At 46.0% G+C, this 72,089-nt stretch overlaps 1 protein-coding gene across 2 annotated transcripts; it reads left to right on the top strand.

Annotated features, from left to right (window-relative positions):
* Positions 1 to 31,504: 31,504 nt before the first annotated feature.
* Positions 31,505 to 35,372, top strand: LRATD1 (LRAT domain containing 1). 2 transcript variants are annotated; one of them, XM_036434641.2, is made up of 2 exons: positions 31,505 to 31,725; positions 32,693 to 35,372. In XM_036434641.2, the coding sequence occupies exon 2, from the start codon at positions 32,730 to 32,732 to the stop codon at positions 33,639 to 33,641; it is 912 nt and encodes a 303-aa protein (XP_036290534.1). In that variant the 5' UTR covers positions 31,505 to 31,725; positions 32,693 to 32,729; the 3' UTR covers positions 33,642 to 35,372. The 2 variants fall into 2 exon arrangements, with proteins under 2 accessions (XP_036290534.1, XP_036290533.1); XM_036434640.2 differs by having other exon boundaries at positions 31,592 to 31,793.
* The last annotated feature ends 36,717 nt before the right edge of the window (positions 35,373 to 72,089 follow it).

Consider the following 72,089-nt stretch of genomic DNA (forward strand, 5'->3'; position numbering starts at 1 on the left):
ATGCTCTGATAATTTTTAAATAAACTTTCCTTCCTACACACTACAGTGCCCAGATGGACCTTATCAATAAGGTGGAAAGGCGTGTAATAAGGGTTATTAATCAATTGAGTCTGTTGTGATTAGCTAATTAATAACAGAAAAGGTACTTGACAAAAGAGATAGATTTTTAATTTTTAATGCCTTTGAAGGAGTGAGTAGAATGTTAATGGGCTGTTCGGCTTCCCACTGTGGGTTTGGCTGGGAGAAGGCAAGGCAGCTAGCTCCCCGCACTCTCTCAGCAGCATAGCCAGCTGGGCCAGACCCGCCTGGGAACCAGGGGCCCAGTCTGAGCCATCAGCTAAGCCAGGCTCACACCTCCGGCCCTCAGCTGGCCCCTCTGTGCCTCAGAAGGTGCCAGCTATGGCTAGTGCCCCTTCATCTCCCCGCACTCCCCTCCAGATCAGGTCGCTACAAGGCTCTAGGAGGTGGTTACCTGAAATACATTTGCCCCCTAAAGCATTTTATCTTCATTTTACTAGTATAAACATGCTTAACATCACAGGTAACTTCTAAATCATTTATTTTTAGAGGTACATACTACGGGATAATATTTTATAATAAATCCAAAAATAACATTTTGGGGGGAAGAAAAAAATGGGGTTTATGTTCTTTTATTAAGTTTACAGAGAATAAATTTGTTGCATAAGGGGAAGAGGTCCAGAAGATACAATCCTGGAATTTAAAAATAAAAAGAGAGTACCTGAGTAAGAGACGGAGAGAAGCGGCTCAAAGGGAAGAAGCAAGCAGGAATGTAAGTTGTAGGCAATGGATCTGAACATTTCAAAAGCAAGCAAGTGGCTTTCTCTGCTAAGTGTTGTAAAAGATCAAGTAACAAAACGAGTCCGAAATACCATGTGAATTGTATGCCTAGAGGAAGGCCGATGCCTTTGAAAGGATACTGCCCATTAGCCTGGCGTCTGGATGCAGATACGAGGAGTTGAAAACTTCTATGGAGACGCCAGGCCTGAGCTGGAGGAGCAACCCAGGGCAACAGGTGAAGCAGAAGGTGATCAGAGGATGAAGGCAGAAAGGCTGGCGCCTACTGAAGAGGCGGGAGGGGCCCCAGCAAAGAGGAATGCTTAAGGGGAAGATGCCTCCCTGAAGGGTGAGATAAGGGAACAGTAAACAAGAGGGGTCCAGAGAATTTTAAGGACAGAGGCAGGACAGGCCGAAAAGCAGCTGACTCCCTAGCTTTCAATGAAAGGAAGAAAGCGCTTTCCCAGGACTAAGCCACCCACCCATGCCTTTAAAAAAATTTTTTTTAATTAAATAAATATATATATATATATTGAAGGGAGAGGGAGAGAAACATCAATGATGAGAGAGAATCATTGGTCAGCTGCCTCCTGCATGCCCCACACTGGAGATCGAGGCCACAACCCAGGCAAGTGCCCTGACCGGAATCGAACCACGACCTCCTGGTTCATAGGTTGATGCTCAACCACTGAGCCACACTGGCCAGGTGCCCCCTGCCCCAGGCTTTTATAACTTTTGTTGTGAAGAGCATGTGAAACATACACTAAACCACATGTGTCAAACACAAGGCCCGCGGGCCAAATCCGTCCCGCCAGGCCTTGCAATGTGGCCCGCACCGCGCTGTCATCACTGCACTCCGCTGCGTTTCCATCACAATGACAGTTTATGACTGTTCAGTAAACCATTCGGCCTGCGATTTAGGCTGGATTTTAGATTTTGGCCCCTTCTCTGATTGAGTTCGACACCCCTACACTAAATGATCACTCAGGGACCCCTACCAGGCGGTCCCTTAGAAGCCCTCCAGAGGCCTCGCCCCTTCAGCTGTTTATTTTTGCTTGCTTTCTCATTCCCTTTGGGTTGAAGATATACTTTTAATTTCATTTTCTTTACCCCCAGTGTTTCTGAATATATCACTTTGAATAAGATACTCAGTGGTTACCCGAGGTATTACAACATACAGACAGAGCTAAGCGAGTCTGGTATTGACATTTTAGCACCTCAAGTCAAAATACATTTTTCTAAGTGCCTGTACGTTCTGTGGCTGTGACAAGCAAAATGAAAAGGAACCTAATAAAGCATGCTCAAATTGAATGGTGATGACATGCTCAATAGAGAGAAGTGTGATCCTTACCACAGTCTGATTAGATAACTAATTATAATTAGTAATGCTATCTGGTTTAGCGCTTCTCAGTATGATTAAGATAGTAGCTGGTCAAAGCTGTCCACCTACACCTGGGCAAGTGAGGTAAGTGGGCTGAAATGTTAGTAGGAATTAAGTAGATAGAGATGAAGTCTTCCTCGCCATCTCTCCAATCTGCCTAGCTCTCTCCCACTTCCGAATCCTCATACTGTCACACGGAGGATAAGAACTAGAATTACCTGGTACCTGGACTCCAATCCTGACTGGATACCTACCAGCAGGGCCACCCAAAGCAGACTATGTAACCTCTCTCAGTATCAAGTACGTCTTAGACTAGGCTGCCACAAGGATTGAATGAGATCATGTATGTATGCCACTGAGCAGAAGTGGTTGCCATATGGTGATCCCTCAATAACTAGCAGCGATTAATACCACCTGATCGTCTTCACTATTTCCCCGCTGAGTTCCACTTGCTTGCACATCCGTGGTGATTGGAGCTTCCTCTAACCACCTGGACCCCAGTGCTGTGTCTCATGCTGGACTGAAGTCGTGGGTAGACTCCTACGGACTGACTGGGTCAGTTTTCAGTTCCTGCTAGTGTATTATTCAGGGTCAACATAATAAATAAGTACAGAGGACAGGCAGAGAGGGAGAAAAAGAGGAAAAGAGAAAAAAACAGATGAAAAGAGGTGAACATTTGAAAGTTATAGGAGAAGTGTCCACCAGGGGTTCTACGGCTGATCAAAGATCTGGGTTGAGGTCTATGCAGAAGCTCATAGACAGGTATGCCACCCCCTTATCATAATACATGCAGACTAATGACTCCAACACATGCTTCCTAAGTCACAAGGCGCACTTTCCATCAAAAGTAAATTCAAAAACAATTAAAATCTAAGGGCAGTAACTTTAGCTTTGCAATAAGGCCTACTCTTCAGCATACGCTCTGGACAGCCATACAGGACTCCGGATGACTGTGGACAATGGCTTTCTGTAGAGTTTTTCACAGTAACAGAGGCATATATGAAAAGCTACAGAATGATAAAATAGAGGCATCATTGTCTGCCCTAACGTTTACAGCTCTAATGCACCACCTTTCGATGGGACTTAAAGAACAAACACATCTTTCCTTCAGATTTGAGAGCTAATGTATTTTGAATGTATCTGATACAACATAAGAGCAATTTCTGTTTTCATTTTGAACTAGTTTCTTGGGCCTGCAAGTTCAGTAAGCAATGTTTAAGATAAGCCCACGTGGACAGTGGTGAGAGCCAGAGCTTCGGGAGGCAGGCAGACCTATGGTGAAATCCTGCACCTGCTCTGGACTGATTCTGTAGTGTGACCGATGAGCACGCCGGCCTGCTGGATGGGTGGTGCTGGGCTCACATGAGATAATGTATGACTTGTTTAGGCAGTGCCTGGCATGTTATAAGCATCCAGTAAATACTAACAATTGTTCTGCCACCAAAATTATCAATTATAGTGAAAGCATTCAGATAAATGGTGCTAAAGGCACACTTAAACAGGAATCGTAACAAAAATAAAATGCTAAGACGATTGGTGAAATGGGAGCTCCGGGAGGCAGGGCTATTCGTCTGCTCCCTTCTCTGCTTCATCTGCTGAGCTGGAGCCGCCTCTGACACACAGCATACATAGTTGTCAGATTAACGAATAATGCGCTACACAAAATCCCACTCCGAGGGAGGACCCTCTGGAATGGGGACCACACCACCGTGTCCACTTCTCCCCCATCCCCACAGCATGCTCTGTGCTGGGGCGCCGGCCCCTTCCGTTGTGGTTAAGAGTCCACACTTGAAAATGAGATTCCTTTACAGGCAAAGCTCTCGGGCCAAGGATCACTGATGTTTTCGTAGTCACCTAAATGGAAACCAGTTTAGTCCTTCTGGATCAAAAGTGCTGAATGCCAAGAGCAAAGGAGAAAGGGCACCTGGCTCAGTCTCTGCCCTGCCCTTCACTAGCTCTGTGGTCCTGAGGACACCGCCACCACCGGCCACCAGCGAACTCAGCTCCACGTGTGGCCTAGGAGAGTGGTCGGCAAATTCACTAGTCCACGGAGCCAAATATCAACAGTACAACAAATGACATTTCTTTGGAGAGCGACATTTTTTAAACTTAAACTTCTTCTAATGCCACTTCTTCAACATAGACTCACCCAGGCCGTGGTATTTTGTGGAAGAGCCACACTCAAGGGGCCAAAGAGCCACAGGTGGCTCGCGAGCTGCAGTTTCGGAGATCTATTCAGTCAACAAGGAAATAAAGATAGGAATGGGAAGTGGGCTCAATAGGAGGAAGCTCAATAGGAGGAAGCTCTGACTTGTCTACACCACAAGGTTCCTGCAAAGATCAAATAAAAGCGCTGGGAAAGGAACACTAGACAAAAATGGTTTTTCTTTGTCCAGAAAAATACTACTTTATGCCAGTAGTCACTTCAGCTTATTGTCAAGATTTTTTTTTAAATGACTGAAAAGAAAGAGAGTGAAATATCTGGACAGCTAGTACAGAAGCAAACTTAAAAAATATGCTGCTACTGATAACAAAAAAGGTTTTAAAACTTATTTCCTTTCAGAATACTGTGTTAGGAGCATACTTTTAAAATCAGGTTGTTACAGCAACTGTTGTTTTGTCTGTTTGTTTGTTTGTTTGTTTTTAATATGGAGGACCTAAAATAATGTGCCAAAAACCTTCCTGCTCCCTTCTTAATCTATAGGGAAAGAGCAAAAACGGTGGTGGGGAAGAGGGTTTCGTCTAAGGATTGCAGGCCTAAGCTATCCCTATTCATCTTTTTGCCTCAAAACAAGAAGGAAAAATAAAAAGGGTTCACTGAGTTCAGAATACCTTGTGCTATCTGTGGAAAATGAGCTGAAAAATATGCTGAGTAGAGAAAATAACAATTAGTCAGCAGCTCACCAGGGCCGGGTGCCTCCTTAGCCTCCTCTCCAGGGAACACAGTGCCTCCTGCCTCAAGGCTGCTGGCCCAACAGAGGCAACAAAAGTGTAACAAATGCTCCAAAACACTGAGATTGGCTTTTTCCCAGGAGGGAAGCAGAAGTGAAAGCCTGGCCCGGTGCAGGCAGCCTGTATCAGGGAGAAATAACACAACGAGGACAGCCTGGGACTGCTCCGGAGGCCCTGGGGTGTCGGGGAGGTGGGCGGACAGTCACCTGTGGGCGGGCTGGGCTGAGTAAGACAAAAGCACACTCACCCCAATGGTGATGTCCCTTGGGGAGTGGGAATTAGGCTTCATGGGGGTCTGCTTCCCCCATTTTCCAAATCTATAACAAACCACACGTTTTTGTAAAGGGCCTACCAAGTAAACTAATAGAGTTCAAAAATATACTCAATGATACACGGATGAGATTTTAGGAGAAAAGGCTCTCTTTATCAATTTCAAAAACACTGACTTTTTAGCTGAAAAAAGATTGATTTCTTGAAGCTAGTGCATCCTAAACAAACCCCTTGCCCTCCAGTTCCCACTGTAGCTCCTCCAAGAACACAGTAGGCCGCATGAGAGTGTTCCCAGAATTATTTCAACATTATCTAGGTCTGCAGGCAACACTCCGCTGCCATCTGCCTCTAATGAAGACGGTAATGATGGAGATCACTGCCTCGTGGATGGAGACGCCATGCGAGGGCACATGTGTACACAATCTGTGCCTTTTCATTCAGGTCCCAGCGCTGGTAGAGGAGAGAAGTGTTTGAACAGCATTACGCAGCTGCTTTTAAGGATTTCTATTTCCCTCCTCCAAGTGTTGGTTTGGCTGCCATTGTTCTATCCCAGTGGTCGGCAAACTCATTTCCACAAAATACCACAGCCTGGGCGAGTCTGTGTTGAAGAACTGGCATTAGAAGAAGTTTAAGTTTAAAAAATGTGGCTCTCCAAAGAAATGTCAGTCATTGTCCTGTTGAGATTTGGCTCTGTGGACTGATGAGTTTGCCGACCACTGCCTTAGGCGATCACAGTTAGACACTGCCTCTGGGGATCTGGCCCCCCAAATTCCCTCTCCATTGGGAACTGTGTTCCAGCATTCACACTCCACAGGGAGATTCTTTCTCATAAGGTTTCCCCACATTCCTGAGGTTTGCTCATCAGCCACCTTCAGCGCCTTGCTGCCTCCGTCCTGTTACCCATCCCCAGCGTGCTCGGCGTAGCTTTCCCCAGAGCGTTAAATACAGCTGCTTCTGCCCCCTGCTCTGAAGTTACCCAAAGCTCAGGAAGCTTTTGGCTTAGGGGCCGTCTTCTCTGCCTGTGTCTCATCTTAAGATGACCTTCGGCAAATGCATGAGCTTCCAAAAGCCGGGACCTCTGGGGGCCAGCGAGCATCCACATGCCCGGACCACGCGCACCAGACCATGCACGCTCTCCACAATGCTTCCCAATCAATCATCATTCTGGATCGTCCAGGCCCTCACCAGCCTGTTCTGTGTTCCTAGCAGCAAAATGTCTTTCTTGCCTTGGTTTTCTATCACAGAGGGTCCCGTCTTTTGCTTCTCGGCCGTCCAAGGGAAGCTTTGAAAAGTTCAGCCTACCGGCTCATGCTTCCCTGTGCTCTGGGGTGAGCACAGAGCTGAGCCTGTGCACCGGGTCTCCGGGCCTCCCTCGGCTCCGGGCCCAGCACACGTGCTCCCGATGCCGTCCTGGGCTGGAGAGATAGGAACGCGGTCAGGGCCAGATCAGCCGGAAAGAAGCACACCCACCCCACCCCGGCAGGCTGCGCACAGCACAGTTGGAAGCAGAAAGAATCTGAGTCTCTCCAGATCTCTCTTTTCCTAAATGAAATGAAAAGCGGAAATTCCGGAAAGCTGATCGAAGCCTAACAGCCAGAACATCACAAATTCACATGCCAGGTGTACCGTGTAGCTGCTTTTGAAAACCAGTAATATGATGTCGCTGTAATACAGCACACAACATCTACAGCCTTCTGGCTGGAGCGCGGCTTCTCAGCTCTCAGGAACAAGTACTGTTTCTCTACAAGGTGATATGCCTCCCAAATGGCACAAAAGGTACAATGAGATATCTGATCCCAAAACCTAGTACTCACCCTCTTCCTGTCCAGAAACCCAGTGAGTACAAGTACTGAATGGTGAACTCACACTGGGGTTGGCTACTGAGATGCCCAGTCTCCTTCCACCCTCACCGGAGCGAAGCAGTTGGCCCCACAGGCAGGTCCACGGGACTAGGTCCATGTGGTCTTATAATAGGTTGAAAAGCTGGAGCAGCCCCCGCCCATGAAAACAAAGCCAGAACAGATGAGATCAATTCATAAGGAAAGAGAGCAAAGGAGAAGCCACTGAGTCCACCTGGGGCAGCAGCTGGCCATGGGGTTCAGGAGCAGTGACTGGGTCAAGGAGAAGGTGCTGGGCCCCCTGCCCCTTGTCCCAGCCCCAGAAGAGTCAGCCCCTCCCCCAGACAGCCGAGGCACCCAGGAAGGTCCTTGCTTGGACCCTACAGAGGAAGGAAGGCCCCTGTGGATGCACCACGCCCCTGTCCTGAAGCAGAGGCCCCAGTGTGAGGGACCCCATCTCCGAGCCTCTCCCTCCACAGCTAGCAGAACCCCCAACCTGGAGCAGAGCCAGCCCTTCCCCAGATACAGACCAACCAGGCAGCGGCCCCGGCCCAGCCCCGACCCTCTCCTTGCCTGCCGCACGAGGTCATTTTATTTAAAAACTCAAAGAAAAAGAAAAAACAACGTACTGTTCATGAGGCTGCCAGAGAAAGAGACTTTCGGCCTAACATGCGGTCCCTGCAGGTGCAGCATCAGCACCCTGGGGACTTGTAGGAAATGCAAGCTGATTGGGCAGCAGCTCAGACCCACCAATCAGAATTGGGGGCGGGGCCTAGCAGGCCAGGTCTCACCCTCAGGTGAGTGCAATCAAACTGTGTCAACAAGTGCGCTTAAACTTGACTCAACAAGGTCATTGTGCTGTCAGCTCACTAGCAGCTTCTCCACAGCGGCAAACAGGCAGAGGAAGGAAGGATCCCCTCCAGCAGTGGTCAGCAAACTCATCAGTCCACAGAGCCAAATAGCCACAGTACAATGACTGAAATTGCTTTGGAGAGCCACATTTTTTAAACTTAGACTTCTTCTAACGCCACTTCTTCAACATAGACTAGCCCAGGCCCTGGTATTTTGTGGAAGAGCCGCACTCAAGGGGCCAAAGAGCTGCATGTGGCTCGTGAGCCACAGTTTGAAGACCACGACCCTTCAGGATTTTCTCCTCATGGAGAAAGGAAGCTCCGTTGTGTACAGGACATCATACGTTTCCTTCCTATTGAAGAGCTTGCAGCCACATCACAAGATGAGAAGTAGTCCTTGAGACCCATTCTGAGTGTTGTCTTGCTCTTCTCACTGCTGCCAGGCCTTCCCCTTGCTATTGGGACATTTTTCTTAAAAATCTATCTGTCATTTCCCTTTGCCCAAAGAGTGTCTCATTAGTTCCTATTTCCCATGGAGTAAGCCTACGCTATTGGGCTTGGAAAACAAGGCCAGCCACACCTGCCGCAAACCATTGTCGCAATCTAATTTAAATTCTACGCATTAAAGGGAATGAGTGGTTTTGAATAAAGAGACCAAAGAGTCTCCACAACAGTTGCCTGTATCAGAGCCCCCCGGGGAGGTCAGCTATGCACATGGTCAGATACATGCCCAGAGGGTCAGCTACTGGGGCCCCGAACCCAGGTCTAGACCACATCTGTCAAGGGGTCTGTGGCAGGTGTTGGTTGAAATACCCTGCTCTTTGTACTTAATGACATGAGACGCTGCAAGTGCCTAAACTTTAAGCCAGAGCCCGGGAAGTGAGCGCCATTGCTTGCTGGGCGATGCCATACTGAATAGCTTCTATTCTCAGATATTTTCATCTCAGGAAGGTGCCTGTCCCCCTCACCAAAGCAGTCTGACATCTCTCAGCATGCACATCGCATTCCCCCATTTAAGAAACAGTGCATTCAGGTGGACTCCACCTCATGTGAAGGAGGGAGGGGTCTAGCACTGCAATGTTCTACAATTTCAAAGGTGGGGACCCCAGAGCTAGCTAGCGCTGTGTGGGCAGGAAGTGTAGGGGGCAGGGGTTCCCCCATGTACCCAGAGATATGCTCTCAGCAGTGCCTCCTGGGGGCTCCTTTGCCAGCCAGGACTGGCACATCCAACTTCAGACGGCCATTCAGGATTGTGCCACCAACATGCAGCCCGATCATCCTTCTCTCACTCTCGCCATTAACGTCTTTTCCCTCTGAAAAGTATCATACCTTCTCTCTCGCCATTAACGTCTTTTCCCTCTGAAAAGTCTCAGAACAAATAGAGTCTGTTTGCATGAATAATTCACCGAGTTCCCAGATACAAAGGGGACATCCAAGTCCGCTGAGCTGCCAGAGAAACTAACCAAGATCCATTCCCACTGCTTCCCGGCATCAAAGAGCTTCAGCCCGCTGGGGAAAAGCTCTCTCTTTTTGGCTAATCTTTTGAAATTCTTTCCCTTCCACCCCAAGAATGTTAAATGCCGCTCCATCAAGCCCAGCACTGCATTGTGTGAGAGGGATGGGGATTCCAGAGCCTGCATTCCAGTTGAGTTTTGCCCTTAGGTGCTGCGTGACTTGGGGCAAAGCATGTATTTATTTGACCCCTCTGAGATAAGGAGGAGGAGGATGGGGCACCCAAGGTCCTTTGGCTCCAGCCAGTCCAGAAAGAGATAGAGAATGTTACATCCGGGTTACATCCGGACAGAGTGAGGCATTCTGTTCTAGCAAGGATGCTCTGCCTCCGTTTCACTTTTCTGAGGGTGACTTCAGGCAGAGATTTCTGCAAATGCCAAATTTTAAGAGCTGAAGAAGAGGGTTGTCAAGGTATCAGAGTAAGTTACTAGCCCATGGGTCAGCAAACTGCGGCTCTGGAGCCATATGCGGCTCTTTGGCCCCTTGAGTGTGGCTCTTCCACAAAATTAGAAGTACCCTAATTAAGTGAATAGCAATGTATCTACCTATATAGTTTCAGTTTAAAAAATGTGGCTCTCAAAAGAAATTTCAATTGTTATGCTGTTGGTATTTGGCTCTGTTGACTAATGACTTTGCCCACCATTGGCCTAGCCTGAGTAGAGGTTTTTGAGAATTGCCCTGTCACATCCTGTGTGGGAGTGGGCGGAGCACAGGCAATTGGGGCCTTAAGCTTCTTAGATTTTCACTTCAAGGGAGATTCTGCTCGGGCTACTCCTCCAAGCTGGAAACTCCTTTAGCCTGGGATGGAAATACTACCAGGAATGACAGCCCCGGAGCTGGCAGTCACTGACCAAGTGCAGGGATGTTTGACTCCATTTCTGCAGTTGATGGCAGATTGGAAGGCCAGGCGCAGAAACTGTTTTATTTTATTTGACCAGGCTAAACTAATGTAGATAATTAAGACTCGCTGCCTAATTAACTCCAAATGGCTACACAGAGAGTAACATAATCCTGTTGCTTCCTAAATATTGAGGTTTTATCTATACAGTAAAAGCAAAATTAAGTGTGATCAAAGGAACCACTACTTTCGCATGTTGTGTCGTTAATGGCATAGCATCCTTTTAGGATTATAGAATATTTATGCCAAGGCCTCTGTTTACTGAGAGAGGACAAGAGGGTCCCAAGGTTAATGACTGTGACAGGTCTCTCAGCTAGTTGGTGACAAAGACGGGTCCCTCAGAAGCTCTCCTGGTCGATGAGTGCTCTTTCAAATTACTCATTGAAAGGATCCAGTTTTAGTAAGAGAAATTGCTTCTGTTTTATTGTTCATGGTTTATTGAGCAATTTGGGATCAAGGGCGCTTTGGCAATTGGCAGTGGTGGGGTTGGACGAGAAGGAACGGAGGGCCCTGGCTTGTTTTATTCAAATGGACTCAGGTGCCGCTCATTTATTTTTCACAATCTACCAACAAAGCAAGCTAAGCCCCTGCCCCACTCCTCATGAAAACACGACTTAAAAAGGCGCACTTTAGAAATGAAATAAGTCAGAAATGGTGCTGCCCGTGGTTTATTGGGTTCCAAACAATTTGTCACACAGTGCAACAGAGTAAGCTGGGCCCTGGTGGGATGCCGAAGGAGGCTGGCTGGCCCCAGAGTTGAATTTCAGAAGCTGCCAGAGGGACCAGGAGCACGGAGGGACAAAGGAATTCAGCACTGGATGTGACCTAGCGGTGTCCAGCCTCAAGGTGGGGAGACTTCGGCTCCCAACTGTGATGGTCAAGTCAAGATGATATCTTACTTAATCATCTACATTTCAGTCTTCACAGTGATATCACCAGGAAGGAAAATTGTCCTGATGACAGCTATGAAAACTGAAGTTCTAATTGGTGGTCAAGATGCTGCTGCTGACAGGTGCGGAAGTCTGGGGTCGACCCAGGTCTGTCTCTTGGAAAACAACACAAACAAGAGCCATGTTTGCTCACACGCATCCAAAACTGGAGGGTATGTGCAGAGAATGCAGTGGCTTGGAAGGAGGTCTGAGCCTGGCTCCAACAGCAATAGAATCCGGAATAGTCAGTAGATCAAGATAAAACCTGCCTCATAACCACAGCGGCACATGAAAGGCCCAGAGTCCTGGTCACAAGGCATGGAAACTACAGGCAGAGGGTTCTCAGGGGACTTCCAAATCGCTCCTGATCTCTAACCAAAGATAAAAGCTTAAGGCCCAAAGGTCCTCTATAGAGAAATGCCCTTGGGTTTTTGCCCAACTGAGTGGAAAAATATCAAACTCAGAACCCTCAACATATCTGGGGGTGTCAAGATCTCAGTATTTTTGCTGAAAACCAGAAAGCAGAGAATCAGGTCTTGGAGGAAGGTCTGCTAAGTCTTTGCAGACCAGGCCCACAGGAGCATGTCCCAGCCAGGACTCCCTCCCCTTCTTGGACCAGTGAGACGGCCAGAGAGAGCATCGGGGAGCTGGAGAAAGAGAAGAGGGATTCGTGGTAGCCTTCTCTGTCCCTTACCAACTTCTCCCGGAAGCTCTCGCCCTGCCAAAGGGAGGAGACATGTCCATTCTGTGTCTTACAGACTCACTTGACTGTAGGGAGCTGCGCAGGGAACTCCATCCTCCTGCCTCCCAACTCTGCCCGACAAATACCAATTCCTGTATGCTTTAATTTCATCTATGTTAATAGGAGGAAGATGATTGCCAAAGATGTAAATGAAAGTGCAAGGGAATAAACAACAGCAAAGCGTTAGACAAAAGTATCAGGGATGGTGATAATCATCGTCATAAAATAGATAAATGTTATGCAGCAAAGGAAAACAAAACCTACATGTTAACAACAGAAGAATAGTTAAGATAACTGTGGCTTATCTATATGCTAGAAGCTAGACAGCCATTAAAAGTGGTTTTATGAAGAACTTTTTATGATGAAAGATGATGACTCTGACATAATATTCAATGGAAACCTACAGTGGGTGCCTGCAGGTATGCTTGATGGGCGGATGGACAGATGGTTGGGTGAATCGTGATAAAAGCAATTAGAAGGGAAGGGGGGGGAGGAAGGAAATTATAGCAATATGTAAATAGGATCTACCTCGGAGTGGATGCACCCTGGGTGTTTTAATTTCTCTTTTATTTTTATTTGTTTGGTTCTACCCTGCCTTGTTCTAAAAGCAATTTAATGTGTATACAATGTACATACAAGGTAAAATGAAGTTTGAGAAAAGCAGGTAAAAATACATAGAAGAATGGTCAGTGATTGGCAGCAGGTGGCCGGGATGTGGAATATACTCCCTGAAGCCCTACAGGTTTGAGAGAGACCCACCACACATTTGCCTGTAACCTTCTAACCATCAGATCTGGATGGAGACACAGATGAGGAGACTCATGAAGACAGAGCATCACAGGAAAGTAAAGCAGGAATGATTCCATTCAAGGAACGGGGAGGAAAGTTCTCCCATGATTCTCTGCTCAGGAGGACACTGTGGAAGGTGGTGAATCTGGTTGGGCGACATCTGGCTCCCTCAGTGACCCAGTGAGTCACCTCCAGAGATCAGGTAACCTCTGTGTAATGAGGGCAGAACGCCCACGTACCTGGATAACAGCTACGACGTAGGGATGGCCACTAACTCCCAAGCTCTGTGCTGAGTGACTAATACTATCTCATCTAATCCTCCTGCAGCCCTGCAATGGCTCATCATTCGCCTTACAGACTCAGAAACAGGTTCAGAGAATAGCTGGATTCAATTATTGACCAAACAGCCAGGCCAGAATTCTGTCTACACAAGCCAGACATGGGTCACCGTCACAAATTTTGCTTCTGGATCCAGACAAAAAGCAACACTCCATACAGGCCAAAGGCGCAAAGCCAAAAATGCAGTGCCATGGAAACAGCCTCAGAGGGGATCAGTTTTCTCTTCACACCTTTCAGTGTTTCCAAGTGTTTGCCAATGAGTAGGTTTACTTTCAATGACCCGCTCCTTAGAATTCCCTCACCACTCAAGCCCACCTGGTTCCCACTACTTCCAGTTGATTGAAGAGTTCTTGAGGCATCTCTTTCTCTCTTCCTGATGAGACAGCCTCAGGATGCAGAGAATCATTGTGGCCTGTAAGTTACCCATCCTTCTGCAGTCTCTAACTGTGCAGATGTACAGGCCATCAGTGAGCTACTTCTCTGTGGTGGGTTCTCAAAATGAGCTTAAATCAACTGTGAGCACCCACTGAACTCCTCCTCCGGTGCCTCATCATCTTCTGAATCCTCACCACACCCCCTTGAGAATAAGTACATTTTACTAGACCCAATGAGTGGAGGAAGGTATTGAGGTCCAGGCACTTTAAATGATATTCAACTGACCAAAACATTTACTAGAGCTGGCAATAGTGATTGGACATAAATATTCTCATATATTCACATTTGGAGTATTAATGAGAATCGGCTTCCTTCTTGAGGCCAAAACCCACCAACAAAGCGGATGGTGCACAGAGCCCTTGACACAGACATTCCACTTGAGTAGACTTCCCTAAGGAGATGATATCAATGAGAGCAAAGTTAGAATGTTTATTTTTTTTAAGATATTTTTATTTATTTCAGAGAGGAAGAGGAAGAGAGAGAGAGAAGCATCCATGATGAGAGAGAATCATGGATTGGCTGCCTCCTGCAAGTCCCCCACTGGGGATCGAGCCCACAACCCAGGCATGTGCCCTGACTGGAATCGAACCTGGGATCTTTCAGATTGCAGGCAATTCTATTCACTGAGCCAAACCACCTAGGGCTAGGATGCTTCTTAAAACTGTTTATTATAGGGCAAGATGGGAAACCAAATGTCCAAAAATAAGAGTCTGCTTAAATAAACTAGATTTTAATCCTTATATTGAAATAGCAGGTGCCCATATAAAACTATGTTGTAGGGTGAATAATATTTATTGATGTTAAAATTATTTTTGGTTTTGATGCATGTAAAACAAGAAAATTGGGTTATGAAACAATTTGTGTAACATGATTTCATTTCTTAAATAAATATTGTAAGATGTGCCTGTAAGAAAAAAAAAAATCAAAAGGATCTAAGGATTGACTCCAAAATGTTCACAATTGTTATTTGTGGAAATAAGGTATTACCAGCAGCTTTTAGTTTCTTCTTTATGCATATAGGTATTTTTAAAACTTACCAGCCCAAACCGGTTTGCCTCAATGGATAGAGCATCCGCCTATGGACTCAAGGGTCCCGGGTTCGATTCCGGTCAAGGGCATGTACCTTAGTTGCGGGCATATCCCCAGTGGGGGGTGTGCAAGAGGCAGCTGATCGATGATTCTCTCTCATTGATGTTTCTAACTTTCTATCCCTCTCTCTTCCTCTCTGTAAAAAATCAATAAAATATATTTTAAAAAAAACAACTTACCAATAGTGAAGATGTATTACTCTGTGAAAAAAGGAAATTTAAATTACTCTGTTTAAAACAAGCTTAAAACATACCACAGTCTCAGTTTGGCATACCTGTCTATATGGCAGAAAAGAGCCAAGACATGGGTGAGAAGGCTGACCCGCCAGGTCAGAACGTCCTGTTTGTCTGTGGCATTGCCTTGGGCAGAGCTCAGGGTTTAAGACCCCCTCCCATCAGGTGGGGGTTGATGAGAAACCCTCATATGGGTACAAAGCTTCCCCTTGAGGTATGCCAAGGAGGGATGTCAATAAAAGTAACTCAAGCTTTCTCTTTCTGATGCTTGCAAGTTTGAGTTTAGGGGCAGGGCTACCCGGGGAGATGGAAATCAACCCAATTTTTACGTTTGTAAGAAATTTCCTTTCACCTAAACCTCCCCCATCTTTGATTTCCCAAGAAGGTACTTACCTCTGTGGACCCAGCAGTGGTCTGTTATTTATTTCAGCTTTCCTGCAAGCAGAGAGCACTTGGTAATCGAAGATAATCCTGCTCCCACATTAAAAAAATAAATAAAAATGAAATTGTCACTAAAAGGCCTCAAAAGCTTAGAAAACATAAAGGAGTATAATTTTAGTCCTAAACGTTTTCTCTGTTGGTTTTGTTTTAGTACTTTCCAGCACAGGAGCAGAGTGAGCTGATGCTGCCAGCACTTCTTTTTCTGGAAGGCTGCTTCCCTGAGTTCCTGAATGGAAAGACAGGTCCGGGCCTTCACCTAGAATAGCATCTGAGGAAGTGAATGCTTTCACCACCACCACCCCTTTCATTTCCCCCCATTGGGGAAGCTTTCTTTCTTTAACAGGAAGTCGTTGAGAGCCCACTAAAAAACACAAGAATGACCACATTCCGCTCCGGTGGTTTTCCAATAAGGAGAAAGCTGGCAGAAGGTTCCCTCTCCTATGTCAGCTGCACAAGCACCAAGCACACTTGCAAAATGTCAAGGATCTTCCAAGCTGAACATGTTAGGAAGCCACTGTCCAAAGGGCAGTAGAGATGCCGGGTCCTCATGACTGACCTTGGTTTCCTCTCTCCGTATTGTCTAATGCTAACATGGATGATTTAATTGCTCCAGCATGTGCCTTGGTCTCTCATGCCTCAGTGACTTTCCATATTCTGCCCTCTCTACTGGAACCACCCTCCTACCCTGTCTGCCCAGGAACTGCTGAGTCACTTGCTCAGACGTCTCCCAGTGACACCCAGTGAACAGGGCCCTTCCCAACTTCCCCAGCAAGGCCAACTGCTCCCTGCTACTCTCTATATGTTGGAGCGAATCCCATTATTACATAAGCCTCAGTCAGCTAGAACCAGCCATTACATGTGCATCTTCTCTCCAAAAACGGAGATTTTTGAGAGTGACATCTAGATCCATTTCTCTTCTTTATTCCAGAATTAGCACAGTGCTCTTCCCAAAAGTAAGGACTCAGAAAACTTGGTCCGCCTGGATGAAAAAACTGTGACGGGTCAGCAGAGATAGTGAAGGGGAAGGGAAGAGGGAAGTGGATGCAGGAAGAGAAGATGGAGCGAGTGGAAGAAGCAGAAGAGGAGGGAGAGCCAGGGACAGTACAGGTGAAATGCTTTAGGATCTTAACATCTGAATTTTTTATGGTCAAAATGTTCTTCTTGTATAACACCTATTGTTTAATTCATGCCAAAAGTCGATGAGCAAATAGGACAGTGATATTAACATTTGTATGTTTGAAAGCTACTGAGAAGGGATTTTCACTCTCAGAGGAACAATAAAGGATGAGGGGTTAAGGAAGAGGAAACAGCAAGAATGCCAGGCTTGCTGACTTGTTCCCCGACCTTCAATTTCTCATCCATCCTCCTCAAGTCTCATATTAAGCCCCTTGGGCAGACTGTCAACAGAAGGCTTCATGGAACAAAGAAGCATTGAAAAGAACTATGAAAATAAAGGGCATTTTAGCTCAGTGAAGAGCCCTCTGATTCAGAAGGGAAATTCTTCCCATGATCTTTCCCTTTGAAAAAACAATAAAAGGAAAAGGAAAAGGAACCTAGAGTCAGTTCACCTGATCCTGAAGACAGCAATGACAGAGAGTGAAGCTATCCTATATAATAAAAGCCCAATGTGCTAAGTGTCCAGTCATCCATTCAACCAATCAAGCGTAATATGCTGATGATATGCTAAGGCTGCTCAACCACTCATTATGAAGTGCACTGACCACCAGGGGCCAGATGCTCCAATGGTAGGTTAGTTTGCTGATGGGTTCCAATCCATCAGGACTGAGAAATACAGGCCTGACAGGCCCTGAAGCCCTCCTATGGTCCCTCCCTGGCTAGCCAACCTCCCACAACCCTCCCTGGCCCTGCTTGTGCACAGGTGGGATCCCTTGGCCTGGCCTGCACCCTCTGGCAATCCAGGACCCCTTGAAGGATGTTGGAGAGCTGGTTTCAGCCCAATCCCACAGGCCAGGCTGAGGGACCCCACTGGTGCATGAATTTGTGCACCAGGCCTCTAGTTTTATATATTTGATCACCGTGGAATTATAGATAAAAGCCTGGGGAATCCTGACATAATTTCAGAGAAGTCTGGAAAAAAAAAATACAGGAAATTCATGGATTGGCACTCTGAATCTGAGAATTTTCTCTGGAATGGGGACCAGAGGATTTTGTGAACTTCTAGAAAAAGGCAAAATAAGCTTCAGTATGGTCTGTTTAAGACAACTAGTGCCAGGAAAAAAAAATTAGAGCTCATTTGCTGGTATTTCTCTGAAGGAAAGGATGCATAAGCATTTTGGTTGGTAAAATTCTTCGGTGTGTGAAAAGTTTAACAAAACGTACCTGGTCTCTCACTGCCTTTCCTCATTGTGGCAGCCAGAAACATCATCATAATTCCCCATAGCTCCTAGGAGAGTGGCAGTGTCCTCTCTCTGTTCCCCCTTGAGACCCACTGAGGCTCCCACCCCTCCCCTTAAAGCCTACCTCATTTTCACAGACAGAATGAAGTTGGGTGCAGAGAAGAAATGCGATTCTGGACAGTAGTTGAATTGGTTGGTAGTAGAGCCTGGCTAGAATCCAACCCTTACAACTCAATCGATTGCACGGTGGCTAGGGCTTGTTGAGAAAGGCAGCTCAGGACCCTGATACCTTCTGGAAAAGCTTCATTGATTACCTAGCCTGCCCCACATCCCAGACAAGGCAGGGAAACTCACAGCAATCTCCTTCATCAATGAACATCTGTGGGTCTGATGATGAAGGGTAAAAGAGATCAACATTTTATTTCTGATGTTCAAAAGCCACTTGAAATTTTCCAGAAAAAAAAAAGTGGAGATAAAGTACAATATGATGTCCACAATAAACAATAGTTCTTAAACATGAAAGCATGTATTATTCAATGTTGGCTTCCTCTCACCAGTGAACCGCTGCATCAATTTAACCTGAAAGTCTAAATCAACTTTGGATTAGCCTTGGATGAATGGAGCTTTGTTCCATTGTGACTCCTGGTGAGAACAGCCTCTGTGGGTTCCTGAAGTGAATCCTGCCATACGTAGCAGAATAACAGAGACTGATGAGATTTTCTGCATGAGGGCTGCACTGCTGTCATCTTGCTAAGTTTGAGAAGTTCTAGAAAATGCAGAAGAAGGCTGTGGAGGGGGAAGCATCATACTCACTGATGGGGAATTTTTCAAGAGTAAGTTTGGTTCTGCAGTTGAGAAGTATATTGGGGACAAAGGAGTACAGTGACAAAATCAGGTGTTTGCCCCTTTGGGCCCCTTTCCGTTTTACTACCCACACAATGCAATATGCAGATCATAGAACTGTACACTTGAAACCTATGTGACCTTATTAACCAATGCCACTCCAATGAATGTAATTTTGAAAAGAAAGTAAGAGCCCTGGCCAGGGTTTCTCAGCAGCTAGAGTGCCGGCCCAGCCCCTAAATGGTGTGGGTTTGATTCCTAGTCAAGGGCACATACCTGGGTTGCAGGTTCAATCCCCAGACCCAATAAATGTTTCTCTCTCTTCCTCCCTCCCTTCCTCCCTCCCTCCCTCCCTCCCTCCCTCTCTCCTTCCCTTCCTCCCTCTTTCTCTTCCACTCTTTCTAAAAATAAATGGGGGGGGGGGGGCGTGAACCTCCAATGAGATTAACAAAACAAAAAAGAAAGAAAATAAAAAAGAACTGATTTGATATAAAATGAAAGGCTCTTATGTATTCATCTACGTTTGTTGTTTTTCTTTCTCCTTGTGCATTTGTTACATTGCTTCCTAAACTAATTACCTAATTACAGAGGGTGAAAGCATTTAAAGGATTAAAGTGTGTTCCCTCACATGTAATGTGGCGGAAGCGATGCTTATTAATTGCTCCACTGAAAAATGCTCCAATCCCCCCTTTCTCAGCCGCTGAGTCATTCACTTATCAGCCCCCTCCACCCACGTGCTTAACCAGCGCTAATCCCCCTCCTCCAAGGTACCACTAAACACCTACAGTCCTTTATTCTAAGCCTTTTAATTAATCACATTGGCGATCATGGGCTGACCCTCTTCCCTCCCGCATGCCATTCCTGCCATTTCCTGGGGGAAGAACCAACAAGAACACACATTTCTAGCAATGACTGAGAGGCACTTTGTAAGCAATTATTCCTTTAACATTGGAGTCGCCAACACCACTTCAGACAGGAGAGGTCAAATGTGGCTGTGTTTATGGTGACCTACAGATACAGCTGGCATTTGAATTCTGCTCTGTGGAGAGGAGGACCAGAGTGAACACAGGGAGAACCTGCTGCTCAGACATGGACTCTGCCAATGGGGGTCCCTTAGATGATTTAGGGAGGAATTGGGGAAAGAAGTTGGGAAGGAGCCAGGGTCCCGCCAGAGGAAATACATGGATGGGCTTCAGCAGCTGAAGGGATGGGATCTGGACAGCAGGTCCAGCAGGGGGGCAACTCATGACTTGGGGAGGGGCAGGGAGGGAGCAGAGCAGGAAGCAGAACTGGAGTAGCACAGAGAGCAGGCAGGTCTAGGAGACAGCCATTTGTGTGCTTTGCAAAGAGCGAGGAAGGTCACCTTGCTCCCTGGGTAGGGATGTCTGCCACCAGAGCTGGCTTGCGGCTGAGCTCCCAGGAACCTTCTCTAGGTCTGGCTGTGCATCCAGACACATTAACGGAATTTTCTGGAATGAAGAGTTAGCATATATGCCTAAGGTTTTAAGTAATTCCTATGATTTAGTTAGCATGTTGACTCAAATAAATACAAACTTTAAAGAAATCATCCCCTATATTATCATTTTGTTTTAAAGCTAGGGCAAACAAAATAAAACATTTTAAGAGAGAATGATGGCCCTAACCGGTTTGGCTCAGTAGATAAGAGTGTCAGCCTGCAAACTCAAGGGACCTAGGTTGGATTCTGGTCAAGGGCATGCACCACGGTTGTGGGCACATCCCCAGTAGGAGGTGTGCAGGAGGCAGCTGATAGATGTTTCTCTTTCACCAATGTTTCTAACTCTCTATCTCTCTCCCTCCCTCTCTGCAAAAAAGCAATAAAATATATTTTTAAACAACTAGAAAATTATGTTAAAACAAAATGCTACCCCACAAATGATAGAAATCCACAACCAATCACCAAAGCTCCATAGCATATCTCAGGGTTTTGGGTTGGGCTGAAGTGGCATTACTCTTTTTACTCTAACAACAAGGAGGCTGGCTTGTGTGACTTTCCAGGAGGGCTAAAAGGAGTCATGGTGCACTGAGCAGCAAGCACGCCGTTGCCCACACAAGGTAAGATTGCCCTCGCAGGTCAGCCTCAGCCACTGCCCTTCCCTTTGTATTTCTAGGGGTGGGGGAGGGGAGGGAATCACTCTGCTTAAATTGCAAAAACTGAATTTGAAATGTCCTACCCAGTCTGCTGTGTCAATTATCCTCACGCGTGCCCTTCAGAAGCCAGCTTAGAAACCCCCAGCCCCAGAGACTTTCCAGCTAAGACCTGCTGATAACACCCTTTTATAACAATGGCAGCTACTACTATTTCCGGAGATGTGCCCAAGCGCCTCCAAAACACACCTCCAGGCCTACAGATAAGAAAACTGGGGGCTGGACCTTCCACCACATTAAGGTACTGATCTGCCTGCATGTCCATTATCCATGGCATATTTCTCACCCTCAGAAGGGCAGAATCCCTTGTCATTTCATCTTTGGTTTTATACCCTGTAGTGTTGGCCACATGGCAAAGACCTAATAATGTCTGGTAAAGAGAAAGTGTAGGGGAGAAAGAAGAGAGAGAGAGAGAGAGAGAGAGAGAGAGAGAGAGAGAGAGAGAGAGAGAGAGAGAGAGAGAGAGAGAGAGAAAGAGAGAGAGAGGTAAGGAGAGAAAGAAAGGAGGAAAGGAAAGGAACAAGACTCAATAGAAACACATTTTCCACTAGCAGAAAGACCTGGGGATCGAATTTCAACTCTTCGGTAGCACAGCCACCGGTGAAGGCGCCTCTTCCCGCCGGGAACCACGTTAGCCTATGGGCCTGACAGTGAAATGAGGGGCAGGCTCCTGACTGGCTTCAGTCCGCAGGACACCTGCCCTGTACAAACACTTCCTCAGTGCTTACTTGTTAACAGGCGCTTCGCATGCTTTGCCTACACTAAGTGAGACATTCACACTTGAAAACCACAATAAACATGTTCACAGGGAGATGCATAAACAGTGAACGTTTAATGACTAATCAGAGAGTGATCAGCAACATAAATATCTCCATGTTTAAGTAAAAAAGAAACAGCCCTGACTGGTGGCTCCGCTGCAGGTTCTACAGGTTCAATGACTGGTCAGGATACATACCCAGGTTGTGAGTTTAATCCCATTTTGGGACTCATATGGAAGGCAACCACTCTTGCTCTCGCTCTCCCTCTTGTTCTCTCCCTTCCTCCCTCCCTTCCTCTCTCTCTCAAAATTAAAAAGAATAAAGTAGAAATACTATTTTTGAACCAGAACCAGAGGGAAGGGTTCCTTCCTCCTGCTAGCCCAGCAGAAACCGCTGTGCTATTGTCATGATAATAATGTTCTTGCTTTTCTTTCTTTTTCACCTTCTGTGCCCATGCATTCTCACCTAACTATTCACGCTCCCTAACTAGGTCTGCCTTAGGGACCTCTGCAGTACCCAGCTCAGGGCGGTGGTGCCCACAGGGGGGAAGAAGCAGAGCAGCCTCTGAAGTCCGGCGAGGGGCTGGGAGCTGTGCAGCGCATATGGACCTGACCACAATCTTGGTCCAGAGCCCCGGACTCACAGCTGCTGAGGAGCTCACATTAAAGCTCTCTGAGCCGGTGTCACCTCTGGGAGAGCACAGCGGGGCTCCTGCATGCCCTGGCAGTGGGCCTGTGTCCCAATCAAGGCCACTCCACTCAGCACAAGGCCACCCAGGCGCCTCCCTGCCAGCATACGGCACCATTGCCGGAGGGTCCCGGACACTGGGTCATATGTGAACTAGCCCTTCGTTTCAAAACCTTCTTACATCCCCAGGACAGGCAGAATCCAGAAACCACCCTCTCAAACTCCTACGATTTGGAAGAGCAAGAAACCCGAGCTCAGAGGGGGAGGTGAGTCGTTCAAGGTCACACGCTGTGATACCACACGGGCCTAACGAGGACAGAAAAGTAAAACTCCTTTCATCCCCTAAGCTCCAGAGCGCTCAGGCCTGATGTTTTCACTTGCTGTTCTGACTGGCCAGCCCAGTTGGTTCGTACTCTGTTTTGATGAGGTTCTGGGAAGTACGCCAGCTACCTCGAGGGATTTAGATAAAGCCAACAGAAAGCTTCACTTTTTCCCCCTGAGCCCAACTTTGAGGCCAGAGTCGAGTGATCCTGGCAAGGGTAGGGGGTCACTGTCCCCGTAACCACATGGATGGCCAGAGGCCGTAATAACCAGCTGACACTCCCTGAAGCCTTTGTGCGGGACTCTATGGTTTACAAAGTGCCCTCACCCAGGTGATCTTGCATGACCCTCATAAGACTTCCCTGGCAGGCAAGAGATGGGGCTGGTCATGTTAGTCCTGGTTTTAAAGGAAGACACTGAGCATTTGTCTCAGGTAATCAGACTAGCGGAGCTGGGGGAACCCACTATTCCAGACTTGGTGACAGGCGAGATGAGACCCTGGAGTCAGTGACCGGGGCTTCATCCTCACTCCATGATCACATGACCTGACAGATACCACAAACAGCTCCAACGATGAACTCTGTATCTCAGTCATCTCACAGTCATCTTTACAGGCCCCCAACACTGAAGGACCTTGGGGCGGTGGGCATAATTTGATTTAAATACAATTTTACCAATAAAGAATACTTGGCATCATAACACTCAGTCAAGTGTGGCATTTTTCTGAGATAATTCAGGCTGTTCTTGCCTTCTATATGGTATCTCCATCGATGTGTGTCAGTAGCATATTTGAGCAACAAGTAATTACAAATTAACTATTTCTCTCCTTTTGTGGATCAAGAAGCACAAAAGGCTGAGGCCAAGACAAAGGACGAGGCAACCTTCCCCAGTTGACAGAAGTCTCTGGGAGATTGGGGACAAGTAACAAACCTCCTGAGCTCCAGTCTATTTCCCTTCCACCCACCCACCTGTCCCAACCCCCTGTCTGCCCCTGAATATCTCCCACCTATGCATTCTCCGGTGATTCAGAGCAAGCATTTCCCATGACCTATCCCAACTATGGATGGGTCTTGTTTATTGTAGCATCATCTCACTAAGACCCATCTCCTTCAACAACCCTTCCCCTGACACCCCCTTCTCTGCGCCTGGGGCCCTCACCTGTAAAACACAAGTATAAGCCAAGGTCCTCACACTGTGGGGACCTTTAAATTGATGCGAATGGGAGAGGTCATTATCAATATGTAGCCTTGGATTTGCATTCCATGCAACTGTGCCTCAGGTCTCCATCTGTGAGGGGAGCTAGCTCTGTCTAGGACCTAGCCCGGAGTGATACTGGGAAGGCGAGTGCAGAAGGCAACCTCTCCTGGCCCTTTTCCAATGAAATGCTGTACAGCTATCAATGTCCTCATCAATGAATCATTAGTGTCCCACTGATCTGCATGAGTCCTTTTATTTACTCCCCTAGCATCCATTTTGCACGTACTGTGTACCCAACACCGTGAGGAGAGGCAGAACCAGTCCCTCCCTTCAAGAAGCAGACAGTTCCCAGAGAAAATGACAAAGACCTACAGACAGACAGCCTGGCCCTCAGAGGATACAGGCAAGCCTGTCAGGGAGGACAGCAAAGTAAGGCCTCCTTCTTAGATTAGTCCATTAGAAAGGAGTTCCTACTGAGATGAAACAAAATAAGAGAACCAAGAATAATTAGAATTAGCCAAAACCGGTTTGGCTCAGTGGATAGAGTGTCAGCCTGTGGACTGAAGGGTCCCAGGTTGGATTCCGGTCAAGGGCATGAACCTTGGGTGTGGGCACATCCCCGTTGGGGGGGGAGGGGGAGTGCAAGAAGCGGTTGATGGATTATTCTCTCTCATCGATGTTTCTAACTCTCTATCCCTCTCTCTTCCTCTCTGTAAAAAAAAATCAATAAAATATATATTTTTTAAATGAAAAAATAAAAATATTTAGAATTAGACTCTTCCTCCGGGACCCTCCCACAATCAGCACAAGAGAATCCGGGCCCAGCAGGCAGTTTCCTTTCTGGAAAGCTCCCACAACCAACGGCCCCTCCTCTGTCCAGGGCTCTGTCTGTCCCGGCGCTGGTCCTTCTGCTCCTTCTCGTTGTCTTACAGTGGTTTGCAAATCTATCTTTGCTCCCTTACCAGGCCGGACAGCATTAGCTGTGCCCTGCTCCTGCCTCCCCCCTCCTTTTCCCTTCGCCCACTTAGAGCCATTGCACAGAGTCGCCTCCTGACAAAGGGCAGGCTTACCAGTTTTCACAGTCTGGCTCCACTCTCTCCGTGCCGCTCTCATTCTTCTGTGAGGGGCCCCTTTAAGACAGCTCACCTCACGGGATGAGATGCAAACAGGTTCACTCCATCCTTTAGAGCTGCAGGGAAGCTGTGGAGAGGCCCAAACTGCATTTTAAAAACAATCCTCATCACTCCACACCGACACTATAAAGCAGACACTATAATCACACACACACACACACACACACACACACACACACACACTCACACGAGAGCCTGGTCAACATGATGGAGCAGGTGTGTGGCCTAAGCTTCACTGCGCCCGTGCCCGGTGGTGACCCATTTCTGCAGCCATCAGCCACTCAGGACAATTTATAGCCCCACTGAAGAATCGGTGTCCTGGCCCCTGGCTCTTCCTTCCCTCTCCCATTCATCACCAAAGCGGTATGGAATGCTGGCATCCATGGGATGCTGACTCATGGATTCATGCCAATCTGGTCTCCTAAAAAGCTCTCTAAACTATCTTGGGCCCCCTCTCTTTGGTGCTCTGATTCAATAGGTGCCGAATGGAGCCCAGGAATGTGGGATTGGGGGATATTCTCTGATTGATTCTCATGTGTATTCCTGGTGGACTCACATGTGAGCCTCAGATGCTGCCTAATCCACATGATAAACAGAGGACCCAGAAGAAGGCATGTGCGATGCAAAGCCACCCAGAGAGTCCATGACTAAGCAAGGAGCCAAGTCTCCTGATTCCCCCTCCAGGTCTAGCTCCCTGCCCCCTCCCCCCTTAGGACAACAGTGTTGACAAATGGAAAGAAAACAGTCTTCTTGTTCCTCAGCCTGTCTCCCTCCCTCCCTTCCTTCCAGAAAGAGCCCTCAGCAGAAAAAAATAATAATATTGCAAATCCTTATAAGCATACACTTTCCAAAATCAGAAGAATTCGGTTTCAACATGCAACTTGCATTTAAACACAAGAAAACAAAAACACACCAGAAAGTGCTATGGTTCTAATTGTCTATTGAAACCAGCCCTGTGAATTACCTGAGCGATTCCGCCTGTACTCCAACCTGGGGAAAGATGGCTGGAGTGTTTTATAAATAGCTACTGTCATCCGGACGGAATTTCTCCTGTGCTTTTCAATCATGTATTATTATTGGTAATATTTCTAAAATCACTTTGGAGATCATAAACTTGAAAAATCACAGTCTCATGGATGCACGGGGTTTTTATGACAAAATAAATACAGGGCAGGAGGAAATTGTGAGTGTCTCATTTTAGTTAAAATATCTCATTTTGACGAAGGTCCTCCAGGGCAGGAAGCAATATATACACATTTTCAATTGGTGGTGTTACCTCAAAACAGAGATGTGAAGGGGGGATGCAATAAAGGATTGTGTTGTACACACGGGGGGAAAGTGGGCCCAGTCCCGCTGGTAGCAGAGCAACACCTCGCTACACTCTGGCTCCGGCCAGCATTCCCACGACCCTTAAAAAATAATAATAATACAAGTACAAGTTTACTTCTTCTACCAAAGGACTTTAGTAATCAGAATGAGAAAGTTTAATTTTCTGTATCTCTCTTCTACCCATAAATGCAAAGGGGAATTCAGGAGGATATGACTAGCAGAGATTCTGAAATTCAGGCATCATTTCATTTAGTGCTCACTGAAAAACCAGGAAAATACAAGTCTATAGTCGGGTTCAAGCAAGGCACCGGCACTCACTGAGCTGTGTCGGCGCCAGGGTTATGGAAGCTGTGAACAATCAGAGAGACTAGCTATGCAGACCTGTGCGCAAGGAACCCTGTACTACCTATACAATTGTGGGGGGAAATCTAGAATTATTCAAAAAAAATTATATTTAAAAATGTAATGAACAGCTCTGGCCAATTATGTTCAGTGGTAAAAGATCAGCCCAAGGGCTGGTTTGTGGTTCCAATCCCTCAACAACCATTGGGTAGGTTCAAAGTGGGTCCCACTTCTCAACAACTATTGGATGAGGTTGGAACTTGGTCCTGCCCCTCAAACACCATTGGTTAAGGTTCAAAATGGGTTCCACCTCTCAACAACCATTGGGTGAGGTTGGAAGTGGGACCGTCCCCTCAACTACCATTGGGTGAGGTTGGAAGTAGGACCCGCCCCTCAACAATCATTGGGTGAGTTTGGAAGTGGGTCCTGCCCTTCAATAACCATTGGGTGAGGTTGGAAACTGATCATGCCCTTCAACAACCATGGGTGAAGTTGGAAGTGTGAGATACAAAAGTATTTTCCTTTTGTACATAGGGAGACTCCCTCTGTCAGTGCCAAGCTCGCTGACCCAGATGCCTGTTCCCCAGCCATGTCCTCACCTATGAACTCTGTCTCTGGCCTGTTTTCCAGTATAAACTGGCACCATTGGGGCAGGAGGGCCTTCCTAGCCACTTTTAACAGGAGGGCCCCTTTCTGACCTGGTCGTGTAGGTCTGTGTTCCATGCTACAGCACCAAACCACGGTGAGGTCTCCTGAACACATTGAATTGTTCATGACTAGCATTGTCTATACGCTGCTCCTTTTCATGGAAAGACTCTGCTCTTTCTGTTCAGAAACATTATAGTCATGCAAAGCCTCTCTGTGAGACCGCCTCCTGAATTCTCCCGTGGCTAAGAATTTCCTGCTTGGTGCTTGCTTTTATATGTTCGTTTATTGCTTCTATGTGTCTGCAGAGGGCTATATCCGGGCCAACACTCCACATACAATGTGGGCCCCGCTGAGAACAGGGAATGTGTCCTCTTCACCTTTGACTCCCCAGGCCCCGAGCCCTGTGGCAGGTCAGAGTATCAGCTCAATGAATTGTGAGCATACATGGAGTTCACATAATGCACATTAGCTAAGCTATACCCTGGGTCTGCTCTCCAGGCTCAACACTATGTGCTCCAATGGAATAATAAAGAATAATAAAGAATAAAGAATATTACAAAGGAGGAATATGGCAAATGCCATGGAGCTAGTAGGACAGATATCTGTAATCCTACCTAATAGTTATGAAGACCTTCTTCTGGACCAGATGTTGTGCAAGGTGCTGTAAACATAGTATCTCACTTAATACTTGTCAAAACCCCTTAGAGAACATTATTACCGTGCACATTTTACAGATGAATGAACCAGGCATTTTCCCCAAGGCCACATGCTGGCAATGGTGGAGCCAGATCTGAATCCAGACCCTGGGAAACAAAACCCACACATGAAAGCTGCCCTATGAGAAGAGGGCAAGCTTGGTTATCAGGATCAAAGGCCAAGACACAGATAGCAATTAGGACAACATTAAAGCAAGAGCGACGATGGGGGCCTGAGAACACCCATACCTACGCTCCTCGCCCTTGGTCGTTTGGAAACAGGCGGAGCATGTTCATGGTATGTTAAGTACATGTTTTTAAATAGAAACCATCCTTCATTAACTGTGTGCTATGTCAGTAGTTAGATAGAATCGTTTGACAACTGGAAAATAAATAAATAGCTCATTGTGATAAACATAGGCCTGGGCAAGGAAAACAAAGTGAATCAGCACCGGTGCCAAAGGAATGCCTCACAGAGCAAGGGAAATGCAAACCAAAGCGAATACTTGACGGTCCTTTTTCCAGTAAGCACCTTTCCTTTTTTTTTTTTTTTTTTTTTTTTTTTACTAAATTCTAAAGTGTCTCTCCCCTTGTTATTATAAGTGTGCCACAGATGCCCTGCCCTCTGGCAGATGAGTAGGGGAATGTCAGTGGGAGGGGAGGATGACTAGAGGAAAGAGGGAAAGGAAAGAGAGAGAGAATTCCACCCATTGCCAGGAGCTGTTGCTATCCATTGGAGGGTATTCAGTGCCTATGTATTAAAGTCCCCCTGGGGGCCAGAAAGAGCCCAGTGCTGGGGATAATGGCAGGAGCACCACAGTCCCTCCTCCTAAGAGCTCACGGGCCTGTGGTGGATATTGACAAGGAACTCCAACCCGCCAACTCAATCTGAAAGGACAGATGCAGCGGGAGCAGCCGGGAGTGAAGGAGGCGGCCCTGAGGAAAAGAAATCTACATGAAATCTGTCCCGGCAGCATTGGGGGAAACCATCTTAGCAGAGGGAACAGCTATTCACAGGAAAGAGCACGGGGTCAGCCCACATGGCTCAGTGGCTGAGCGTTGGCCTCGGGAGGCCTAGGAACCAGGAGGTCACAGTTCAACTCCCAGATTGTTAGAATTATAACCAGCTGGCTTCCAGAGTTTGCTTTTGATGAATCTATTCTGCTTTTGTTGATACTGTGTTTTTGTTTCATTTTCTTTTTTTTCTTTTTCTTTTTTTCCAGTGCAAAAGCAGGCAGGAGGGGGTAAGAAATAACAAACGAATGAAACAATTAGCAAACATTATGTTGTGATGAAAAGAGAAGTTAGGCTTATCACCAACCTTCAGCTGACTGGCCTATTCCTTCCTTCTTTGTGGTAATTGCCAAAAGACTACAAAGAGCAGGTGCATTCTCCTTCGTTTATGTTTAGCTCCTCTTTCCAGAGTCTCAGAGTCAAGGTGCTCCCTGCCTTCTACTTCAAAGCGGGGAGGGATGTCAGGGCACACACTGTCCCTGGTGATTGCTCAGGCAGTAAGCCTTTTATCCCGCAGGCAGGGGGGTGGGGGGGGGGTGGGAAGGAGATGTGGAAAGTTGCATGTTGATGTTTGGGCCTTCTGGCGCTGTGTTTGGAAGCCCTGGAAATGGCGTGTGTTGATTATCCTCAAGAATGCTGAGAACAGCCTGTTCTTCTGTCGCCAGGAGCCGAGTGAGATAGGGCAGGTAGGTCAGGACACAGCCTCCCAAGCAGATGCTTTGTAAATGTTTGTACAGATTGCATCTGTCTGTGGACAGAGGGGTTTTTAAAGTTATCTCACAATAAACTGAGCTGGTTTCAACGAGTTCCTCTCGGACACCAGCAATGAGCTCTCAGACCCTCCCTCCCGAGACCCGGGAAGTCCAGGTCATAGCCAGATCCTTAATGGACTTCTCGGTCCGTGAAGCCTTCTGCTCAATTCTCTTGACTTCAGGGCCAAAATAAGCTGTTCATTATTTACAGAAAATATAGAGAAAGAGATAATTTTTTTTTTTTTTAAGATCAGCACAACTTGTGCTCAGTTCCAAGGATGGCAACTTACATTCTCAAAAGTGAGCCCCCTCTGGAGGAGAGAAGATAAAATTCTCTGCTTAACCCTCTGAGCACAGCGCCTAGCCACCTGCCCATGGTCAGCCCCTGAGGGCTGTTCCCGTTTTATTGTTGCTGCTGGAGCCTGTTGGCCTGGCACCGTGAAAGGGGCCCAGGATGCCAAGTTGTATGGAGCACAAGCCGCTGCACAAGGCGCTCACTGTGTGAAGAGGAAGAGAGTCAGCACAGGTTTGCACTGTGCCAGGCTGAGACCCAGAGCAGACACCAGCTCCTGAGGGCACAGGGCGGAAGCCGGCTCTCTCTGGGAAAGAGGGCGCATGCACCGCAAAGCCGCTGCAGCCAGTCTTCTTGAAAGGGCGACCAGACGCCTAAGCACTCTTTAAGGCTGAACTTGGCAAGCTTTTATAAACTGTCCGTCTAGAATCTCATCTGTATGAAAGTTCCCTTCCAGCATCCAGTGGCCACTCCGAGCACACTCATTCGTGAACTCTTCACCCAAAAACGCAATCATTCATCACTGCTGGACCCTGTCCTCGCGCAAAAGCTAACACAACTTCTTTAGCAAAGATGGCGCTGGGCTGCAGAACACTCTGACGTCCTACTAGGATTGGTGATGCTCCCTTTCACGGACAGGAAGGCTGGCCAGGGCTCAGACTTCTATGCGTTTCACACAGAGCTCCTTCAACCCAGCGCAGAGGCCTGGGAGGAGCCTGCTCTCAGAGGTGCAATTTCTTTTTATTTATTTAATTAATTGATTAATTAATTTTAATTTTTATTGATTATGATGTCACATAATTGTCCTCATCCCCCCATTCCCATCCCAAACCCCTCTCCACATATGCCCCATCCCCCTGTTGTCCATGGCCACTGGCCAGGCCCATATGCATGCACACAAGTCCTTTGGTTGATCTCTTCCCCTTACCCCCACCCTCCCCTGCCTTCCTTCTGAGGGTTGAAAGTCTGATCGCTGCTTCTCTTTCTCTGGGTCTGTTTTTGTTCATCAGGCGAACGCACCTGGCAGGGACAGGTCTGGGGGACCAGGACCATCCCGGGGCCTTCAGGAACCCAGGCTCCCGGTGTCCCAGCAGGACACTGTGGTTCCCGGCCACCGGCTGCCCTCAGCGCCAGGAGCGCACCGGGTACCTCCCCCATCCCCAGCTTCCTTGCTGGAGCCTCCCTGCCTGAACACACACCGGGGGACCGTGCTCCCGGTCGCAGTGGGGTGTTGGGGGCGCTGGAGCCGGGGGCGCGGGGCCCTGCGCGCAGAGGCACCGGCTGAGGCACCCAGTCCCTCCGCGCTCCCGCCCCCGGTTCCTTGTGCGTGGGGTTCTGGGCGGGGAGGGGCGGGGCGCGCGCTGGAGCCCCGCCCCCGCCCGCGGAGATTGGCAGACCTCGGGCGCCGGCCCCAGCCAATGAGCGCGTCCCGGGGCGGGCCCTGGCAGCCGGGCTCCGGCTACTTAGCGCCGCCGCCTCCGCGGGGCCAGAGGCAGCCGGGACCGAGCCGGTGAGCGGGCGCCCAGCCCGGCCGACCCGCAGGCGGAGGGGCTCCGAGCCGGCGCCCCACGCACGGCCCGTCCCGCGCGGGGCACCGCGGAGCCGCCCGGGAGCCCCCGCCGCCGCCGCCTCCGCAGCGCCCATGGGGACCCGGAGACTTTGAAGGAGTTTGGGTTCCGGGAGCAGGGAAATCACGGGTACGGAAAGGCGCGTTCTCCTTCGCCTGGGAGACGCTTTCTCTTCGATGGTTTGGACCCCGCGCCCGGTAGGAGGGAGAGGGAGGGGGGCTGTCCGGGGGCTCCCCACGCGATCCACACGCACACGCGTGCACCGCACCGGCTCCCCCTGCCTTCCCTTCCTCCCTCTTTGTTCGGTGGTTTTAGACCGAGCAGCCTCGCCCCGCGCGGCCGGACCCCCGGATCCCCCGGATCCCCCGGGTCCCCCGGGTCCCCGTGCCGGGGAGCAGCCGGGAGCAGCCGGGGGAGCGGGGGGCGGAGCGCCGTGCCAGAGGTGCCGGCGCCCGGGTGCAGGTGGGCGGGGAGGCGGGCGAGCACGCGTGGGCCTGGGACTGTGCGAGCGCGGGGGTCCGAGTGCGCCCTCGCGGAGGTTTGCCTTTGTGTGCGAAGGTGGCACCACCGCGCCGGGGTGCCAGCCTGTGTCTGGGCTACGAGGGTGCCCAGGGGAGGTGGCTGGTGCGGAGGAGGCGCCCGGGACTGTGTCCCATTGTCATTGTGCGGGGCGCCGGCGGGGAAGGCGTGAGACCCGGTGCGAACGGAGAGGTGGGCTGGAGAGGGCGGGGACCAGCGTGTGAGCCAGCTCCGGGGCCTCGGGCGCCCTTTCTCCAGGCCGATGGGTCCCTCCACCCTTTCCTGGGGGTCGGTCTCCAGCGCTGCCACCACCACCCGCCCACGCTGTCCTCCCCACTGGGACCCCGCACGCCCTGCAGCCCGTGCGAGTTGCACCCAGTCGGTGCCCGGAAGGAGTCCCAGGCTGCCCGCCGCCGGTGACTTGGGTGCCAGGCCTGCCCCCTGGGGAGACACCAGAGATCGGCGGGGACTGGAGAGAGGTCCCCTGGGCGGGCGGGCAGGTCCCAGGGGCACCGATCGTCCCCCTGGGAGGGCGCAGCCAGCCTCTGACCGCGCCTCTGCTCCTCTGGCCCCGCAGGTCCCCGCTCCCGGCCCCCGCCTCGCGTGCGTCCTTGATGGGCAACCAACTGGACCGCATCACCCACCTCAGCTACAGCGAACTGCCCACGGGGGACCCCTCGGGCATCGAGAAGGACGAGCTGCGGGTCGGGGTGGCCTACTTCTTCTCGGATGAGGAGGAGGACCTGGACGAGCAGCGCGGCCAGCCGGACAGGTTCGGAGTGAAAGCGGCGCCGCTGGCGGGGTGCGCGCCCTGCCCCGAGAGCCCCGGCCGCCACCTCCACCTCCACCCGCACCCCCACCACCTGCTGCACCAGCTGGTCCTCAACGAGACCCAGTTCTCCGCCTTCCGGGGCCAGGAATGCATCTTCTCCAAAGTGAGCGGCGGCCCGCAGGGCGCCGACCTGAGCGTGTGCGCCGCCAGCGCGCTGCCCGCGCTCTGCGAGCCGGGCGACCTGCTGGAGCTGCTGTGGCTGCAGCCGGCGGCCCGCGAGCCGCCCGCGCCCCCGCACTGGGCCGTGTACGTGGGCGGCGGCCAGGTCATCCACCTGCTCCGCGGCGAGATCCGCCAGGACAGCCTGGGCGCGGCGGGCGCGGCCAACGTGGGCCGCGTGGTCTCTAGCTGGTACCGCTTCCGGCCGCTGGGCGCCGAGCTGGTGGTGCAGAACGCCTGCGGCCACCTGGGCCTCCGCAGCGAGGAGATCTGCTGGACCACCTCCGAGAGCTTCGCCGCCTGGTGCCGCTTCGGCAAGCGCGAGTTCAAGGCGGGGGGCGAGGCGCCGGCGGGGGCGCCCCCGCCGCAGCAGCAGTACCACCTGCAGGTGCACCTGGGCGGCGGCAAGGTGCACAGCGCGCGCTTCCCGCGCCTGGAGGACCTCATCCGCGAGCGGCGCCGCATCGACGCCAGCGGCCGCCTGCGGGTGCTGCAGGAGCTGGCCGGCCTGGTGGACGAGGACGACAAGGAGTAGCCGCCGCCCGCGCCCCCGCGCCAGCCTCCCCTCCCGCACTGGGCTCCCCGCCGAGGATTCGCCACCTCCGTCCTCTGCACCTGCCGCCGCCCCGGGGGCCGGGGCCCAGGCTGCCTCCCCTGCGCACCCCTCTGGCCAGCGGCGTGAAGTCGCAGGAACCGGCCAGGGACTGGGATGGGACTGGGCTGCGAGGACAGCTGCGCGCGGCTGGGACCCCCCTCCTCCCCGGGGGCGGTAGTCCTGCTGGGAAGCCCCTGGGTTTCCCCGGAGTTAGAAGGGCGGGAGGGAGAGTGGGCTGAGCGGAGCAGGGACTCGATCGCCCCCAAGAGTCTCTGCTCAGAATCGATCTCCCCGCCTAGAGAGAGGCACCATCACCGCCCCCCAAACGCAGACTCACGGAAAGACCTATGGGAAGCGAGGATGGGTCTTTTCCAGGGGCAGATCACTCCGGTGTGGATGAGTCCCCAGATTGCAGGATTTCCAAGAAATCGAGCCTGTCCCTCAAGCACTTGTGGATCATTCCACCGGGGACTCCAGGTCACTCCGAGGCCGCCTGGGTAGGAATGGCCAGCTCTCCAGCCCCAGGCTGCTGATTTGGGATTCCGGGCTGAGCTAGGCGGTATTTGTTTCCTATGGTTTCCTCCCAGGGAAGCGAACGCCACGCCCTCCCCTCCCCGCATCCCCTGCGAGACCCCAGCCTGACAGCAGGGACCTGGTCCTTCTCATGGAGGGAACTGGCCCAGCTAATTTGGGGGGGAGTGGGCGCAGGCCCCGCCCCAGGCAGATTGCTCCCTCCTTGGGCTGCGTTTTAAACATCATCCTGTTTTTAAAGGGATTGGGGGAGGGGGAGAGAGGGACGTGGCAGCGTTCCAGAAAACCAGCATCATGACAATGCCATAGCCAGTCTGTTTCCTTTGGCTTTTCCTAAACCTAGAGATCTCAGCAGGTGGGGAAGTGAAAGCAAAGTTTTCAAAAGGAGGGGGCAGCGCTCCAAGATGTCAACCAAGCATACCGTGTTGATGTTTTTATTGACCATTTTAGCAACAGGCTAATAAAATTTCAAATTGAAATTTTTATTTTCATGGCTTTACTCCATGATCGTTTCAGTACTGGGGGCCATTGCAAGTGGACTTAGCTGCGAGCATAGCTAGCGAGCATTGCCCTTTCACTCTATTTTTCTCAAATCCTTTGAGAAGTCTGTTTTTGAATATTGTTTCTTTAAACAGCAGCCCTTAGTCCTGGGGGAGTTGCGAACTCATGTGAATGTTGTGCTGGATTTCTGCCAGCGGAGGGGTTCCAGCAGGTTCCTTTTCTAGGTGGTGTGAACCATTCCACGTTGCCATTTCTGTTCTTCCTCTCTCCCTTCATTTCCTTTTAACAAATGAATCTAGAGTTAGTGGCTTTCCCCCTTCTCTGTTGTGGGTCCTGCAAGGTACTCCTGAAACACCGGGAAAGATTTGTAGGGTCTGGACAAACGTGTTTTTCAAAACATTAAGGCTGTGTGAGACCCCTTCCCACCTTCGCTCCCTGCTCCTCAGCCCAGCCCAGCCCAGCCGATGGACTATCGCTTACTGATTCAGTGCGTGTCCAGCAGCCACAGCGTCTGCCTCCCTGTCCGGGGAATCTGTCAAATGATGGTGTTTAGCTAATCATCGCGAGCAGTTGCCTATTGACTGCTGTGATTGAGTCGGACAGCAAATATTGTGGCCAAAGCCAGTTTCTCGGCATTTCCAAACGAATGCAATAAACACCAGCGGAGGTCAGCTGAGACTGGAACTGCCTCTCCCGTGGTCCGTGATTGGTTTCTGTTCTGGGTTTGGATTTTCATCCTGGGGTCATTCCCTGATCTTGAACCCGAAGGTCAGGCCCATGGACTATGAACTAGAGTATTTTTCTTACAGCTATCGAGTGATTTATTTTTTAAGAAAATGTTTTAAATGCATACGCTTTCCTTTCTGCACATACAAGTGGCCAAACTTTTGTACTAGCGCACTCCCCTTTGCATGTACTCAAGAGTCCTCGAGTCCCCTCCCTCTGCCTCTTCCCAATAACAGACGGCCGATCACCACCGTGACCCGTGACTGTGTGTGCACACGCCACGTTCTTATGTGCCCTCCTCCTGTACTTGGCTCTCTGCTGCATTAAACACCGTCCTCAGCAATGGCTCCGACAGGATTTCTTGGCATTTTGTCCTCCAGTTGTCACTCAGAGGGTGGGTGGGACTTCAGATTTACTTCCTCTGATGGCACATAACCTGATTTGTCTCTTTAAAATGTTTTTTATTGATTTCAGAGAGGAAGGGAGATGGAGAGAGAGAGAGATAGAAACACCCATGATGAGAGAGAATCATTGATGGGCTGACTCCTGCATGCCCCCTACTGGGGATTGAACCTGCAATCAGGGCATGTGCCTTTGACCAGAATTGAACCTTGGATTCAGAAGGCAGGCTGATGCTCTATCCACTGAGCCAGACTATCAAGGGCTGATTTGTCTCTTAAGAGGATCCCTCAACAGAGGAATGGCTTATCAGCTCTATACTTGCTGAAACTATACTGGCAAAAAACAAAAAAGGGGGGGGGGGGTGGCAGCCAACGTAGCATTCAGGACTTCATTGCCTGTTAAGAGTTGAGTTGATGACACTAATAGTAACACTGGTTGCACAGGGAGCATGAAAAGTCTATAAGGTTTCTCAGAGTCCTGTTGAAATAATCATTAATTATCTGTGGGCCAGTGTTAATAGCAGCTGGTGTCAGAATGATTCTAATCACAGTGCACCGTGGATAAGATATCAGAATACCATCCAATAGCTTTCTCCTGAAAAAAGTGTATATTGTGAGGGTGGAAATGATGGCAGTGAAACCAAGAAGCCAGACATTCCCTCTGAAGGTGGCAGGGGCCCCCTGAGCTCTCATGAGGAGTGGCTATAATGCCTCTGGGTTGTATCAGGTGAGAGAAATGGAGCCTGAAGCCCCCGGCATGGAGTAGAAGCCAGGCATTCAGTGTGGGTTTCAGCGAGCACCAAGCCACAGAACTTCCTGGGAGCTTGGTGACGCGCCAAGTGAGGCTGAGATGGGGGCTCAGGAAAAGACTAAAACTATCCTTGTACCTCTGCCCTCTCTCCCCTTTCAGAGCATGCTTCTGACAAAGTAAGTTACTAAATAAATATTTTTCTTCAAGAACTGCATTGCCACACATTTTGTTATTTATTTTTTAAATATGCTGGGGGGGGGGGGGGCGGGTAGAGGAGGGCAGCTGAGCATACTCTAAATTCTCTAAATGAACCAGCCTGAAATGCTGTTTTTCCCCAAGTATATTTCTTTGTTTTTTTTTAAAAAAAAATCCTATAGAAGTTACATGAATTGCATTTATTTTTCAAAGAAATTAAAAGTATATCAATGAGCCAAATGATATATATATATATATATATATATATATATATATATATCATGTATATATAGTTCCTCAGTATTTAAAATTGAAGTACCTGTCATGACTGTTTTATTACAAAAGAGAGATACAGATTCCCTTATGGTTAGAAAGCAGTTGTGCCAGATCAGAACATCAAACACGGAAGCAGCCAGAAGTTCAAAGATATTAGTTGATGGGATTCGATTTTTTAAAATGTTGATGTTTATCATCCTCTTTGTTTCATTTCTAAAATGAACACTTTTGTTTGAAGAATGACTTTTTTCCAGAAAAGCATGCTATTGGGGTTTGCAGACTAATGCATTACCTGAATACTTGGTCTGCCCTAAGGGTCCTCAAAGCTTACCTTCCCGATTACGTCCTGTGTGTGTGTGCAGCATTCCCTGAGCCTTGAGTGTCAGGCCTCTTATGAATGGACGGGGTCTAGTTTCACTGCAACTAACACGAATTGCACAAACAAAGCAGAGCGACCTAATTTCCCTTTACCCATGTGGATATCTTCGAAGCTTTTGCTTTCTCTTTTTTAAACAGATGAAGAAAATTGGGTTAGGTTTGCCTTTCGTAAATGTTTTGCCACACACACAAAGGGTTGCAGGTGAAAAGTACAGGCTTTCTGGTTTCCAGGAACATCAAGAACTGTATTTAGGAAATGTCTAAAGCCCAGCTCAATGTCATTGACAATTGTTAACTATCAGCAATTCTATATAATAAAAGGCTAATATGCAAATGATCTCCCCCCCTGGCCAGCCTGGCCCAATTGGTCCTGATCTGGGCAAGTCAGCCAGACCCGAATTTGTGCACTGGGCCTTTAGTGTGTGCTCTCATGTGTGTGTGTGTGTGTGTAGTGTGTATATATATATATATATATATATATATATATATATATATGCATTTATGTGTGTATATATATATAAAATTTCTAACTACAGCTCAGAATTGTGATGTCATGCAGAGATACATATATCTTAATATGTACATACATGCATACAGACTATTTCAAAACAAAATAGAAAAACAAGAGGAAAGGTTTTAGGGGTCAAAGTGCTAAGGAGGACCTGGGGCACAAGGAGGCTCTGCCTAAAACTAAGCATGAGCAAAAAGAAGAAAACAGGAGACTCACAATTTTCGTTTCACATTTAGATAATTACCTTCCTTGTTTCTCTCACCAGAAAGACACAAGATCCAAAGGAAAGCTGTAAAGATTAGGACGTAATTAAAAACAAGACACGAGCTGAAGTGCGGAGGTTAGGCGATGATAGAATAAGCTAATAAGCTTTTTAACGGGATACCCGTTTTCCATTCTAGCAGGATAAGATAGCAAAATTCTTATTTCCCCACCATTTGATAATTCATAAATTCTTCATAATATCATAGCTCCTATGTTGCATGTTTACCTCTCTGGAGCTTGCAATGTAAAACACTTAAACATTTGAATATGTTGTAGAAAAGAAAAAATAGTCTGCCCGCCCTTTTTGCTGAAGGTCGGTTTTGTGAGGGTTCACTCAGGAGCAGCGCCCAGATGAAGGATTCCCTGGGTGTGGCTTTTAATCCACCTCTGGCAGTTAGTAGGTGCTCAGTAAACACCAGGCTGTGGGATCTATTGGATATGGTCCTCAGCAATACTTTATCTGCAGGAAAACCAGGAATCCCATAAGTTGGCATATGGTCTGGTAAAGGGGAGCCTACATTTCTCTAGCTGAAATTGTTAGGGTGTTCCCACCTCAGAAGGCTCACGGACATACAATTTATAAGGCATAAGGCACATTTCAGTTAAAGTGTATTGTGAATGTTCTGCTTGCTTCTAGAAAGAAAAAAAAAAATACTATCAGAGAATCCAAAGAGAAAATGTTCTCTGCCCGGTTGGTTGGAAAAGGAAAGAAAGCTAACAATGCCGAGTATAACTTCTTCCCGACTTCAGCTCTCCCGTACCTCCAGGAGAGACTTTCCTTGCGTGAAATCACAAAGTTGTTCCTGCAGAGGGAAGCTTATTGAAGCTCTCGCTTAACGTTCTCTTCAGTTATACAGGGGAAAACCTACTAGAATATGAGCTTAACTCTCCGGGAAAATGAGATTTGACGGAGTTTGGTCATGGATGTTTCTCTAAATAAAAAGTACTCATGTATACATTAACATTTCCAAATAATTGCTATGCCCCGTGGCTGTTAGGATCCAATTATTTTTATGTGAGTATGAGCTCCTAACTGAACTTGGTCCAATGGGGAGAGGCTTGTAAAATATTAGGTGTGAGTAGGAGCCATGTCCTACATTCCAAGCACAAAATCGATGCTCTCCAAGCTAATGCTGATCTACAGCCAGAGTTTCAAACCAGAAAAGATCATGTGAGGCCACTGCTTGTCTACTTAATTCCTAAGGACATTCTTGCCGTCCACCTGTGATACAGACATTAAACGCTCTGCACATGTGGGGAAACTCGAGGGCTTCCTTGTTTTAAGTATGCTGCCATTTGCTTGAACAGATAAGTTATTATTCTATAATAAATTCAATTATTTTCCCCTCCGGCAGGCCCTCGACACGTCAGCTCTTTGTTCAGTGCCAAGGCCGTTGTTGTCAGATTTCAGATTCTCCTGGGGAATGAGCAGCTCAGGGGGAGATCGTGCTGACACTGATTCTGTAAAACATCTCCGGACTCCTAATAGCACATTTCCTCCTGGACCTGCTTCTCAGAGGCAGTGTCTGCTCTGGGCCTGAGCCAGAGAGGCCCCCAGGCTGGGGTTGCCCCATTTAGCAAATAAAAGCAAGGCCACTCAATTACATTTGAATGTCAGAAAAACAAGGGAGAATCATTTCAGTGTAAGTATGTCCCATGCAATCCTGGAGACACATACTTCTGTAAACACCTGTTCCACCTGGGCATCTGTATTGTTGTGCAAAGTTTGTGAGACAGGATCTACCCACAGGGATGGGAAGAGAGGTAGTTATCCTGTCCTCTACCGACTAACGAAATAGGTTGGCTTAACAGCCCAGGTCTGTTTTGCCCGCGTTACCTCCTGAATGCCTTTCAGGGCTTTCTATTCATCCCCAGATGAAATGCAGGCTGCGTGGCATCGGTCACGGCTGCCCCTTCTGCCCTCTGGGCCCCAACCTCTGAGGCTTCATCCCCTGACCCGTCGGAGGCCATTCTCACTGTGTCCTCTGCCCTGAACCCCCTGCTTCTAGCGGCTGGCCTTCGCTCAAGCTGCTCCGTTTGTGTGGAACAGCCTTCACCCCTCTGTGGCCACAGGCCCAAGCCGCCTCATCCTTTGCAACCCCGCTTGTTTATCAGCCGCTCTGTGCTGCTTCTCCCCCCACAAGGCTCTGCACTTCAACAGCAGCAGCAGACCAGACAGACCCATTCTCCCCGAGCTTCTTTATGCCAACACTTAACATCCACTCTAATCATTGAATACTTCAATTTTCAGCACCTAAACTATCTCAAACACAACATGAATGGGCATCATATTCAGATTGCGTTCTGAAATAGCTTTTAATCTTGGCGTTTTGAACTTTGGTCCCATAGTAGCAAATATCTGGTCATATTACTAGTAGATGCTCAACTAATGCTGACTTAATTCTCCTTTTTTTTAAAAAAAATATTTTTTTATTGTTCCAAGTATTACAGCTGTTCCTTTTGGTTTTATTTCTTTTCTCCAGTGACCCCTTCCACCCTGCACCTGCCCCTCCCAGGCCTTCACCACAGTACTGTCTATGTCCCTGGGCTATGCTTATATGCTTATAAATGCCCTGGTTCGTTTCTCCCCACCCATCCCTGCCTGCCCTTCGCAATCCCCCAGCCTGTCCCATGCCTCTATGTCTGTGGATCATTTCAGTTCAGTGAATTCCAAAGCAAAGATCCTTCCCCAAGAACAGTGAAGTGCTATTTTTAAACTAATCCTCTAATGGCAGGTCAACTCCCTAAACATCTGCTGGGTCCCTGGTAAAGGCAAGACTCTGTTTAGGTCATGGAGACACAGAGCATGTTCTAAACGCCAAGAATCCAACCTGGTAAAGAAGACGGGTCCACAAGTTAGCCCTAATTCACTACAGCCTGGAATGTGGGTCTTTACCAAGGCATGATTTCACAAAACACAGTAAAGGTCCAAGGAAGTAGCATTTGGAAATGGCATCAGCTTCAAGAAATGGAAGATGCTGACTGCCATGGAAGAGCTGAATGATGTCTTGAAGACACATGCACAATTTTGTGGGGGAAAATAGACAATTTTTTCACGTTATTTAAATGGAATAGCTTATCTTCTGTCATTTATATGCAGCATTTTTAAGAGTGATTTTTGTTCTACAAGTTCTGTAGAAGCGATATTTAAATATACTGTAGGAAAACCTTCTTTGCTATAGAACACTGGAGATTGGCAGGTTATTAGCATTTAATTTACCAATTAATTCACCTCCCAGGGTAGGCAGGATCTCTGATTGACAGGTGAACTGAGTGCCTACGTTCCGTTCACAGGGTTGGGACACGCTCTCCTGTAGGAAGCTGTGCGGCTTAGGGGCTTCTGGGAGATGGTCTGGGCTCAAAGCAGTGATGGTCTTAGCCCTTCAGAGTAAGGCGCTCTCACTCAAGGAAAGAGGTCAAGGCCACCGACAAACCGCCAGGGCCACAGGGTATTTCGGAGGGGCACGGTGAGCTATAAAAATAACAGCCAGGAGTCAGAATCCATGAGGACAGTGGTCAGAGGCAGTGTGCAAAACGTTTCCAGATTAAGACCATTTTCCCAGGAAGAATTAGCAGGTGAAGGTGGCACTATTGCAAAGAGGAAATTGACATCTCTAATATGATACTGGCTTGCAGTCTATATAAATATTTCAGTATTAAAGCATACTGTGTTTAGTTTGAAATGGCCTTTGAAAAAAATTGGAGATCTATTAACTTTGACAATATTCCTTCAATAAAATAGAGGGTTTTTTGTTTGTTTGTTTGTTTTTGTTTTTGTTTTTGTTTAGAAAAACAGATCTAAGCCTCTTGCCTAAGGAAATCCTGAATTTGCTCAGAGGCTTCTAATGGCTTCTAGCACAATACATCAGCTTTCTGAAGCTGCCAATACTTTATTAAATACCGGCATGAAATTTAGCATATAATGCAGGCAAATTTTTCCCTTTTGTATGGCATTCTCATTTACTTTAAAAGAGAAAAATCCCACATTATGTGCAATGATTGAGAAATAGGTTAACTATCCAGGCATCAGTGACTGGATTAAAATTTTTAAGTATTTATTCTCATGTTGATGAAAACAAACAAACAACTGATTTTATGCATTTATTTTAATAAGCTGGTGAACACAGTTCATTTACAGTATAAAAACCCCTTGTCTTTTGAAAACTCTCAATAAAATTTTTTAAAAATATGTTTTTATTGATTTGAGAGAGAGAGAGGGAGAGGGATCAAGAGACAGAAATATTGATGAGAGAGAATCATTGATCAGCTGACTCTTGTACACTCCGTACTAGGGAAAGAGCCCAAAACCCAGGCATGTGCCCTGCCTGGAATCTAGCTAGGGACCCCCTGTTCATGTGTAGATGCTCAACTACTGAGCCACACCAGCTGGGCCCAATAAAATATTTTAATAAATTTAAATTGTCTGCCTGTCAAATCTGTCAAACTGACAAGAACCCTCAAGGAGTATTGCTGATGCTGTAATTCTAGTCTTGCAATAAGATTATATTTGGAACCCCTTATTATATTGGGCTGCCTAGAGGAAGACTATCCCTCAGAGTAATTTTAAGTAACAAATACTAATAAAATCCTAAGTCTCTAACCTTACACAGCCAGGGTGATTTTGTTTTCATTGCAAACTCTTTTCTTGCCTACAATAATATCCTGCTTGTGAGATTGGCCTCTAATGACAAAACAGTCTAAGGGGCAAGCTCTGGCATTCGCTCAGACCATCCTCACCCCCAGCCTGTGTCCCCCAGGTCTGACCGTCCCAGCGTACACATGGAAAACCCCCTGCCCGATAGCACATGCCTTGCATTTGGTAGAACAACAGCCTGTCTGTGATTCAGGGGTTCTGATCCCAGGCTGTTATATTTGTCTGCCTCTCATGAGATTTTCCTAGTATAATCAAATGTCTCCTTCTACCTTTACTCATTGGAAAAAAATTCACTTACTGTTTCCAACTAACATGTGGGAGTATTTCTTCTGAACCTCTGGTAGCAACTGATGAACAAAGATGAACTTCTAAGTTTTTCAAAAAATGTACCTAACAGAAGGAGATATTTGGGTTTTCAAAAACACAGACCCATTCGCCCTGGCTGGGTTGGTTGAAGTGCTGACCTACACACCAAAAGTCTGTGGGTTGGCTTCCTGGTCAGGGCACATACCTAGGTTTCTGGTTAAGTTCCAGGTCATGGCATGTATGGGAGGCAATAGATCGATCTCTCTCTCTCTCTCTCTCTCTCTCTCTCTCTCTCTCTCTCTCTCTCTCTTTCTCTCTCTCTCCCTAAAAATCAATAGAAACAAACACCAACCCTTTCAGACTCTGGAGCTACTGTGTAACACACGCACTAATAACCTGGATTTGACATTCTGTGTTCTGGAATGAAAGTCTCAAAAGCGTGTCTCCAAGTCAAAATGGAATTCAGCCTCAATGTTTAGGTTGTTTTGTTTTTCATCCTGAACTTTAGAAACAGATGCGCTAGTTGGATGCTAGTCAAGAAGCCTGTGTCTATCACTAGGGGCCCAAGGCAGTCCTCGGGGGATTTGTCATTTATTGATTCAGTAGAATCAGATGAATCTGAGTTAAGGTATTAATTTTCTTTGGCCATCAAGATTACAGAGTCCCTCATTCTTGAAAGGTTTTGCTTTGTCTCTACTTGGCTGATAAATCTTCGGGAAGAGTGGATCTTGTCTTACTCTTTTCTTATCTTCCCTCCCAGAATTTCAAGTATGCAGCAGTTGTTCAAAACCTTTTTGATAAAAATCAAAGGACTACTGACAATGGAGGTCCTCTAAGCAAGGTGAAAATGTGTGTGTGTGTGTGTGTGTGTGTGTAATGAAAACTGAAACTACTCTACCAAAGGAAGGCCATATTTTGCTGCTTATAGTGAGTGGGGGAAATGCCTTTCAAATATAAGCAGAACAACAACAACAAAAGTAATGTATACTATTTACTTCTAATTTCTTATAAAAAGCCTAAAGTTCTGGATTTAAAAATATGTACATGATTTCCAATTAATTTTTTCCTAGTAACAGTCTGAACCAATTGCTCAAAATGCTGCCTGCCAGCCCTAAGAGCAGGGAAAGGACATGTGATGGAGCCTGCACAGACGGGCCACAGGCTACATTCACACTTACATGGAGAGGAGGCCTGTTGAACTTGGCTAAGAGAGCACATCCGTGCGATGCTGTAGGGAATCAGTGTTTCCCCAAGGCCAGTCTCATGAATGAACATCTTACGACTCAACCAGTGGCATTGCCGTTTCTGAATGAGATTGGTTATTCCTCATGAACCATGAACTCACCAGAAATTGAAATAGAAACAAAATTCAATAAGTGAACCACCTAGCAGAAGAATGGCCTCATGAAAAGGACATGGGATTTGGGAAGCCACGGGGCTGCACATGGGACTGTGAGCTTCCTGGCTGTGTGGCCTTGGGCATATGACGGTCCTGGGCCCTCGTCCCTTCACCTCTGAAGAGGAGATCATGAATTCTATCTCACTCACATGGGGTGAAGTTAAGGTTTAAAATGGCTTTAAAATGATCCCCCCACAGTGCTTTGCAATTCCTCAAGTCTGATGAGCCTAAGTGAAGGTATAAAGTGAATATTCTTTTACTACCAAGAGTACAGATTTTCTAATTCTTAAAAGGCTTTGCTTTGTCTCCACTTAAATGGAAAATCTTTGGAGAGAATGGGTCTTGTCTTGCTCATTTTTTATCTTCCCCAGCAGAATTTCAAGTATGAAGTGGTTGCTCAAAAACTGTTAGATAAAAATCAAAGGACGACTGAAATTTCATCCAAATGGAGGTGCTCTAAAGAAGATAAAAATGGCTGTTTTTAAAATAAAAACAGGAACTATCCTAGCAAAGGAAGGGCAAATCCCTCCTCCTAATGTTCTAGTCCATGTTTGTATCCAAGTGGAATTGGAGCCCTATACAGAGCACTGTGGCCCTGGCCAGTTTGGCTCAGTGGATAGAGCATCAGCCTGCAGACTAAAGTGTTCTGGGTTCAATTCCAGTCAAGGGCACATGTCTCCGTTGCAAGTTCCTTCCGGGCCCTACCCTGGTCAGGCGCATGCAGGAGGCAACCAATCAATATGTCTCTCTCACAGTGATGTTTCTCTCTGTCTTTCCCTCTCTCTTCTACTCTCTGAGAATCAATGGAAAATATGCTCGGGTGAGGATTGGGAAAGAAGTGTACCTGTGGGGGTGTCTGTGGCTAGAGACTTCTCTGGCCATTATTCTCCCACCCCTCCCCCCAGAGCCACTTCCCTCTCACCGGGACCCCCTGCTTCCCAGGGGCCCTTTGCTTACAATGCACATCTCCCCTCTGAACTGAGCACTGCTGTGTGGTTTGCCTCCGGGGTAATTGGAGGGAGATCTGAGCCAAAGGATGATCAGAAGAGTTTGTGTTCATGTGCGTGTTTCCTTTTAGAAGAAAGAGAGAACTTTTGTGCACACAGTGTTCCTCCCTCGGTTCCTCAAAGGCTCAGCCTCTCCTGGGGAGTACCTGCTATTTCACACACCGCAGTTCTCAATGGTCATGGTCTTTGGGCTCCTGAAAATCAGTGGGGAGCCTGAAGAACTTTGGTTTATGTAAGTGAGACCTATCAATGTTTGCCATGATAGAACTAAGGTCGCATTGGCATTTAAAATAATGTTTACTTGCTGAAACCGGTTTGGCTCAGTGGATAGAGTGTCAGTCTGCAGATTGAAAGGTGCCAGGTTCGATTCCGGTCAAGGGCATGTACCTTGGTTGCAGGCACATCCCCAGTAGGGGGTGAGCAAAAGGCAACTGGTCACTGTTTCTCTGTCATCGACGTTTCTAGCTCTCTATCCCTCTCCCTTCCTCTCTGTGAAAAATCAATAAAATATATTTAAAAATAAATAAATAAAATAATGTTTACTTAAATACCAACACTAGCCCTAGCCAGTTTGGCTCAGTGGGTAGAGCATTGGCCTGCAGACTAAAGGCTCCCGGGTTTGATTCCAGTCAAGGGCACATGCCTCGGTTGCAGGCTTGATCCCCAGTAGGGGGCATGCAGGAGGCACTAGATCAATAGTTCTCTCTCATCATTGATCTTTCTATCTCTCTCTCCCTCCCCCCTCATCTCTGAGATCTATAAAAGTATATTTTAAAAAATAAACTACCAATAATAAACTCATTGCATGTTCCATAAATGATACTTTTCATAAAATAACCTCATTTTCCCAAAAGAAAAAGAGAGAAGTACTGTTTTATGTCTGGCTAAATAGCAGGCAACTGGATCCCCATGTCTGTTTTTGCATTCCCCGTTTCAGTCACACACAAGTAACCTGCCAAACTCTGCAAAGCTGCCATGGAAGATTTAGAGCAGAAAAGCCCAAATCTTAGCAGAATGCCTTTGCACAGCCCCCAAAGCAACCTGGGTGACCCATGAGCTCTGGACCCTTACTTAGAACCACTGCGATCAGGCCTCCTCTGCCTTCCAAGCAGCGTCCACCCACATGCCCCCATGTAGCCCCCTGCCAGACCGCCAGCCAAACTGCCATTGAGATGCACATGCCACTGGTGTGAGGGATAAAATCAAAAGCAGCTTCCAGAGGCCGCACTGACTCTGCAGGGCGGTTTGTCCCCTCCACCGGCCGGAGTCAGGCAGGTCCCTGAGCTTTTCTCTTCTTCCTCAGGAACAGCAGGTCCTGCCTTCGCTCTGAGCCTCTGAGTCTCAGCAGGTGCTTGGAAACCACGGGCCCGGGACAGAGCGCATCTCCAGCTTTGTTCAGAGTTCCCAGTGTCCTCCTCCAGATAAAGGCCGGGGGTGGCCAGTCTCCCGTCTTCCGGATGCCCTGGGAGGGCTTCCTGGCTGCCAGGAAGATGAGACTCCAAGGGTTACTAAAGCTCTCCCTCCCCCCTTGCTGGGACTGAGGTGGGACAGGCTGGCTCCACTACCTTTTGGGGGGCAGGAATTACTGTGCACCAACATCCCTCACAATCCTCTGTCCCCGTGTTCCCTCCGTGTGGGGTTAAGTGTTGTCTGAACTAGTTATCTGCTGTCTCCAATGGATTTCTCTAGTTCTCACCGGAGCGGCCCATCTCCTTCGATCTCAGTAATTTCATCAAAGCATCCAGCTTAGCAGCCTGTTACTCACTTTAAAGACACCAGCCCCGGCTAGCTGCTCCCAGCCCCAGGTGCTCCCTGGCCTCATAATTTGTTCTATCTCCTCGTGCTCAGAAAAAGCACTGACAGCTCCTAATTGGTCATGTTTCTTGGGAAATTTGCATTTAAACTGGGAGCAATGCTTGCTTTTCTTGGTGTAATTTGTCTTACATTTTTGAAAGTAGTAGCTATTCATTAAATTACATTTGAAAAATGCAGGAAGAAAGATAAAAATTGTCTAGTCCTACCACCCATATAAAACCACTTTTCAGTTATGCATACACTCCTTTAGTAATATTTCACTGTGTGTCTCCACTTTAGCTGTATTCATATATATAAAATTTTAGATGCATTTTACTTAGTAATATGCTATAAGCTTCACCAATGTCAATACAGACTCTATGTAAACATCAATCTAATGGTTACAAAGTATTATGTGCCATTGTTTCCTTAATTATTATCTTTATTGTTATGTTTTGCCTAGTATTTTTGTTTAGTATTGAAAATTATGCTGCAATAAATATCTTTGGGTAGACAGTTTTTTGTTATTTTTTTATATTTTGTTATTTTCATAGAATATATTTCTGGAGATGGGGTTGCTGGGTAAATAGACATGAAAGATTCATTATACAGACATGATATAAATAATAGAGATAAAGATAGAGATTGATAGATAGATAGATAGATAGATAGAGATAGGGGTAGAGGTAGAGGTAGGGGAAGACACAAAAATTCGAAAGGACCTATCTATACCCACATACACAGTTTCTCTAAGGAGCTGATACCTAAGGATGCTCAACTGTGGAGGGTGAGTTTATCACATGCCTGTGTTCATGGCACATCATCATGATTGATGCAGGCAACCTCCCATTCTTGATTGGTTTCCTATTATTTCCAGTATTCATTCTCTACCAGTCCCCTCACCATAGGAGACCACTCTAATATGACTAATAAATACTTCTTTATTTTTAATGTGGTTGTGTAAGCATGCATTTTTATTCTGTGCACATATGTTAAATACACATACTAGGTGACCGGTTAATAATGGTGGATTTTGTAATCAAAGAAAACATGATAATTTCAAGAGAAACATCAAAAGTGCTTTATTCAAAGTAATGTCCATCGCTAGCTACATAAGCCCCCATCTTTCAGATAATTTGTGGGTACCATCCCAATAGAACTTGTCTTAAGGCAAACCATTCAGAGACCCCTTTTTCCACTTCTTCGTACATTTTGAAGGGCTGCTCAGAAAGTGCATGTGCCATCGATTGGAATAAGTGGTCATTAAAGGAGCAAGAGCTGGTGAATACAGCGGGTGGGTTAATACTTCCCAGGCAAGATCCTTCAATGTGTTTTTAACTGATTTTAAAGTGTGTGATGGTGCGTCATCATGAAGCAAGATTACTTTGCCATGTCTTCTGGCACAGTCTGGTCATTTCACGATCAAAGCATGGTTCAAACTGATTATTTGTTGTTGGTAGTGATTACTATTAACATTTTAACCTGATTTTAGAAGCTCATAATACACCACACCTTCCTGATCCCACCAAATGCAGAGCATTGTCTTCTTTCCAAAGCAATTTGGCCTTGCAGTCAATGTTGATGGTTGACCTGGATTAACCCATGACTTTGTGCATTTGAGATTCTCAAAATAAATCCACTTTTCATCACCAGTCACAATTCAATGCAAAAAATACTTTCTTTTGTGCTGTTGAAGCAACATTTTACTGATGACTTTTCTGTTTTCCATTTGTCTTTTGTTCAGTTGATGTGGCATCCATTTTACTTCCTTTAAAATCTTTCCCATTGCTTGTAAAAGATTGGAATTTGTTTGTTGAGCAACATTTAATCTTTCTGCAAGTTGATTTTGAGTTTGACATGCATCTTCATTTAATAATGCTTATAATTGTTGGCCTTCAAACTTTTTCAGTTGACCTGGATGTTCTTTGTCTTTCACATCAAAATCATCACTTTTAAAGTGTTTAAACCAGCGTTTTCTTGAGATGGAACATGTTCACCATAAGCTTCCTGAAGTATATGATAACTTTCAGCAGCACTTTTCTTCAAAATAATGAATTAAAACTTCCTGCAAATGCTCTTTTTTTGGCATGAAATTCTACATTGTTAAGCATAAAAATATCTATAATGTTAACACCTTCAGCAAATTTGACATGAAGTTTTGAAGCTTGCTGTCAATATAACAAAATAATATACAATCAAATTGCATATATATCAACATATGTGGAACTCCATCTATTGAAAAAATAATCCTCATTATTAACCGGTACACCTGGTAAATGGTTTTGTGCTGTGTACCTCGAATTGTGTTTCCCTTTTTGCACCCAGCACTAAGGTTTTAAGATTTTACACGTTGTTCTGGTTAGATCCAGTCTACGACTTCCAAGTGCTGCATGATATTCTATTCTGTGCACCCATCACATCCTTCTCTGTCCTCTAACTGGTGGACCCCAGAGACTGTCTCCAGCGGTATGGGGGATCTTCCCTGGCCATGCCTCTCAGGATCTCTGAGAGATGTGCACCCAGAAGAGAGAGTGCTGGGTGTGATTTCCCACTGTCACTGACACTATCTCTGCTTTGTGTGGTTGGAAGAAGCATGGGGACCAGGAAAATCTCATTGTCAAAGATTCCTCATGTATTCATGCTGAGAACCAATGACAGCATGTAATAATTATAAGAGTTTTACCAAAAGTTGGTGAAGCTTGGGGAGCTCAACAGGGTTGAGTCCCATGTTGTTTACCTGTTGGAAACGGCTGCAAAGCATCTCTGCCAACCTGAATGGGATTGTTAGCTGCCAGACAGCTCAGGGCATTTTATTGCCTCCTGTTGGCCAAACAGGACAGCTGTAGGCTCTTCCCAAAGCCCTTTGATACCGTACCCTCTGGAGTGTACGTCTCCACCTTGCCTTGGGACAAATTGTGTTTAATAAAAGCAGGGTCTTTGGTCAAGGAAGAGAGACTTCTAGCTCCCTCAGCTGAAGCTCCTCTGACCCCCAATGCCTCTCAAAACTACAATATCTTTCGTCCACGGACTCCTTAATCATCTATGCACAGCCCTTTCTCCAGCATGCTGAACCCTTTGTAAGGCTTGGGAAAAAGAATGCTGGCATAGTCAGTTATTAAAATTTTTACTATTTTGTATTGCTATATATATCTGGTACCCTGCTAAGTCGTAAGGATCCAGAATAGAATATTTCATTACCTCATCAATCAGAAAGACATGAAAGAAAAATCATTACTTCACAGTGCAGTAAATACTGTGAAAACTCTGAGAATGGCATGCCTCCTTAGGAAAGGTATCCTGGTGACAGAGGAAGGGCAAAGCTTTAAGAGCAAATGGACTTATGTTCCATTCCTGTTGTGTATGTTTTTGTTGTTGTTGTTGTTTAGGGTTTTGTTTTGTTTTGTTTTTTGCTAGCTGTGTGACCTGTGTGGAATTTAGTTAACCTTTGTGAATCTTGGATAATACCTGCTCATCAAGTCGTTATATAAAGGAGATGCTGTAAGTAAAGCACGTGGCATAGAGCCTAGCACATAGTAGACACTCAATAAATAGTAGTTTTGTGTTAAGGAAAATCTGAACTAGGGGATATTTGTGATAACTGCTGAGATTTCTGGTCATCATTTATGCAAAAGAGGCAAGACAGAATTCTATGTGCTTCATCAAAGAGACATGGAAGGAAGCAAACATCTATGCGAATTACATTATTATTGTAGGTACCAACAAGGCAGAAACAGTATCTAGATTAGTGTATGATTCTATTGATCATAAAACATTGTCTGAAACCAGAGATGTTGAAATATGAAAAATGTTTAAACTTTAGAATCAATAAGATATGATACTTAAATTTGTTGGTGATAAATCTGGAACAGAAGATATAGAAAAGAATGGAAATATAAGAGACTGGATAAATAAACAATAAGCAGGTCATGAAGTGTTTGTGGTTGCTTTGTTTGCTGTTGCTTTTTTATTAAGAAACCAGGACATTGTCCTGTGGGCAAAGTAGAGCCTTTAGAGATTGAAATACGGAAGAGAAAGAAGCAGATTGGAGGTTTGCTCGGTGAATTAGAGAAATGGCCTGACACCAGTCAGTTGGGAATATGTGGCATCATTTTGCCCAAAGATTACCAATTTGCCTAGGCCTTTTAATCACCCACAAAGATTTCTCAGGAATATGTCTGTTTGAGTAAGTTAACTTCATTGTCACAGGTTTTTATAATGCATACTTATTATCTTTGAATGTCTGTAGACTCGTCCCCTTTCACTGGTAATAATTTCTCTTTTCTGTCCTTTTTTTTTTTTTTGCCTTAATGAGTCTGGTAAGAAATTTAGTGGGTTCATTAGTCTTTTTCTTTGACCCAAGGGCTATTTAGAATTATCTTTCTTGGTTCTCAGATATTCTCAAGATATCTTATTGCTTCTGATTTCTAGTTAAATGTCAGTGTGAAAAGAGAATATATTCTGTGTGAGTTCAATCATTTGAAATGCATTTAGACTTAGTTGATTAACAATAGAGTGTTAATCTATTGTTAACACTTGGGGAATGTGTCATGTGCATTTCAAAACAATGTTTACAGTTGACCATAATTTACTATTAGCCAAAAATACGCTGAAGGTACAATTCTAAGTCCAGAAATTGAGAATTTGCTAGGGTGGTTTCTTTTTATTGTTATTTTTGTTTGTTTGTTTGTCTTGTAGAATGTAACAACTATTTAATTTTTTTTACTATTAGGTCATCCTAAAACCTTATAAATGAAAACAAAAAACAACAACAACAACTCATTTTGATTTCCTACCTTGGGCAATATTTATTATTCTTTCCTACTTTTACTCCTTCTACTGCTACGTGTTATACAACTCTACCCATAATAGGCACAACATATTTTACTCATGGAGGGTGATTTCTCTTCTTTCTAATAAGACTGTAAAGTCTTCCTTACTTTACAATACTTGTTGTAATCGAAAGTGTTCTAAACATCTGGACTTTGAGATTTACATATCTTGGGTTTTTCTTTTCTTTGTTTTCACTGTTTACTTAAAATAGACTCTAAAAATAATGCTAGAGGCCGCATGGGTTGGGACACATTCTGCATATCGATGCATTTTGCTCAGTAGCCCTTTCAGGAGCTGAACTTATTACTATCAATAATCCCCATAAGTCACATTCGTCCTCGCCATTCTGCCATTGTTCTGGTCATTCCTGCTCTCCAGCATCCCCACTTTTCATTAACAAACTCCTTTTTTTTTAAATATATATTTTTTAATTGATATTTTACAGAGAGGAAGGGAGAAGGATAGAGTTAGAAACATCGATGAGAGAGAAACATCGATCAGCTGCCTCCTGTACACCCCCCACTGGGGATGTGCCTACAGCCAAGGTACATGCCCTTGACCAAATTGAACCCGGGACCCTTTAGTCTGCAGGCCAACGCTCTATCCACTGAGCAACACCGGTTTCGGCCAAACTCCTCTTTTTTTTTTTTTATTGTACACTCTGGGATGGACTTCGCTCTACATCCAAATTCAGATCTCACCTGTAAAACTCTGCAGACCCCGTAGTGTCACCATCTCCTCCATTCTGCTAATGCTCTATGTTCGTCTCATCTATAGCAGTGACTGCATTGACATTTCACCTATTCTTTCTCCCCTCATATGCTTTCAGTAGTCTTATCAAGACCCTGAATGTCCGCAATGAGTAACACATAGAAGCTATTTGACAAATTTTTATTGACTGAACTTATATGCCTCTAGCAATAATGAAAAGACCCTGTCTTCCATAGTCTGGCTGGCTGTGAATTATTTTTATCAATTTATTTTCTTATTTAATGGGTTTTACTTAAGTTTATTCAGTAAAAAAAAAATAGATAAGCACAAATCTGGGCTATCATAATTGGTTATGTATAAGAAGCAGCTGATGTAAACCAGATATTTTTTTATTTTAAAACAAGTTTATTATGTAAGAAAGTAAGGTAAGTCACCTCTAAGGAATTCTATTTGTACTTCTAAAGTGGACAATCTTCAGATAAATATCCAACGGACACCCCTCCCCCAGGGCAGCCCACATAGCTCTTCAGAAAGGCTATTCAAGGTGCTGAATTGAGAAAGTCAGAATCCCTGTCTGCCAGGCTATACTTGTCCTTTAATCAAACTCATTCACTGCCTCTTCAAAATTCATTTAGATTTCTACAGAGAATTAATCATTACAAAATGACCTGTATTAAGCGGACCTACCATGATGACTAAAGAAAGAAATATAGGAAATGTGCCTTTGCCATTTTTTCTCCATTTAAATATGATTCAGATTTTGCTCAAAATTTTAAGAAAGGAAAGATAGGACATTTCAAAATTGCTACAGCAATGACACAGAATCCATTGATTCACAAATGAGGATGGAGGAATCTTACTTCCTCAGAGCAGAAGGGATTCAAAAATATCTGAGGGGGCCGATACCGGTTTGGCTCAGTGGATAGAGCATCAGCCTGCAGACTGAAAGGTCCCAGGTTCAATTCCGGTTAAGGGCATATACTTTGGTTGTGGGTGTGTGTGTGTGTGTGTGTGTGTGTGTGTGTGTGTGCAAGAGGCAGCTGAGCGATGATTCTCTCTCATTGATGTTTCTCTCTATCCCTCTCTCTTCTTCTCTGTAAAAAATCAATAAAATATATTTTAAAAATATCTGAAGGGAATAGTAATCACCTACAAAGCATAGAGAGAAGCTCTAGAAAATACAAAGAAATTACATTTTTGAAATGGCCAACAAGGGACAGCTTATATGTGATTTAGTCACATACAACAATATCAAAGGGAGAAAAAATAGTATCTTGTGTTTAAGAAGGCTTCCCAGTTATGCTTATTCTCAAAGCTACATATTAACTTTTGCATCTGGCAAAAACTAATCATCATTGGACTTGGAGTAGGGGCTGTTTGACTCTCCTTGACTACTGTGCAAAGAAGGATGAGGAGGGATGGAGAGGAAGTCAGCCTGCTGCGAGAGGTCAGCACCTGCAGATGAGGACCAGGTTGTGGCTGTGGGGAGAGAGGGAGGGGCCCTCACCCTGAGACTGAAAGTCACACCGGGAAACTAGAGCATCAGGGCTTGGGATGGGGCGAGATGTCAATCTGAAAACCAGAGACATCTGGACAGTCTGGCATCACAGAGGATCCATAAAGCTCTTGAATCCAAAGTTGGTGTTTGGATCTGAGGCCAGGCAGAGCTCTGCAGAGAGCAGCAGCCAGAATAGGCCGTGAGTAGCCAGAGCAATTGCCCGAAATAGATTTTGTTCTTAAGCTGTTTCCATGTTCAGGCCACAGCTTGAAGCATGATTGTGTGGCCTGCTTTTAACTCAGGAGGAGAATGCATAAAACCTCGGTCAGTTTTACCAAATTGTCCTCCAGAATGGTTTTACCAATTATATTCCCTCCAATAGAGAATGAGTATAGTTCCCTATACTCATGGAATAAGAATAAATGCTTTCTTGCCGATTTGGCAAGGAAGAAAAACGATGCCTTGCTTTAAGTTGCATGTTTAAGTTACCAGGAAATGCATTTTATACACTGCAGTGATGATGTGAATTATTTGTTAGTGTCTTTAGATTTAGTTTATTGCTGCTTTAATACTTTATAATGCTTTATATAAACTCTAATATGTTAAGAGTATGACGATTGTCACAATTGCTCAAATCTGCATGGCTTCCTATATGTATTTTAATTCCAGTTATGATCTTTAACATATAAACTCTGTGGTTTCTCATATAGACTTGCATGAGAAATTTCTCGTTATTCCTGGGTATGTTAAAGGCTCAATAATTTTTTTTCTATTGTATTTTATTTTTCTCCCTTATAATCTCTAGTTGGTCATATCTGATCTCAACTTCAAAAGCTCATTGTATTTTTTCAAATTTAGCCACATTAATAAATGCGTGTGTTCATTTGAACAGGTTTCTGATTTTCTTGTATATCCTAGATAATTAATTCTCTTTGGTTGACTACATGAGCAATTATATCATCTTCCGTCAATGATAATTGTACTTTTCCTTTCTAATCACTGAAACATTTATGCCTGTTGCATATATTACTGAATTATCTAAAGTTCCTTAAAAGGGTGAGATAATTGGCTTTTTTAAAATCTTGATTTGTTCCTAATTTTAGTAGGAGTGCCTGTAATGGTTCAACATTAGTTAGTTCTTGATTTTAGATATTCTTAATGTTTAGAAAGTGTCTTTATATTTTCAATTCCCTACATATTGTTGTGTGTGTGTTTCTTTACCTCATTAATCTGGAATGAGTGGGTGGTAGATTTTATTAAATGATTTCTCAGCATTTTTTTCAGAATATTAAATTGTTCCTTATCTAATACATTAATAATATGTATTAAGATAATACAACTAGTCTTATAACTACATTTTTGTTTTGAGAATAAAACCTAAACAGGCATGGTATATTAATTTTTAAATACAATTCTAGGTCCAACTTCTTGGTATTTTATAAAGGTTTGTTTTCCCCTCTCACTGTCAAAATTATAGGTGCGAGCCTGGTCCCCTTCTCTATACCATCATCGTCAGGTTTTGCTGTAATAAATTTGTGAAATTTTCTGACTTATGCTTTGGAACAATTTCAAAAGCACAGGAATTATTCAATGAAAACATAAAGTATGTAAAACTTTAAACATGGGCTCCTTTAGAGCCAGAATTTTTCTAGTGGGTGCAAACATAGTTCAGTGCTATGTTGCTACAGAAGACCAAAGGAAACCAAGGACACTTCAAAGGAATGGAGGGATAGTATTTAATACACTTGGTGGACTCAGGGAACAGCCTTCCAAATCTGAGTGAAGGAACATGCATGGGGCCCTCCCTTATGTCTCCCTGTGGTGCTTGTCCCACAAACATGGATTATGCTTCCGGTCCTTCTCACAGGCCTGGCGAGAAGGCCCCCAGGTGTTGGGGGTCTCCAAGCCATATCTGAGGGTCTGGCCTGGCGCCAGCATTAATAACCCTCCCTCCTTCGGGGCAGTGCACTGTCCACAGTAACAGATTCTGCAAGACCAGTATCTGGGAAGGGGAGAGGGACTAAATTATAGGTTATCAGGAATGTGCTCTGAGCTTGCTGGCTTGATTCAGATCACTAGCCCCCAAGTATCAGGGTTACATTTGAATTAGCCCTTTTTAGCCTTCTCAATGCAAATGTGGAAAGTTAGGATCTAAAACTAAATTTGGTAAATTATAACAAATAATAACTTCTAACTGTTTAAAGATGCTAATATATTTTTCTAAGTGATTTTTATTAAGAAGAACAATTATTACTTCTCACAATTGTGTTTCTGGAGTTTTCCAAAGTATATGTTCATCTGTTATTTCATACAACCACTTTAAAAACCACTGTCCTGTAATCATTTGCATCATTTGATGGATGAAATATGAAGCATCAGAAAACAGGTGAAATATTGCATTTCAGCCTCCATGCTCCAGCCTCTGTCAGCTAGGGAGATGGAGGAGATGCGTGTGGCAGAACCTTCCTTGCCCTCTCAGGGGAGATCCTCTCCCCAAATCTCCAGATGTTCACCAAAGCTCTGAACCATCTCCTCTTAGGCTTTTAGGGGGGCTTCATTACACGGGTGTGGCTGACTAAGTCACTGGCCTTAAATCAACTTCTGGTCCCTTTCCCCAACCTGGAGGACAGAGGGCAGAAGGAGGAACAAAAGTCCTGACCTTCACCGAAACCGGTTTGGCTCAGTTGATAAAGCATCCCCCTGCAGACTGAAAGGTCCCCAGTTCGATTCCGGTCAAGGGCGTGTACCTTGATTTCAGGCACATCCCCAGTAAGGAGTGTACAGGAGGCAGCTGATCCTCTCTCTCATTGATGTTTCTAACTCTCTATCCCTCTCTCTTCCTCTCTGTAAAAAATCAATAAAATATATATTTTTAAAAAGTTCCGACTTTTCCATAAACCTTACCTCATATGTCTCTTCCATCTGGCTCTTCCTCAGTTATATCCTCTTACAATAAACCCTTGCTCTTATGAGTAACATATTTCTCTGAGTTCCTTGGTTGGTTCCACTGGCAGCCACCCCTATCCTTAGAAGCTTTCCAAAAGTCACCTCATTAACACAACAAAAGACAACTTGAGACAAGCCTAAGGTTTAGAAAATGCCAAGAGTTCTGGGAGTAGGAATTATGTGTGGATAAAGACCAAATACTGGCATATATTTCTCATAAATTGAAATATTATGAATTCAAGGACGGAGAAAATAAATTCTATGCTTAATTTCACAAAGATAACGAAAACAGTGAAAAATAATGACACTGACCTCAAGCTTTTGTAATACTCCTTCGAGGCAGAGCCCAGCAGGATCTGCCTACAGCCTAGAGAAAACCAGGAGTTAGCATCCCAGGACCAGACTAGCTCACCATTGCACATTCTAGGACCAGACTAGCTCACCATTGCACAGTCTTGCAAACTCAGACCTAAAGTCACCAAAAGGATGGTCTGAAATTAAGCTTTAACTTAAAGCAGTTATAGTGGGCAGTTATGTCCTAGGCTGCTATTTACCGTATTTTTCGGACCATAAGACGCACTTTTTCCCCCCAGAAGTGGGGGGGGAAAAGTCCCTGCGTCTTATGGTCCAAATATAGCCTACACATATACTTTATAAAAAAAAGTTTTTTTACTTGCCCGGCTCTGTGTGGTCTCTGCGTGCTTGCCCGGCTCTAAAATGGTTCTAAATGCTGCTGTTTACTTTACAGGGTTGATTACATGTGTTTATGACTGTGATGTTGGGTTTTAATGCACATAAAATATTTTAGGACACTATTTGTTTCAGAATCTTTTTTTCTTCATTTCCTTTCTCTAAAAACTGGTGCGTCTTATGGTCCGGAGCGTCTTATGGTCCGAAAAATACGGTACCTTAACTAGGCTGATCTGTCTTTTTGCATCTATGATAACAGACCCTTTGAAATGTCTGGGTAACTTGTAACTTCCCTTTTTCTGGACCCCTTGGGGTACTTCCTAATGCCACAAATTCCTTAATTGTCATTATAATTGTCCCTGCACCCACCTAAGTATGTGTCTATCATTTTATTTCCTATCCAATCCCAGGGGATCCCCCCATTTTGCTTTCTCCGAACTCTCTAGTCTATCCCCAATGGATTTCATGTGACTCACCTACATTTCATGTACCCTCCTTTGATTGCAATATATAAAAATACACTGAGTGGCCAGATTATTATGATCTCTGAATGCATAGTAAGCTGGCCACTCAGTGTATACATATACATTAGAGGGCTGTACTAATGCTGGGCCTGCCTGAGCAACTGGGCTTCAAGCTGTGGGCCCGGTGTCTCATTCTTGGGTAAAGGCTGAAGTGATGCAGCCACCTGCAGGGCAGGAGATCTTCTCAAGGCAATGGTGGAGAAGCCCGAGGACAAGGTCCTTGTACGAGCATATTTCAAAGGGGTTGCATCTACTAAAAGTCCACTGAGGAAGGCGAGGTGCATGATGGAGTCTGAGGGCAGGGGAAACGCACTCTGGGGGAAGAGTGGCCACATTCCACAGGAAAGAGTGAAAAAGGAAATCATTCCATCTACAGCACAGGGAGGTTGAAGCTCAGAATGGGGAACGAACACCAGAGACATGTAGCCCACACAGATGTCTACCCTGTACAAGAGAGGCGTATGCACAATGAAATGAAGCAAAGCGGAAGTCAACAGAGAGGGACGATATCCATCCTGTACAATAAGAGGTGTTAGTACAATGAGATGAAGCTAAGCGCAAGTCAGAGAGGGGCCTGGGGAGGAGGAGAGAACACCGCATCGCTCTCTGTATAAACAACAAGCCTTTGAACGGAAAACTGATGCCTTGAGGATAATTGATCTTTATGTTCTAAATTTTAGCAATCCTGAACTACTCGCCACATGTTGCTTTCACACTGTGCCTTCAAACACCCGCTATCTCTTCCCAAACAATCCCCGTGTTTTCCTCTGAATAACTCCTGCCTTAACTTCAGTCCTCAGGCCACACAGCCTCCTAGAGAAAGGCTTCCCAGCTCTTTAAGTTCCTCTAGGTACCCTGTTGTCTGTGCTCCCATGGCATCCTGTACGACCTTATGTCCGAATTATCTTTCCTGAGGGCAGGGAACAGGTCTTCGTTTTCTCTCTATCCCCAAGACTTGGCGTATGTTTATTAGCCAAATGAGTGGGAAATCTAAAAGGGCTTTAGGACTTAATGAGAAACATACAGAGGCATAGGAGTGAGGGTCAAAATGCCAGCTTGATTACAGGTAAATTGAGAATAGCAAAGATGGGGTTGGTTTGGACCAAGGCCAAAATGGGCTTCATAGTCTGGTCCCTCTGCCACTGCATTTACTGCTCAGTCACATACTATTTCCAGGGGGTTAGTGGCTTCCCACACCAGGAGCAAAAGATTTATAGACTCTCACTTAATCCTCCCAACAGCTCTATGGGGTCGAAATAATATCCCCATTTTACTGAGAGTAAACAAGCTCAGGGGTGTGTGTGTGGGGTGGCGGGGAGGGGGAATTTGTACAGGGTGATTGGGAGAACTGGGATTGAAACACACATCTTCCTCCAAAAGTCTCTTTTCATTTTACCACACCTTCCTTGAAAAATAACATCTGCAAAACCTGTCACAATTTTAAAAACCATCCAATTAACCTAAGTTTCTGTGATCTTCATGAGCATGTTTTTAGGCCGACTTTTCGAATGAGAGACTGAGTTGCCCAAGGTCATAAAGGTTGCTGGAAGCAGAGCTGGAATTTCTCCCATGGAGTAAGCAAGCTAAGGCTGCCCACTTCCTCTGAGGCAGACCACTCTGGGCTGCTCTCTCAGAACACAGCGTTCCCCGGAGAAACCAATCACAGCCAGGCATTCTGCAGTGGTGCTGACCAGACAGACAGTTCCATTCATTTCCTGGAGTGGAGTTTTCGGAAATAACTCTCTTTCTTTGACACAGTCATATCTTCAGGAGGCAGTATTCTGCCTTTTTGATTAAATCCATTAACTATTCAGACACAGCTGCTCTTCAGAAGGCAGACTGCCTCCAACACACACACACACACACACACACACACACACACATACACACACACACACACACACACACACACACACATTTGGCAGCAAAGAGATTCTAACCCAGAAAACAGTGGTGGATATGAGCAAAACATACAGAATTGGATTTGAAAGCGGCCTCAGAAATCATGCAAAGTACACAAGTCCCTCATTTTACAGATGGGGAAACTGAGCACCGGAATCAAGAAGAGGTATCTCAAAGTTGGGCAATGATGGAACCAGGGTCAGCAGGACCTTCTGATTCAGAAGTTTGTGATTTACCCATTGAATTATAGCGTTCTTCAACATCTCAGTGAAATTCATTCTGATGGGCACTGAGAACTATTAAAATTATCAGCACTATCCCTCAGGCTCATGTAGGGATACACAAGGTTCAGAGAGCCTTCATGGACCTTGTCTAATTTGATAAATAAAACCTTGGAGTTGTTTTTTATTTTGTTTTGTTTTGTTTTCCTATAGCAATAAATAATGCCTGAATCTGAGTGGCTTGTAACCACAAAGATTTGTCTCTTGCTCACAGGTTCAGTATGACCATGCTTGACAATAGTTCCCTGCAGGACTCACTCAAGCTGACAAAGCAGCCCTCATCTGGGTCATTGCTGGTTGTTAGGGTTTGAATTATGCACCCAAATATTGAAGTCCTAACCCCCCAATGCTTGTGAATATGACCTTATTTGGGAATATTCTTTGTAGTTGATCAAGTTAAGAAGCGGTCACTAGGATGAATCCTAACCCAATAGAACTGGTGTCCTTATAAAATGAGAAGCTGTAGACAGACACCCAAGCAGGGAGAACCCATGTGAAGATGAATTTGGAGCTTGTGGTGGTGCTTCTACAAGCCAAGAAATGCCAAAGGCTGCGAGAAAACTACCAAAGGTGGGAGGAGAGTCCTGGAGCAGGTCCCTCTGCACAATCTAAGAAGAAGCCAACCTCACTGAAACCTTGGGTCAGACCTCCAGCCTCCAGAGCTGGGAGACAAATACATTTCCGTTGTGTAAGCCATGCTGTTCATGGTCCTTCAGGAAGACAGCCCAACAAGAGCATTCACTGATCTTGTTACAGAAAGAAAAGAGACGATGGCAAATCACATGTCACCTCCCAAAGCTCATGCCCATGTCCCCTTGGCCAGAGGACAGCACACGCTGTCTGACATCTGGGAGTGGAGGGAGGATTCTCAGAGAAGGGTGTCCTTTTAGAGAGAAGCACCCCAGGGAGGCCAGGGGATGTTTTGAACAATAACACCATAGACCACAGCAGTGTTGTCTTTGTGGATGGATGGTAGGGGACTCCTTGAACTGAGACCCAGAGGCAGCAAATGAGCGATTCAGGCACAGTCACTGGTGGGGCCAGCGTGGGGTTTTCTGCCCTAAATCCTAGGCTGGTTTTGCTGTGCTCCAAGGAACTCTAAGCATTATCAGGCACTGACCTCTCTTCTGGAAGACCTAGTGCAACTTCCCTTCATCACATCAGCCACTGGTTAAGGACCATGGAATCATCTACCAAAATAAAGGAAGTAATTCAACTCGCACCATAGTCCAGCTTCCATTCTCTTTCTTTTGAGCTTGCTTAACGGCCCACATTAGAAAACCATGTGAGCTTATTTCCTGTCCAAATGCATGCATGAAATCAGAACCTTGGTTTGACTGCTGGGTTATTAAATATTTCTGTAGAGATTTGCCTGGGAAGCAAAACTACTGAAGATCTTACAAAGAGCCTCTCAACCCTGCCAGCTCAGCCTTTCCTACCCACGATGCTCTGAGATGGGGGCCTGGAGGGGGTTGGGGTGTGTATCAGGCAGGCTAGAAAAGGTCAGGCCTGCTACAGCATCCATAGCACAGAGCTCTGGGAGGTCAGAGCGGCAAGGGGCCTTCCCAGTAGGGTGACCAGCTGTCCTAGTTTGCTTAGGACTGACGGATTGGCCAGGACACGGGACTTTCGATGCTGAGGCTGGAAATTGGGATGTTTAGTGACCAAAGAGCTCAGTTCCCCAGTGAATCCGCATGTAGACTTGCACAGATGGAAAACCCAGTTGCAGAGAGCCAAGGACTTAGTCTGAGATTTGAAGTGGGAGGGGGCATTGCCATCTCATATCCTAAAGTTAGGGAGACTGAGCATTTTGGTTCACCTAGGACCGAGGGGGCTGCCAGGAAATGGAACCTCCAGCTGTAAAACTGTGACAGTCCTAAGGCAATGGAGGGGCATTGGCCCTACTACCTACTAGCATCTTTTTTAAAAATAGATTTTATTGATTTTTCACAGAGAGGAAGGGAGACAGATCGAGAGTTAGAAACATCGATCAGCTGCCTCCTGCACATCCTGGGTACACGCCCTTGACCGGAATCAAACCCAGGACCTTTCAGTTCGCAGGCCAACACTCGATCCACTGAGCCAAACCAGTCTCGGACCTACTAGTATCTTGTTCTACGGATAGGGAGACTGGAACCTGCAGAAGTGAGCTGTCCAAGGTCATGGGAGTCGATGGCAAACGGGGAGCAGAAGGAGCTTCCTTCCCCGGGCCGTGAGCTTTCTGCAGTGTAATGCAGATTTTCATGTATCGTTAAGTGTCTATTTATTCCCATTATTCAGGCAGGCTTGCAAATTTAGTCCAAACTGCTTGAAAGGCCTGGAAATACATCACAGAACGGGAGAGTGGCTCAAAGGAGGTCTTTTTTCTGAAAGCAGGTTGCTGACGCCAGAGGAGTGCAGCCTGGCTCCTGGCTGCAGGCGCTCTCATCTCTGGCATTTGCAAACCCAGGAGCTGCCTCCCTCCACCTCCCTCCGTGTCTGGTGCCATCGGCCACACACAGAGAAGCCAGCTCCTTCCTCAGTTCTTCTCAAACTGAGATCGCTCCCATGTTCAGTGCACAGTTTGACAAGACACGCCAGCAGCTCCAGTCTGCTCCCTGGTAAGTTCGGGATGCCTGGGGTGTGTTCGCAGTTATCATACCCGGGTGTCTGCCTTGGTGCCAACACCGCAGGCCCTAATGCTCAACACAATCTTTCTCTGAGCGGCCACAGAGGGACGGGGCTTTAACTGGTTTGACTCCCATGGGAGACCTTTCAGTTGCTAAGACAGAAGAAACCATAGACAGTGAACAAGCAACTCAGGGGTTCTGCCACATAACCCTGCCATAATAATAACATCATGTTTTATATTCAGCTGCTTTCCATTATTAAATCTCCCTGAACCCCTGCCTTGGCTGCATTTTAAAGAGCACAACAGTTCCCTACTGTCGCCACAGCTGGTCACTGCATTCCAGTTCTGTGGTCTGAAACCTAGGGAGGGTCAGCCAGATTCTGACCAGTTGTGATCCAAGTGGCATTATAGGCAGTGGGCAAAGCACGCATCCAAGGTTATCTGCTTCCGCACAGACTCAGAGCAGTAGGAGCTTTGATGTCACATGGTACATAATTGTTTCCATTTGTTCTAAGTAATTATCTTATGATGTTCCCGTGGCTATGTCTATAGATGGAAGCTCCATCTATAAATCCGATCTCTCCCTGCCCCAAAATAACTCTTCCCTGGAGAGGCGTAAGCACCGCTCAGCCTGCCCAGGGTGGGTTCTGTCTGCTTTCCTAAACTGTCTGCACTATTCCCTGGGATCCTACAGACACGGAAACATCCCGATGTGAACACTGGATAAATGAGGCTCTTATTGAAAAAAAAAATTGTTTTTGAAATACAAAAGTGTACAATAACCATTAGAATAAAATAGACTGTACTATCGTAATAGCCTCTTACATGCCTATAAAACTTCAGAAACAGTCGGAGAATAATACCACACCTGCAAATAATGTAGTCCAATAACCAGCTATTAAACTCCGATTAGCCTCCGAATTTTAACCAGGAAACAACCAAGATCTACAGGCTAAGTGGCTTCTCCAAAGACAGTGACCCCCACCTCCCTTTGTGAAACATCTGAAAGCTTTGAGCTCATTTCGTGTGGCTTTTTCTCTGCATTTGCTGTTCTAGCGTGAATCAGACCCTTTTGACAACCCCTGCTTATGAAAAATGACTCAGAGTTTTCGGCAAAAAGGCCGAGCTCAACTGTGAGCAGCACAGTGATGGGAAGGGAAAGTTAATTCCTCCCCTAAGGAGGAGATGCAGGAAAAACCCCAAAACCCTCAAATTGCCCTCCAGAGTCCTGAATCAATGTCTGGTGTGGTCTGCGCTTAGTGGTGAATGGGGGGGGAGGGGCGCGGGGGGAAGACAACCCTGCAGTGGACTTTCAGAGGCGAAGCCTGCTCTACAAATGCACTGAATGAACCTGAGTTATTTATGAGAGAACACAAAACCCCTGTGTAATGAGACACGGGACACAAATCCAACAGGGACTTTGCTATCTCCCTATTATTTGAATCATGTCCTGCATTCTATCACGCCCCTTTGCAATGATGGAACATTTCATTGTTGTTGTGTGTTTGTGTTAGGACTCCCCCAGCCCCCAGAGCAAGGACGAGGGGCAGGCACAGAACCTCACCAGGGCAGAAAGCCCAGATGCCTGGCAAGGGGCACAACTGGAAAAACAAGAACTCCACCCTCAGGGTAACCGTTCCTCCCCTATCCCCTATTTTATCGCTGGTCAGGCTGTGTATGACCCCCTGACCTTTCCTCCCTGGAGATAACATCCAGGCCTCAGTTGAGTTTCGGCTCCAGGCCCAGAAAAGCAGCCAATCCAGACAGGTGGTGCCGTGGCTGCCTCGGGACCTGCTGCCCTGACCAATGGCCCCCCCCCCTGCTCTGGCGCCAAGCAGTCAGTGAGACCACCACCTATGAGAGCTTCCCTGGGAAGCTGATGAATATTCTAGTCACACCCTCCTATGACCTCCCCACAGATTCCCAGGGAGAGAGATAAAACTCTAGGACAAAGAACCAGTGCTGTTTTCTGCATATCACACTCCCTTCCCCACAGGCATGAGTTGCCTAACCCTAGAGACCCATGGGAGTAGCAACCAGGGGAGCGGTGGGCAGTGGCAGCTCGTCCCTGAGCCTGGCTTCAAGGCCCCCTTTCCTCTGACTTCTCAGTGAGCCACGCAGCCCAGACCCAATACCCTCTGGCTCAGCACTGTTAGCTCTTCCCTGTGAACACACCACCTCCCACTCTCTTTTCCTCACATTAAGTCCATGCTCCTTAGGTCACCGTCTGAGATGACTACTTAGCCTGCCCATACTCCACCACCTTTAACCTTTCAAGGTTTTTTGTTGTTTTTGTTGTTTTGTGTGTGTGTGTGTGTGTGTGTGTGTGTGTGTGTGTGTGTGTGTTGTCTGTGGTGTGGTGTATGGTGTGTGGTGTATGGTGGTGTGTGTGGGGGGGAGGGGTCGTGTGGTGTGTCTGTGGTGTGTGTGTGTGTGTGTAGTATGTGTGTGTGTGTGTGTGTTATCCTGAATGACAGCTGTTATCTGCATATCAGTTCACAAAGCTTTCCACACATTCTCTCCCGAATCCATCTGTCCAGGCAGCCCTTTGTCTTCTACTTCTCTCCAAAGACCTCCTTAGGCTGAGCTGGTTTCTGGGACTGACTGACTCTCACACGAGGAAGCACAGAGAGAAGCCAGGCTCAGAGGCAGAAGTGGAGTTTTGTGAACCACACCAACAGCCACAGACACACAGGAAATGCAATGCACGGGAAGGGCGGAGGCTGGAGGTCCGGCCATTGGATCCTGGAATCACCACTGATCATCCTGAACAAGTCAGGCTCTGACATTGCCTGCCGAAGCTGTGGCGCAGGGATTGGATGAAATGGCAGGTGGGAAACTGGTTTGTACACCGCTATGCACGTGCCAAGGGTTACATCATCCAAAACCAGTGTCCTCTTCTGGGAGGTCTTGGGAGGTCTTGAACTTTCTCATCTCCACAAGACCCAGCATAAAATAGGCCCAGATGATTGTCTGGGGAAAATGGTCAAATGCACGAATAACTAGTATATCAGTAGGTGAGGGGGAAAACAGTGTTTGACAGGCAGGCGGGGGAGAAGTCAGCTGAGTCACACTCTCTTAGAAAGGGCTCTATGGTTTGGAGGACAGCTTCCCACACACATTCCCATTTGACTCCATCCATTTTGGGGATCGCAGACGGACCATGAGAGAGGTTACTTAGGAACTGGTCCAGAGCGCATGCCTGGAAGGGGTGGAAGTTGAGACTGGGGTTACCATGACTGCAATTTCCTTGCTCACACTCTGCAGTTCACCGGGCATGTGGATGAGGAATTCCAGGCTCCTGGCCCCAACTAGCTCCCCGCTGATTCTCTCCAGGTCCTACGGATTAGAGGTCTGCAGGTAGGCCTGAGCTCCGGGAACTGTTCAGCCTCAGGAGTGTTTACCCCGCGCACAAACAGTTCAATTACCAGGCATAGACTTGAGGGGGTGCTGCTGTAGATCCTTTCAGCTCCCTTCTTCCTGGTACTTTGTCTGCAAGATTCCAGCTGCCTTTTACCTTCTGGGCCCCTGACCCAGGGAAACTTGGGGTTCAGTTTAGGCTGGAATCTGGAAACTGCCTCCAGGCAGAAAACTGGGGTGATTGTGGGCTCTCGGAGATCACAGTCTCACTTAGCCCCTTGTTCAATGTCTTAAAGCAAACGTTTCCTACAGTGTGACCTGCTTTCCAGGGTGTACAGGGGGAGGGCATTTCCCAGGGGCAGTCCTATCCGGGCAGGTGAGGAGCCAGTGTGACTTCTTCTGATGAGTCTCACTGAACTGATGAGTCCGAGAGCCTCAGAGCCTGTTTTTGGCGGCTCCTTTTGTAAACGTTGCCCCTGGTTATGTGGCTTTGACACGTTGCTTTTTATTTGAAGCTGCTCTCTCTGGGAACATTTTAATTTTACTCTCCTCTTACAGAAGCTCTGAAGTCAGTAGTATGGAGAAATTATGTGTGTCCACTTACCAGATATGGAAATAAATTTGCTTTTCCTATGTACTTGTTTTATGATCTTGAGCATATCCCTGCTCAGATTCCCCATAAGAAAATGTGGGTAATAATAATTAGGGAATGAGCATAGTGCAAGTGAAGGGATCAGTAATGTAGCACTCTGGAAAAGGTACTGCTTTAGACTGAGGAAAGTAGAAAGAGAATGCAACCACCTCCATGCTCCCCACCAAATGCCCATAACTCCACAGTGATCAGCATTATTTCATGTGGACCATGTACCTGCCTCCTTAGGAACAGGTAATATTACCACCCTTGTCTTCCTACTATTAATACAGCAGGTGAGGGTATGAACGCTGAAGCTATCTGCTCCCCTGTACAGAGTTACTAAAGAGAAGAGCTGGAATGCAAACCTAGATCACGCTCTTGGCTTTGAAACTTGTCTTTCTCGGACACATAATTCTTTCTTTCCCTTGCCCTAAAAGCATGTCTTTTTCAGTCTTTTGTGGCCTGAGTGGCGTGCCTGCCATTTAGTGTGCACCGTGGATCTGTAAGAACACTCACAGATACGTTGCACTTTATTCAGCATCTTACCTTTAACATGTCTGTTGTCAGAATTTCATCTTCATACCCCAGAAATTCTAGTTTACAAATTACAGCCCTGACAACCCACATTCTTATTAGCTCCCTGCTAGGGAACCTTGAAACATTGTTGGTAGAAGTCAGATCACTGCTTACCTTAAGTTTCAAGACTTCTGTAACCATTTTCTTTGCCTAACAACTATCAACCCTGTAACCTACTTCCTCTGGGAGTCAAACTCATGTCCAGTGTTTGCAAGTCCTTTTAAGGAAGGGTAGCAAGGTTGGAGAGGAATGCTGAACACCAGGGAAAATAAGAATTGGACAAATTCAGAGTAAATTTAAAATAAGACCCAGGATTGAATATTAATTCTCTTGGCAAATGTATCTGTAGAAATATGAGAAGTAGAAAAAGGACACCTGCTTGAATTAGAAAGAGGTATATTTCAACTCGATAAAAGGAAGAACATTCAAAGGAGAGCAAGAACAGACCAACCGCTTGAGGAAGCCCTACATTCTTCCTCACTGGAGAGACAGGGTGGAGAACAAGGTGGCCACTTTGTAGGTGATTTGAATTCAAGGAGAAATCCTTCATTTTCAACTTACAGAAGCCCAGATGATCCAGGATAGAGTCCAAGAGGCCCATAGATCCCTTCATACTGTGTATATGAATGCAAAGGTCAGGTTTTCAGGAGAGGGGGTAGATAGCTCTTCTTAAAGCATCAAAAATTTCTAAGACTGAATATCGGACAATGAGTGTAGGAAGCAGAGAAATATTGCATTATAATTTAACTAGAGGCCCTATGCACAAAATTCCTGCACGTGGTGGGGTGGGGGTGGGGGTGTTGGGAAGGTCCCTCAGCCTGGCCTGTGCCCTCTTGCAATCCAGGACCCTTCAGGGATATCTGACTGCAGATTTGGGCCCAATCCCTAACTGCTTGCCTGCCTGATCTCCCCTAACGGCCTCTGCGTTGTGTAAAATGCATGAGGCAGAGCCAGTTACCACGGCTTTATCTGGAAGGACGTCTGGAACGATGTGTGGAAGGTTGTTGGGCTGTTTGGTCTAATTAGCATATTATGCTTTTAGTATTATAGACACTCAAAGGAGAGTCCTGATTGGCAAAGAGATTAGATGGTTTGATCTCATATCCTTCCTACCTCTAGCATTGTGTTTTCAAATGAAGTATAAGAGAGACTAAATAAATCTTTAGGAAACATAGCTATGGTTCAGATCTATGGCAAATGCATCAGCAAAAGAAAAAGAATAAACAATGCCTCAGCCACTTCCTAGATCCACTTACAGTACATCAACGTGTCCTCTCCCAAGTAGAAGAACAAACTCTTCAAGCCTGCCTCTGGTCACTGCTCCAACATCCCGGACCTCAAGAATCTGATTTGTACTAGGTCAGCCAGAGGAACAAGGCCCTACAACTGAAGGAACCAACTGAAAAACAGTCCAAACCCACATTTCCTTGTGAAAGAGGAATGCAACAAAGTATTTAGGAAACACGAGCATCAAATTTTAAAATATCTGAGAATGAAAGAACAGATTCCAATGGAAAATCTGAGACACGGACAGTTTTCCTTGTTGGAGTACAGAGCTCTCATCCAAGGGATCATGAACCACTTCCCTCCCCATTGCACATGGCTTCTCACCCCAGGCCTCCTGTCTTGGACCAGAGACAAGTTTCTTTAGACTGCGATGTGCAATGTGACTGCAGGTGCACCCACGGGTTCACCTATCCCTCCAGAATCAGTATCATAAACCCAACTGTAGAATCTACGTGACAAAAATGGAAGCAGATTTCCAGAGCTTTCAGTGGGTGCAGCATAAGATTTTAAAATATGCCCTGTACATTTCAATTCCTCATTTAAAATGACAAAACCATTTGCATTCACACACACACACACCCTTCACTTCTATTCACCAGGAGAATGACTCACTTCCCTAAGCTTTTAAGATTTTTTAAAAACTTTTGTATTGCAATTATAATAAGAATGCTTTACCACAAGCTGCCCTAAGTACCTTGTTTTGGGCCTAAAATATTTAAGAATCTTACAGAAATAAAGAATATAAAAAGTGAATTATTGAATAATAAACAAGTAACATACAAATTAAAAATCTTTTCAGTTACAGTTGACATTCAACATTATTTTATTTTAGTTTCAGTTATACAGCAGAGTGGTGAGACAATTACAGACTTTACAAAGTGGTCCCCCTTTTATTTCCAGTATCCACCTGGCCTCATACATGGTTATTACAATATTATTGACTATATTCCCCATGTTGTACTTTACATGCCAAGACTATTTTGTAACTACCAATTTATACTTCTCATTGCCTTCACCTTTTTCACTCAGTCACACACCCCAAACACAAATTTTTAAACTAAATTCTTTGTGAGATCTGGAAATTGAGACTTTAGAATCAGGATCTGGAATGTGAGGTCTAATGCTACAGGACCTTTCCTGGTGACAACTATAAAAACAGTAGGTGAAATTGATGTAAAGGTATAAAAAATGCGTTTGGGAGATAAAGTTTGTGCCTTGGGTAGTCAACTTAAATCGTTTCATGACTGTGAACAGTATTCTGATGAGACTAAAAGGTAGAAAATCACTGAACAATAATAGCACATCAGTTGTAGAAGAGAAACTATCGGTCTAGTAATAATTAATGTCGTTTTTAAACATTCGTTTAAAATCTTGCTTGGTGTTGACTTGTATTGACATAACCTTCAAACACGTGGTATCTACAGAACGTGTGAAGTGCAATTAACAAGTTTTGCTTGAAAAAGTTTGTGTTTGGTTTGGTTTTTGTTGCAAAACTAGGACTAAGAAGATGGCGGATGAAGAGCATATTCGGCACTGCGTGCTTTACGAGTTCCAATTAGGAAGAAAAGCAAGTGAGGCTGCAAAAAATATCTGTAGTGCTCTTGGTCAAGATGCAGTTAGCGCCAGAAAATGCCAGCGTTGGTTTGAGAAATTTCGCGAGGGAAATTTTTCGTTAGATGACAAGAGTGGTCGAGGCCGTGTGTCCAATTTTGATCAAGAAGCTCTTCAAGCTCTTTTGGTGCAAAATCCTCAAATTACCCAACGAGAGCTTGAGACAACTTTAAATTGTTCACAAAAAACAATTTCCAATCAATTGCATGCACTTGGCAAAGTCCAAAAGTTTGGAAAATGGGTTCCTCATGAGTTGACCGACAACAACCGTAATCAAAGAGTCACAATTTGCAGTTCGCTCCTCTCTCGTCAAAACCGTTTGCCGTTTTTAGAGCAAATTGTTACCGGAGATGAAAAATGGGTGCTGTATGTTAATTTGAAAAGGCGGCCTCAATGGTTGGACAAAAATGAGGCTCAGCAGCCCACGCCAAAACCTGACTTGCATGCGAAAAAAATGATGTTGTGTGTTTGGTGGAATTTTAAAGGAATTCTTCATTATGAACTTTTACCATCTAAGCTAGGGGTGTCGAACTCAATCAGAGAAGGGGCCAAAATCTAAAATCCAGCCTAAATCGTGGGCCGAATGGTTTACTGAACAGTCATAAACTGTCATTGTGATGGAAACGCAGCAGAGTGCAGTGATGACAGCGCGGTACGGGCCACATTGCAAGGCCTGGCGGGACGGATTTGGCCAGCGGGCCTTGTGTTTGACACATGTGATCTAAGCAAACCATTACAAGTGCAGTGTACAGTGCCCAATTGGAAAGGTTAGCCCAAGCTTTAAGAGAAAAAGAACCCGCGCTGATTAATCAGAAGGGCGTAATTCTTCACCACGATAACGCACGACCGCATACTGCAAGAATCACTGCTGAAAAACTGCGCCAGTTGGAATGGGAAGTTCTCCCTCAACCTGCATATTCTCCTGATATTGCCCCTTCTGATTACCATTTGTTTCGTTCTTTGCAAAACTTTCTTCTTGGAAAAAAATTTAATAATGAAGAATGCCTCAAAAATGCATTGACCGAATTTTTTGCATCAAAATCACAAGAATTTTACAACAGAGGGATTAAAATGATTCCTGAGCGTTGGGCACAAGTATCAATAGTAGAAAACAATGGCAACTATATTGTTGATTAAATTTTGTTGTGTTGTTTAAATAAATTCGATTTAAAAAAAAGTATTAGAAAACGACATTAATTATTACTAGACCTAATAAAAAAAACATATAATTAA

Source organism: Pipistrellus kuhlii, unplaced genomic scaffold (assembly GCF_014108245.1).
Source record: "Pipistrellus kuhlii isolate mPipKuh1 unplaced genomic scaffold, mPipKuh1.p scaffold_m20_p_13, whole genome shotgun sequence".
Lineage (NCBI taxonomy): Eukaryota > Metazoa > Chordata > Mammalia > Chiroptera > Vespertilionidae > Pipistrellus > Pipistrellus kuhlii.

Excerpts from the sequence above, each read along its gene's own strand:
- LRATD1 (XM_036434641.2), top strand. The coding sequence starts at position 32,730 with ATGGGCAACCAACTGGACCGCATCACCCACCTCAGCTACAGCGAACTG.